Below are 72,089 nucleotides of genomic sequence, written 5' to 3'. Positions count from 1 at the left end.
TCTCCACCAGTCCATTTGTTTGTGGATGATAGGGTGTTGTGAACTTGTACGTTACACCACACTCCTTCCACATGGCCTTTAAGTATGCAGACATGAAATTGCTTCCTCTGTTTGATACCACTTCCTTTGGGAAGCCCACCCTGGAAAATATTCCCAGGAGGGCCTTTGCCACTGCAGGTGCTGTAGTGGTCCTTAAAGGAATAGCTTCAGGATATCTTGTGGCATGGTCCACTACCACCAAGATAAACCTATTGCCTGAAGCAGTAGGAGGGTCAAGGGGGCCAACTATGTCAACCTCTACCCTTTCAAAGGGAACCCCAACCACAGGCAGTGGGATAAGGGGTGCCTTTGGGGTGCCACCTGTCTTGCCACTGGCTTGACAGGTTTCACAGGACTTACAAAATTCCTTTGTGTCCTCAGACATTCTAGGCCAATGAAACAGGGGAACAAGCCTGTCCCAAGTTTTCATCTGTCCTAGATGCCCAGCTAAGGGAATGTCATGTGCCAGTGTTAGGAGGAACTTTCTGTACTCCTGAGGAATCACTAATCTCCTGGCAGCTCCAGGTTTAGGATCCCTATGCTCAGTGTACAAGAGGTTGTCCTCCCAGTAAACTCTGTGAGAGTCACTGACATCCCCATTAGCCTGTTTGACAGCTTGCTGTCTGAGACCCTCTAATGTGGGACAGGTTTGCTGTGCCACACTCAGCTCCTCTCTGGCAGGCCACCCTTCACCCAAAAGCTCAGCAGTGTCTGCTTCCAGCTCCTCTGGTGTAGGTTCTGCACAGGGAGGGAATTCCTCTTCCTCAGAAGTAGAATCCACTGTAGAGGGAGGGATAGTAGGAAGTGGTTTGCTTCTACTAGTCCTAGCTTTAGGGAGCACTTGGTCCATTGTTCCAGGATCCAAGCTTCCCTGTCCTTTTTGCTTTTTGGCCTGAGCCCTTGTTAAAGCAAAAATATGCCCTGGGATGCCCAGCATTGCTGCATGGGCCTCCAACTCCACATCTGACCAAGCTGATGTCTCCAAATCATTTCCTAGTAGACAGTCTACAGGTAAATCTGTGGCTACCACAACTTTCTTTGGACCAGTAACCCCCCCCAGTTGAGATTAACAACAGCCATGGGGTGGCTAAGTGTGTTGTTGTGAGCATCGGTTACTTGGTACTGGTGACCAAGTAGGTGTTGTTCAGGGTGGACCAGTTTCTCTATGACCACAGTCACACTGGCACCAGTGTCCCTGTAGGCCTGAACCTCAACACCATTTATTAGGGGTAGCTGCTTGTACTTATCCATATTAAGGGGACAAGCAACTAAGGTGGCTAAATCAATAGCCCCCTCAGAGACTAACACAGCCTCTGTGGCCTCCCTAACAAGGCCAACCCCAACTAAATTACCAAAAGTGAGCCCAGCTACTCCCTTGGATTGGCTATTAGTAGGCTTGCTCCCACCACCACTGCTATTAGTAGGGACACTAGGTGTAGCAGTAGGGGTTGTAGTGGTAGGAGCAGTGGTGCCTTTCTTTGGACAACTGGGATCTGTTGTCCAATGGCCTTTTATTTTACATAAATAGCACCATGGTTTCTTTTCCTTGTTCTGATTAAAGGAGGGTTTGGACCCACCACCCCCACCAGAGTGTTTTTGTGGGCCTGATGAAGACTCATTTTTAGATTTGTCCCCACCCTTGTCTGAAGACTTACCATCCTTCTTTTTGTTGCCATCTTTGTCACCCCCTGTATGAACTTTTCTGTTCACTCTTGTTCTGACCCATTTGTCTGCCTTCTTTCCCAATTCTTGGGGAGAGGTCAGATCAGAGTCCACCAAGTACTGGTGCAACAAATCAGACACACAATTATTAAGAATATGCTCTCTCAGGATTAAGTTATACAGGCTGTCATAATCAGTAACTTTACTGCCATGTAACCACCCCTCCAAGGCCTTCACTGAATGGTCAATGAAATCAACCCAGTCTTGTGAAGACTCCTTTTTGGTCTCTCTGAACTTTATCCTGTACTGTTCAGTGGTTAAGCCATAACCATCCAAGAGTGCATTCTTAATTACTTGGAAATTATTAGCATCATTTTCTTTCACAGTAAGGAGCCTATCCCTACCTTTTCCACTAAATGATAGCCATAGGATAGCAGCCCACTGCCTTTGAGGGACATCCTGTACAACACAGGCCCTCTCAAGTGCAGCAAACCACTTGTTAATGTCATCCCCCTCCTTGTAAGGGGGAACTATCTTGTGCAGATTCCTGGAATCATGCTCTTTTGCAGGATGACTATGGGGAATACTGCTGCTGCCACCATGGGTATCTAAACCCAACTTCTGTCTTTCCTTCTCTAATTCAAAAGACTGTCTATCCAAATCCAGCTGTTGCTTTTTAAGCTTCAGTCTGGTTTGTTCCACCCTCAACTTATTGAGTTCCCTCTCTAACATTCTGTCATCAGGGTTGGTGGGAGGGACATTCCTAGAAACAGAGCTATGATGGGAATGAACAGAAGGAGACCTGTCCCTTACAGAAGCCACCCTAACAGCTTGGTTAACAGAAACATTACTACCAGTATGGTGAGAATAAATGCTTTTGCTATGATGTGAGACAACACTATTTATATGGTGTGGCTCATCATCATTACCAACTATGCTAGACTGTCTAGTAATGGGCAGGCTAGGAAGTTTCTTTCCTGAATCTTTTCCTGGGGGAGTCCCTGAATCAGATTGAGAACTATTAGGTACTTTTTCAACAGATGAGGCACCTATGGCCTTATCCTGTTCTTTAAGCATGTTAAGTAACAGTTCCAAGGAAGGATTCTTCCCTACACTCAAACCTCTCTCTATACAGAGACTCCTTGCTCTTTTCCAGCTAAGGCTGTCATATGCAAGTTTGGACAGATCAACATTTTGGCCTGTGCCAGACATTTTCAGAGAGAGCTAAAGTGCTAGAAAAAGAGAAAAAAGTTTTCAGAACTTTTTGGAAAGACAGAAAAAAACTTTTTAAACTTTTAAGAACTTTTTGAAAGTTTAGAAGTACTTTTCAGCACTTAGAAAAGAGTGAAAAGAGGAAATGCAAAACTTTTTGGCTATGTGTATATACACTGACCTTGTTTTGTATATTTTTCTCTTATGAAAAGTACAATGACAAGAGTGGTAAGCAGTCTCAAGCACTTATCCCACCACTGCACAACCAATGTAGGAGGCTGGACTGGCTTGTAGTGAGTACCAAGGGGTACTTGCACCTTGCACCAGGCCCAGTTATCCCTTATTAGTGTATAGGGTGTCTAGCAGCTTAGGCTGATAGATAATGGTAGCTTAGCAGAGCAGCTTAGGCTGAACTAGGAGACGTGTGAAGCTACTACAGTACCACAAGTGTCACTTGCACAATATCATAAGAAAACACAATACACAGTTATACTAAAAATAAAGGTACTTTATTTTTATGACAATATGCCAAAGTATCTTAGAGTGTACCCTCAGTGAGAGGATAGGAAATATACACAAGATATATATACACAATAGCAAAAATATGCAGTATAGTCTTAGAAAACAGTGCAAACAATGTATAGTTACAATAGGATGCAATGGGGAAACATAGGGATAGGGGCAACACAAACCATATACTCCAAAAGTGGAATGCGAACCACGAATGGACCCCAAACCTATGTGACCTTGTAGAGGGTCGCTGGGACTATTAGAAAATAGTGAGAGTTAGAAAAATAACCCTCCCCAAGACCCTGAAAAGTGAGTGCAAAGTGCACTAAAGTTCCCCTAAGGACAAAGAAGTCGTGTTAGAGGAATAATGCAGGAAAGACACAAACCAGCAATGCAACAACTGTGGATTTCCAATCTAGGGTACCTGTGGAACAAGGGGACCAAGTCCAAAAGTCACAAGCAAGTCGGAGATGGGCAAATGCCCAGGAAATGCCAGCTGCGGGTGCAAAGAAGCTTCTACTGGACAGAAGAAGCTGAGGTTTCTGCAGGAACAAAAAGGGCTAGAGACTTCCCCTTTGGTGGACGGATCCCTCTCGCCGTGGAGAGTCGTGCAGAAGTGTTTTCCCGCCGAAAGAACACCAACAAGCCTTGCTAGCTGCAAATCGTGCGGTTAGTGTTTTTGGACGCTGCTGAGGCCCAGGAGGGACCAGGAGGTCGCAAATTGGACCAGCAGAGAGAGGGGACGTCGAGCAAGAAAAGGAGCCCTCTCTGAAGCAGGTAGCACCCGGATAAGTGCCAGAAACAGGCACTATGAGGATGCGTGAAATGGTGCTCGCCGAAGTTGCACAAAGGAGTCCCACGTCGCCGGAGACCAACTTAGAAAGTCGTGCAATGCAGGTTAGAGTGCCGTGGACCCAGGCTTGGCTGTGCACAAAGGATTTCCACCGGAAGTGCGCAGGGGCCGGAGTAGCTGTAAAGTCGCGGTTCCCAGCAATGCAGCCCAGCGAGGTGAGGCAAGGACTTACCTCCACCAAACTTGGACTGAAGAGTCACTGGACTGTGGGGGTCACTTGGACAGAGTCGCTGGATTCGAGGGACCTCGCTCGTCGTGCTGAGAGGAGACCCAAGGGACCGGTAATGCAGCTTTTTGGTGCCTGCGGTTGCAGGGGGAAGATTCCGTCGACCCACGGGAGATTTCTTCGGAGCTTCTGGTGCAGAGAGGAGGCAGACTACCCCCACAGCATGCACAAGCAGGAAAACAGTCGAGAAGGCGGCAGGATCAGCGTTACAGAGTTGCAGTAGTCGTCTTTGCTACTATGTTGCAGGTTTGCAGGCTTCCAGCGCGGTCAGCAGTCGATTCCTTATCAGAAGGTGAAGAGAGAGATGCAGAGGAACTCGGATGAGCTCTTGCATTCGTTATCTAAAGTTTCCCCAGAGACAGAGACCCTAAATAGCCAGAAAAGAGGGTTTGGCTACCTAGGAGAGAGGATAGGCTAGCAACACCTGAAGGAGCCTATCACAAGTAGTCTCTGACGTCACCTGGTGGCACTGGCCACTCAGAGCAGTCCAGTGTGCCAGCAGCACCTCTGTTTCCAAGATGGCAGAGGTCTGGAGCACACTGGAGGAGCTCTGGACACCTCCCAGGGGAGGTGCAGGTCAGGGGAGTGGTCACTCCCCTTTCCTTTGTCCAGTTTCGCGCCAGAGCAGGGGCTAAGGGGTCCCTGAACCGGTGTAGACTGGCTTATGCAGAATTGGGCACATCTGTGCCCAACAAAGCATTTCCAGAGGCTGGGGGAGGCTACTCCTCCCCTGCCTTCACACCATTTTCCAAAGGGAGAGGGTGTCACACCATCTCTCAGAGGAAGTTCTTTGTTCTGCCATCCTGGGCCAGGCCTGGCTGGACCCCAGGAGGGCAGATGCCTGTCTGAGGGGTTGGCAGCAGCAGCAGCTGCAGTGAAACCCCAGGAAGGGCAGTTTGGCAGTACCAGGGTCTGTGCTACAGACCACTGGGATCATGGGATTGTGCCAACTATGCCAGGATGGCATAGAGGGGGCAATTCCATGATCATAGACATGTTACATGGCCATATTCGGAGTTACCATTGTGAAGCTACATATAGGTAGCGACCTATATGTAGTGCACGCGTGTAATGGTGTCCCCGCACTCACAAAGTTCAGGGAATTGGCTCTGAACAATGTGGGGGCACCTTGGCTAGTGCCAGGGTGCCCTCACACTAAGTAACTTTGCACCTAACCTTTACCAGGTAAAGGTTAGACATATAGGTGACTTATAAGTTACTTAAGTGCAGTGTAAAATGGCTGTGAAATAACGTGGACGTTATTTCACTCAGGCTGCAGTGGCAGGCCTGTGTAAGAATTGTCAGAGCTCCCTATGGGTGGCAAAAGAAATGCTGCAGCCCATAGGGATCTCCTGGAACCCCAATACCCTGGGTACCTCAGTACCATATACTAGGGAATTATAAGGGTGTTCCAGTAAGCCAATGTAAATTGGTAAAAATGGTCACTAGCCTGTTAGTGACAATTTGGAAAGAAATGAGAGAGCATAACCACTGAGGTTCTGATTAGCAGAGCCTCAGTGAGACAGTTAGTCACTACACAGGTAACACATTCAGGCACACTTATGAGCACTGGGGCCCTGGGTTACCAGGATCCCAGTGACACATACCCTAAAACAACATATATACAGTGAAAAATGGGGGTAACATGCCAGGCAAGATGGTACTTTCCTACAGGAGGGACATGTCTAGAAACAGAAGTATGATGAGAAAGGACAGAAGGAGATCTGTCCCTAACAGAAGGCACCCTAACAGCTTGGCTCACAGAAACAGCACTTCTACTATGATGAGAAGGAATACTCTTACTGAGATGTGAGACCACACTATCTGTATGATGTGACTCAACATCAGTTCCAACTATGCTAGGTTGTCTGCTAGGGGGCAGGCTTGGAAGTTTCCCTCCCACCTCTTTTGCTAGGGGTGCCCCAGAATCAGAGTGGGAACCATCAGCTAACTTTTCAACAGTAGTGCCAGCTCTGGCCTTATCCTGTTCAACAAGCATATTCACTAACAGTTCTCTAGAAGGATTCTTCCTTACGCTTAAACCTCTATCTATGCAGAGACTCCTTTCTTCTTTCCAGCTAAGGTTATCATAAGCAAGTTTGGACAGATCAACAGTTTGGCCTGTGCCAGACATTTTAGACAGTGTTTAAGTGACAGAAAAAGTGAAGAAAAAGTTTTTCAGAACTTTTGGAAAGACAGAAAAAAACTTTTAAAACTTTTAAAGAACTTTTTAGAAAGTTTAGAGGTACTTTTCAGCACGTTAGAAAAGAGGTGAGAAAAGAAATGCAAAACTTTTTCGTTAGGGGTACATACACTGAGCTTGTTTTGTATATTTTTCTCTTATGAAAAGTACAATGACAAAAGTGGTAAGTAGTTACAGAGCACTTATCCCACCACTGCACAACCAATGTAGGAGGCTGGACTGGCTTGTAGTGAGTACCAAGGGGTACTTACACCTTGCACCAGGCCCAGTTATCCCTTATTAGTGTATAGGGTGTCTAGCAGCTTAGGCTGATAGATAATGGTAGCTTAGCAGAGCAGCTTAGGCTGAACTAGGAGACGAGTGAAGCTCCTACAGTACCACTAGTGTCATATGCACAATATCATAAGAAAACACAATACACAGATATACTAAAAATAAAGGTACTTTATTTTTATGACAATATGCCAAAAGTATCTCAGTGAGTACCCTCAGTATGAGGATAGCAAATATACACAAGATATATGTACACAATACCAAAATATCCAGTAATAGTATTAGAAAACAGTGCAAACAATGTATAGTTACAATAGGATGCAATGGGGACACATAGGGATAGGGGCAACACAAACCATATACTCCAAAAGTGGAATGCGAACCGCGAATGGACCCCAAACCTATGTGACCTTGTAGAGGGTCGCTGGGACTGTAAGAAAACAGTTAGGGTTAGAAAAATAGCCCACCCCAAGACCCTGAAAAGTGAGTGCAAAGTGCACTAAAGTTCCCCAAAGGACATAGAAGTCGTGATAGGGGAATTCTGCAGGAAAGACACAAACCAGCAATGCAACAACGATGGATTTCCAGTCGAGGGTACCTGTGGACCAAGGGGACCAAGTCCAAAAGTCACAAGCAAGTCGGAGATGGGCAGATGCCCAGGAAATGCCAGCTGTGGATGCAAAGAAGCTGCTACTGGACAGTAGAAGCTGAAGGTTCTGCAGGAACGACAAGGGCTAGAGACTTCCCCTTTGGAGGATGGATCCCCCACACTGTGGAGAGTCATGCAGAAGTGTTTTCCTGAAGAAAGACCACCAACAAGCCTTGCTAGCTGCAAATCATACGGTTAGGGTTTTTGGATGCTGCTGTGGCCCAGGAGGGACCAGGATGTCACCAATTGCGACTGGGGACAGAGGGGGCATCGAGCAAGACAAGGAGCCCTCTCAGAAGCAAGCAGCACCCGCAGAAGTGCCGGAACAGGCACTACGAAGTAGAGTGAAACGGTGCTCACCCGAAGTTGCACAAAGGAGTCCCACGCCGCCGGAGGACAACTTAGGAGGTCGTGCAATGCAGGTTAGAGTGCCGTGGACCCAGGCTGGACTGTGCACAAAGGATTTCCGCCGGAAGTGCACGGAGGCCGGAGTAGCTGCAAAAGTCGCGGTTCCCAGCAATGCAGTCTGGCGTGGGGAGGCAAGGACTTACCTCCACCAAACTTGGACTGAAGAGTCACTGGACTGTGGGAGTCACTTGGACAGAGTTGCTGGATTCAAGGGACCTCGCTCGTCGTGCTGAGAGGAGACCCAGGGTACCGGTGATGCAGTTCTTTGGTGCCTGCGGTTGCAGGGGGACGATTCCGTCGACCCACGGGGATTTCTTTAGAGCTTCTAGTGCAGAGAGGAGGCAGACTACCCCCACAGCATGCACCACCAGGAAAACAGTCGAGAAGGCGGCAGGATCAGCGTTACAGACTTGCAGTAGTCGTCTTCGCTACTTTGTTGCAGTTTTGCAGGCTTCCAGCGCGGTCAGCAGTCGATTCCTTGGCAGAAGATGAAGAGAGATATGCAGAGGAACTCGGATGAGCTCTTGCATTCGTTATCTAAGGAATCCCCAAAGACAGAGACCCTAAATAGCCAGAAAAGAGGGTTTGGCTACTTAGGAGAGAGGATAGGCTAGCAACACCTGAAGGAGCCTATCAGAAGGAGTCTCTGACGTCACCTGCTGGCACTGGCCACTCAGAGCAGTTCAGTGTGCCAGCAGCACCTCTGTTTCCAAGATGGCAGAGGTCTGGAGCACACTGGAGGAGCTCTGGGCACCTCCCAGGGGAGGTGCAGGTCAGGGGAGTGGTCACTCCCCTTTCCTTTGTCCAGTTTCACGCCAGAGCAGGGCTGAGGGGTCCCTGAACCGGTGTAGACTGGCTTATGCAGAAATGGGCACCATGTGTGCCCATGAAAGCATTTCCAGAGGCTGGGGGAGGCTACTCCTCCCCTGCGTTAACACCATTTTCCAAAGGGAGAGGGTGTAACACCCTCTCTCTGAGGAAGTCCTTTGTTCTGCCTTCCTGGGCCAAGCCTGGCTGGACCCCAGGAGTGCAGAAACCTGTCTGAGGGGTTGGCAGCAGCAGCAGCTGCAGTGAAACCCCGGGAAAGGCAGTTTGGCAGTACCCAGGTCTGAACTACAGACCTGTGGGATCATGGGATTGTGCCAACTATGCCAGGATGGCATAGAGGGGGCAATTCCATGATCATAGACATGTTACATGGCCATATTCGGAGTTACCATTGTGAAGCTACATATAGGTAGTGACCTATATGTAGTGCACGCGTGTAATGGTGTCCCCGCACTCACAAAGTCCGGGGAATTGGCCCTGAACAATGTGGGGGCACCTTGGCTAGTGCCAGGGTGCCCACACACTAAGTAACTTAGCAGGTGACTTATAAGTTACTTAAGTGCAGTGTAAAATGGCTGTGAAATAACGTGGACGTTATTTCACTCAGGCTGCAGTGGCAGGCCTGTGTAAGAATTGTCAGAGCTCCTTATGGGTGGCAAAAGAAATGCTGCAGCCCATAGGGATCTCCTGGAACCCCAATACCCTGGGTACCTCAGTACCATATACTAGGGAATTATAAGGGTGTTCCAGTATGCCAATGTAAATTGGTAAAATTGGTCACTAGCCTGTTAGTGACAATTTGAAAGAAATGAGAGAGCATAACCACTGAGGTTCTGGTTAGCAGAGCCTCAGTGAGACAGTTAGTCATAACACAGGTAACACATTCAGGCACACTTATGAGCACTGGGGACTTGGCTGGCAGGGTCCCAGTGACACATACAACTAAAACAACATATATACAGTGAAAAATGGGGGTAACATGCCAGGCAAGATGGTACTTTCCTACACTTGCCCACTGTTCCATCCTGGGGAGTGCAAAGCCACAGTCTCTTAAGTCTCTACAGTGGGTGGCTTGCCCACTGAACAATCCTGGGAAGTGCAAAGCCACAGTCTCTCAAGTCTCTACAGTGGGTGGCTTGCCCACTGTTCCATCCTGGGGAGTGCAAAGCCACAGTCTCACAAGTCTGTACAGTGGGTGGCTTGCCCACTGTTCCATCCTGGGAGTGCCAAGCCACAATTTCGCAAGTAGATAACAGCCGCCACTGTCTCTGGAGTGGGACTGGTGCCCAGAATGGATTAGCCTCCCCGTGATAGTTTCTGTCCTGTCACTGTCCCAGCTGCACATGGGATAACGATGCTTCATGTGGCGGTCATTTAATTCTTACCCAGTGCATGCCCTGTTCAGCGGTGCTTTGCCATTGCGGTTCTGGACTGTTCAGCGGTGCTTTGCCATGGCGGTCTCTGGACTGTTCAGCGGTGCTTTGCCATGGCGGTCTCTGGACTGTTCAGCGGTGCTTTGCCATGGCGGTTTTGGACTGTTCAGCGGTGCTTTGCCATGGCGGTCTCTGGACTGTTCAGTGGTGCTTTGCCATGGCGGTCTCTGGACTGTTCAGCGGTGCTTTGCCATGGCGGTCTCTGGACTGTTCAGCGGTGCTTTGCCATGGCGGTCTCTGGACTGTTTAGCGGTGCTTTGCCATGGCGGTTCTGGAACGGGCATTGGTGAGTGGCATGACGTTCCCTGGACTGGGCATTGGTGTGTGGCATGACGTTCCCTGGACTGTGCATTGGTGTGTGGCATGACGTTCCCTCATAGCCCACCTGGGCTGTGGCAGCCGTGGCCCTCCTGGGCACTGACTTCGGCGGTGGCGGTGGTCTCCTGACAAGTGACGATACTTGGGCCCTCCTGGGCACTGACTCCGGCGGTGGTCTCCTGACCAGTGACGATACTTGGGCCCTCCTGGGCACTGACTCCGGCAGTGGCGGTGGTCTCCTGACCAGTGACGATACTTGGGCTCTCCTGGGCAATGACTCCGGCGGTGGCGGTGGTCTCCTGACCAGTGACGATACTTGGGCCCTCCTGGGCAATGACTCCGGCAGTGGCGGTGGTCTCCTGACCAGTGACGATACTTGGGCCCTCCTGGGCACTGACTCCGGCGGTGGTCTCCTGACCAGTGACAATACTTGGGCCCTCCTGGGCACTGACTCCGGCGGTGGCGGTGGTCTCCTGACCAGTGACGATACTTGGGCCCTCCTGGGCACTGACTCCGGCGGTGGTCTCCTGACCAGTGACAATACTTTGGCCCTCCTGGGCACTGACTCCGGCGGTGGCGGTGGTCTCCTGACCAGTGATGATACTTGGGCCCTCCTGGGCAATGACTCTGGCGGTGGTCTCCGGACCAGAGACGACGGTGCTGGCGGCGGTGTCTCGACCGCCGTGAATGATGCCGCCCTTCTCCGCCGTGATACTCACAACAGGCTGGGCAGACTTCCTCTGGCCCTTCCCGACCTTTGGTGGAGTCACAGCTGACTCTCCAATCCCCTTGGAACCCCTGTGAGTTGTTTTCCCTCCAAGAGTCTTCACACGGTCCCGTCGTCCACTTTCCAATTTCAGAGCCTTTACAGGGGGTGGGCTGCCAGTGCCTTGGCTCCGGGTCATACTGCCTGCCCTGGTGGCTGGTGCACTCCACACACCTTGAACAGGCACCACTGGTAATGGAGGCTTTTTGGCTGAGGCGCTACGACGGGACTGATGAATTGGAGGGTGGGGTGGGGGCAAATAGGTCAACTTTACAGAGGGACAGTTTCTGACGAACACTGGGATGGGTAGTTGGCGGGGGCCTGGGAGTGGAGGAAGAGGAGGTGGTTGTAGGAGGTGTCACTTTAGGTGTTTTGGGTGCAGGTGCAGGTACTGGAGGCTGTCGAGAAGGTGGATGGATGTTGGGTGTGTGGGTGGCCGCGTTTGTGTACTTTGGGAGGGGGCGTCACAGACACACTGGGAGAGGACACAGGGGACGTGTAAATGGCAGTGGAGGTGGTGAGTGCAGGTGAGCGGGAAGTGGTGCTGGGTGTTCTGTAGCGACTCCTGGTGCCTGTAGATGTAGTGCATGCAGGTGTGTGTGTAGACGAGACTGGGAGGGAGGAGGGAGGAGGGAGAAGAGGATGAGGGGGACACAGTGGAGGCAGTGGATGTTGCTGTGTCTGTATGTGTGTGATGCTTGCGTGAGTGCCTGTGGGTTGTGTGGTGCCTATGTTTGCTTGAGCTACTTGTGTGTGTTGACTTGTGTGCATGCTGGTCTGTAGGTGTGCTTGGGATGGGCTGGGGTACAGGGGATTGGGTCTGGGTGGAGGAGGTTGGAGGGGGGAGGCTAGACACAGGAACAATGGCTCAGTGCTGAGGCCAGAGATTGCAGGGTTCGCTGAAGGACAGCCTGACCAGAATGAATGCCCTCCAGGAATGCATTACCGTGTTGCAACTCCCTTTCTACACCCTGGATGGCATTCACAATGGTAGACTGCCCAACAGTGAGTGACCTGAGGAGGTCAATGGCCTCCTCACTAAGGCCAGCAGGGGTGACTGGGGCAGGGCCTGAGGTGCCTGGGGCGAAGGTGATGCCCACCCTCCTGGGTGAGTGGGCACGGGGCGAACGCTGAGGAGCTGCTGGGAGGGCGGTGCTGGTAGGGGAGGTGGCGGCTGTACCTGTAGAAGTGGGGGGCACAGATGGTGCCGCCACCTCAAGGGAGCTCCCATCGGCGGACGAGTCAGTGTTGGTGGTTGGTGATCCGGTGGCCGACTTGAAGCTCCCCTCGCCCTCCGTCCCACTGGTGCATTCAGAGTCCGTGGTGTGGCCCTCCATGGCCATGTGGGATGCAGATCCCTCGTGCTCCGGTGCCACTGTACCTCCGCCTGATGATGCTGATGCACAAAAGAACAGGGAGAGCACAAAAAGGGGGGGGGGAGACAGAAGAAGAACATGTTGAGTGCATGGCATACCGCTACCGTTGACGGACAAGACAGACACAGCAGCCCCCTGCACTACGCCGTGCTCCTAGCCTCTGCTTATGCAATTCCTGGGATATGGGCTACATGGCTATGGTGGACATCTGCACACATGGATGCCACAGGGGCATATATACCTGTACTTGGCACTCTACTGGGGTGGTGTAGAGTGCCACATGGGCTGCATGACAGAGGGGCCTAGTCTACGTATTTCTGGCTGGCCTAGGTACACCCACAGGCCTCCTCCCCCACCCAGACCCCTCTACTGCGCGCAAAGTCCGCAGAATGTGGTTGTACTCACCCCCTTGTGTCTGCTGTGATGCCCTCAAGCGCCCATCCAACTCCGGGTAGGCCACCGCCAGGATCCGGAACATCAGGGGGGTCACGGTGCGACGGGCACCCCTCCCACGTTGGGAGGCCATCCCCAGCTGAGCCTCCGCCGTCTTCTTGTTGCAGCGGCGAATGTCCTCCCATCTCTTCTGGCAGTGGGTGCCCCGTCTCTGGTGGGTCCCCAGGCTCCGGACGTCCTTGGCGATGGCACGCCAAATGTCCCTCTTCTGGTGGGCGCTGACCTACATGACAAGCACAAGGGAAGAAGAAAAGTCATTACCAACTGCACCGTTGATGTGAGTGGCCCCCTCCCTACTCTAGCCATGTGGCCCATTCATTCACATGCATAATGTACCCTGAACTCTGCCCCCTTCCCTCTTCCAACCAGCCCTCTCCACCCAGGCCTAGCCCATACAAAGTGCTCCCTGTGTACTAACCTGTTGGTCTGGAGGACGTAGAGTTGCGTGTACTGGGGGAGGACCCCGTCTTCCAGTTTCTCCAACTCCTGAGCAGTGAAGGCAGGGGCCCTTTCCCCAGACGCAGCAGCCATCGTCGCTTCCAGACCGAGGTCACAGCAGCACTTGCAGTGTAGGTCCTCTCCTGTCGAAGGTCAGATATCTAGTGATTGAACAGATAGAAAATGGCGGTGACGTCCGCGGCGGTGCGTATCATCACCGCCGGCGCACCTGTTCATTGGCTACTGGGACCCATAGGGTCCTATGTTAACCAATGCAGCATTGCGCCGCGGTCTACGACCGCCTACTGCGACGGTGTGCAACGCCAGCGCAGTTACCCCACAATCCCATTGGCCCAGTTTAGAGGTTAGGCAGCCGCCATTTCAGGGGCCCACATGGCTTCATTTACTTCTGCGTCACACATAGCTAGGCCTACACTCAACACACATACAGGAAGGGTTTTGTGTTTGGTGTAGTCTTCTGTGTAACTGTGGGTACATACCTGGAGGAAAATTGACTTTATCGTCGCTGTTGTCCTTCGTAGGTGCCGTCAGCTGGGACATGTGGGAAGATGGCGGAATCCTCCGGTGTACCGACCGCTGGTGGACCTGTTGACAATGGAAGAGCGACATGTAATCGTCACCTACAGGTTTGACCGTGCCACAATCCAGGAACTATGTACCCAGTTGGAGCCAGACCTGATCTCACCAATCCGCCATCCCACTGGAATCCCCCCTGACGTGCAGGTGCTGTCAGTGCTCCATTTCCTTGCAAGTGGGTCTTTTCAAACAACTGTGGCCATGGCATCAGGGATGTGCCAGCCTATGTTTTCCAACGTCTTGTCCAGAGTGTTGTCTGCCCTGCTGAAAGACGTAAGGAGATACATCATTTTCCCTGAGGTGGAAGATTTGCCTAGCGTTAAAGGTGACTTATATGCCCTTGGACATATCCCCAACGTCATAGGTGCCATTGATGGCACCCATGTAGCTCTGGTCCCCCCCCACAGGAGTGAACAGGTGTACAGGAAGAGTTATCATTCTATGAATGTACAGATGGTCTGTTTGGCAGACCAGTACATCTCCCAGGTTAATGCTATGTTCCCTGGCTCAGGGCATGATGCCTACATCCTGCGGAATAGCAGCATCCCTGATATGATGGGTGAACTCCAGAGGCACCGTGTATGGCTATTGGGAGACTCTGGTTACCCCAACCTTTCCTGGCTATTGACCCCAGTGAGAAATCCCAGGACCAGGGCAGAGGAACGCTACAATGAGGCCCATGGGCGGACTAGGAGGGTGATCGAACGCACCATCGGCCTCCTTAAGGCCAGGTTCAGGTGCCTCCATTATGACAGGTGGTTCCCTATTCTACTCACCGAAGAAGGTGTGCCAGATCATCATCGCCTGCTCGATGCTTCATAATTTGGCTTTGCGACGCCAGGTGCCTTTTCTGCAGGAGGATGGTCCAGATGACGGTGTTGTGGCAGCTGTGGAGCCTGTGGACAGTGATGAGGAGGAAGCTGAGGAAGAAGACAACGACAACAGGGAGTCAGTCATACAGCAATATTTCCAGTGACACACAGGTGAGAACATTTTCAGTTTTACCATTACATTCACTGTCACACGTCTTCCTCTATCCTGTGTGTAATTTATTGGGATTATTTGGTAATTGAGTTGTTTCTTTCCATTACGGTTTCACATGTATGGTTACCAACGTGTCATCTACTTGCATCCTTCAAGGACTTTTGATGTGTGACATTGGTATGTTGCCTTTACATCTCACAACGCATTTTGACACTGTCATAGATATTACATTTTAACAAATCATAGACTGACTCCAGATTGTTTTGTGTTTCAAGGGTGTTTATTGAAGTGCTCAGAAATGGGAGGGGGTTGTACAATGAGGATGGGTGATGGCGGAGGAATGTCCATGGCAGAGTCCAGTCTATTAGTCTCACAGGTGCACTGCCCATATGGGCATAGGAAGTGGAGCTGAGGCAGTTCAAGTATGGACAGGGTAACAAAGTGGGACAGTGGGAGGACAATCAGGGTGGTCTCATTTCCTGGCGGGGGTCTTGCCATCTTGCTCTGTCCTGTTCCTGGCTCTCAGGGACCGCTTGTGTGGTGGTTGTCCATCTGCAGGGGGTGGGGTGCTGGTGTGGTGGTCCTGTGGCGGGGCGTCCTGTCCACTAGCGCCGGCGGAGGTGGTGGGCAGTTCATCATGCTGGCTAGTGTCAGGGACCCCTTGGAGTGCCACGGTGTCCCACAGGGTCTGCTGTATGTCCTTCAGCACCCCTACGATGGTGCCCAGGGCGGAGCTGATGGTCCTGAGCTCCTCCCTGAACCCCAAATACTGGTCCTCCTGCAGGCGCTGGGTCTCCTGAAACTTTACCAGGACCGTCGCCATCGTCTCCTGGGAGTGGTGGTATGCTCCCATGATGGAGATGAGGGCCTCGTGGACAGTGGGTTCCCTTGGCCTGTCCGCCCCCTGTCACACAGCAGCCCTCCCAGTTCCCCTGTGTTCCTGGGCCTCCGTCCCCTGGACCGTGTGCCCACTACCACTGCCCCCAGGTGCCTGTTGTTGTTGGGGTGGTGGGTTATCCTGGGTTCCCTGTAGTGGTGGACACACCGCTGATTGACGTGTCCTGGGTACGGAGGTTTGGGCCCGCTGGGTGGGTGCTGTGCTGGCGTTACCAGAGGGTGGAAGGTCGGTGTTGGGCTGTGCCTGTGCAATGGGAACCGACTGTCCCGAGGCCCACGATGGTCCGGGCTGGTCATCAGGCTCCATTAGGGCAGAGCTGCTATCGTCCCTGTGGGCCTCTTTCTGGGGGTGGAGTGGTGTTTTCTGGACCCTCTATTGTGGTGACGGTCCTTCGTGTTCCTGCAGGGGCATAAGAGCATGATTATAGCATTTGTGTGTGTGATGGTGTGCAATGGGTGGGTGTCTGTGTACCCCAGTGCAAGCATTCCTGTATGGGGGCTTGTGTGATGATGGTTAGGGGGTTGTTCTGGGTATGTGCAGTGGGCATGCTTAGGTGATAGGTGTCCATGCTTAGTTGTGTCATGCAGGGCTTGGTGTTGGGATGTGTACTTTGTGTTATGAATACATTAGTGAGGATTTGGGGTGATAGGGGAGGGTGGGGCTGTGTGATAGCATGCAGGTAGGGTGGGGGATATGATAGTTAAGATTTGACTTACCAGTATCCCATCCTCCACCGACTCCTCCGAGGCCCTCTGGATGCATGATGGTCAAGACTTGCTCCTCCCATGTTGTTAGTTGTGGGGGAGGAGGTGGGGGTCTGCCACCAGTCCGCTGAACCGCGATGTTGTGCCTGGAGACCGTTGAACGCACCTTCCCCCGTAGGTCATTCCACCTCTTCCTGATGTCCTCCCTATTTCTTGGGTGCTGTCCCACAGCGTTGACCCTGTCCACTATTCTTCGCCATAGCTCCATCTTCCTGGCTATGGAGGTGTGCTGCTCCTGTGAGCCAAATAGCTGTGGCTCTACCCGGACAATTTCCTCCACCATGACCCGGAGCTCCTCCTCGGAAAAGTGGGGGTGTCTTTGGCATGCCATGGGGTGGTGTGTGTGATATGTGGGGCGGTGTGAGTGTTGATGTGTGTGGTGATGTGTAGTGGTGTGTGGTGTTTTGTGCGTGGATGTTGTGTGGGTGATGGTGTTGTGTGCTTCTGTATGGTGGGGTTGGCTTGGCTGTGCTGTCTTTCTGGCCTTCGTCCGTGACTTGTGGTCGTAGGGGTTTGTGGGTGTGTGTTTTATATTGTGTTGGGTGTGTGGGAGTGGTGTTTGTATGTGTATCAGGTGTGTGTATTTGGAATTGTCCAATGTGGCGGTGTTTTGGATTTGTGTGTGTATTTTGAGCGCGGCGGTGTGTACCGCCAATGGAATACCGCGGTTGAAAGACCGCCGCGTGGATTCGTGGGTCGTAATAGCATGGGCGTGTTTCTGTTGGCGTGGAGGTGGAGGTTTTGTTTTCGCCAGTTTATCACTGACCTTTGGTGTGGCGGACTTGTGTGGGTGTCTGAATTTCGGCGGTTTCCGAGATGTGTGTCATAATAGCTGTGGCGGAATTCCGCCGCCGCGGCGGTGTATTGGGGGTCTTCTGCACGTCGGTAAGCGCCTTTTACCGCCAATGTTGTAATGACCCCCTAAGTGTTATTGCCCCTTGTTTTTCTCTACATTTTTTCCTTCCAAGTGTAAGACAGTGTGTAAAAAAGACGTCTATTTGAGAAATGCCCTGTAATTCACATGCTAGTATGGGGACCCCGGAATTCAGAGATGTGCAAATAGCCATTGCTTCTCAACACCTTATCTTGTGCCCATTACGGAAATACAAAGGTTTCCTTGATACCTATTTTTCACTTTTTATATTTCACCAAATGAATTGCTGTATACCCAGAATAGAACGATAACCAATTGCAAGGGCAGCTCCTTTATTGGCTCTGGGTATCTAGAGGTCTTGATGAACCTTAAAGCCCTATATAAATAGGTATATTACATTTGAAAATCTGACATGGAAGGAAAAAGTGACACAGTAAAATGCGGAGAGAAATGGCTGTTTTTTCAGCTCAATTTCAATATTGTTTTTTAGGTGTTATTTTCTGTAGGAAATCTAGGATCTACACAAATGACCCCTTGATGAATTCAGAATTTTGTCTACTTTTCAGAAATGTTTAGCTGTCAGGGATCCACAATTGGTTTCACACCAATTTCTGTCACTAAATGGAAGGAGGCTAAAAGCACAAAAAATAGTAAAAATGGGGTATGTTCCGGTAAAATGCCAAAATTGTGTTGAAAAATGTGGTTTTCTGATTCAGGTCTGCCTGTTCCTGAAAGCTTGGAAGATGGTGATTTTAGCACCACAAACCATTTGTTGATGCCTTTTTCAGGGAAAAAAAACACAAGCTTTTTTCTGCAGCCCTTTTTTAAACCATTTTTTTGAAAAAAAACAAATTTTCGCTGTATTTTGTCTCATTTCTTGGTCTCCTCCAGGGGAACCCACAAACTCTGGATACCTCTAGAATCCCTGTGATGTTGAAAAAAGTACGCAAATTTGGCATGGGTAGCTTATCTGGGCAAAAATTTATGAGGGCCTAAGCGCGAACTGCCCCAAATAGCCACAAAAAGGCCTGGCACCTGAGGGGGAAAAGGCCTAGCAGAGAAGGGGTTAAAGCATACATATTAAAACCAAAAAACATCTTTATCAACATGCTGTATATTTATACATGTAAGGCATCAATAGACATAATTTTGGTATATATTATTCTTCACAATGTCTAATTCCATTTAATTTAATATACTTAAGGTACATTGTTGCCATGAGTATCAAATAAAAAGATCGCAAGGGGCATCCTTAATTTCCTTTCTTTATATTTTGACTTGTTATAACAGCCTTCTTACCCATTGATATTTTCCCTGATTTTATATTGTGTATGTTGAAGGTGCCTTGTTTCTATTGTTCTTAGCCCATAATAGTACGACCATTCTGTTTTTTACCCAGTGAAATAAGAAACTCTAGGAATGAGAGGCTTTTTTCATTCTTTTATATTTACAATAATAATTATTATTAATCCACATATGTCACTCAAGGTGTTACCTAATATTTAAGACTTTGCAGCTCAAGTTTCACGGGGATGAACTATAAACTGTGTCAAGTTTACTGTTCTTTTCCCTCACTGAGCAAGAATGCCACTGTGATAATGCAGATCTCGGCAGTCAATAAATTGTTCCTTAAAGCTGCATTTTCAATTACCTGCACAGTGTAACTATCCATTTTGTAACTCAACTTATATTACATAAGTCAATTCATCCTGGAGGCACCATAAATTTCCCTGTGTCTAAATTATCACTAAAAATCTCTCCTGTTTGTTTGGTGCGGTTCACACAGTTTGTTGTATCTGCTAGTTTATGAACCAACACAGGTCTTGCAGGCTGCCACTACAGTGCCCCGTGCTGCTAAAATCACATATACGAATATTCAGATTGGTATTATGTTAAGAACTACTTGTTTGGGTATCATTATTGCCTAAATAGTGCTCACCTTGTTGAAATTAAGGTCCAGCAGGAACACAAACCATCATTCCTTTTTTTTTTTTTAAACCAGGACCTATTGCTATCCTTGATTTTAAACAGGAAGGTGGTTTCCCATTGGTCCCTCATCTAACCAATCCATATCTTACCTATTTTGCCTTTCTATTCTTGTGTTTGTGGTTTCTCATTGGTCCCTTATCTATTCAATCCGTACCCTTGACTTTTTAGCCTGCCTGTTCTTGTACCTGTGGTTATCCATTGGTCCCTTATCTATCAAATCTGTACCCTTATCTTTTTAGCCTGCTTGTTCTTGTCCTTATACCACCATGTTTAAAAACAGGCCTCTCCTTATACCCTACTTGTTAAGGGCCTGATTACAATCTTGACAGATGGTATACTATGTCACAAACGTGAAGGATATTCCATCTGCCATATCCATGGGAAATAATGGAATCGTAATACGGTGGACGGGATATCTGTCACATTTGTAAAGGAGTAAAGCCATCCTCCAAGATCATAATTGAGCCCTAAATGTAGATTCTATACATTATTCTAGTTTTGTTCATCTTGTTACAGCAATTTAACATCAAATTCTCAGGCACAATACTCTACAATACGCTTTGAGATTTATTGTTGCACAGTGTCATTGTTTTTATTCAGCTAAGACAGAACTCCTATTATTATATACAATATCCCCAGAGGAAGAATATCTTAATAGCATGTCCGTTGTTTCAAATGATTTAAGCCTTTCCAATGGGAAGCAGATTCGTACATGAAAAACGTATCCTGCTTTAGCATAAAATCTCCTCTCCTTCGTGACAGTTCTACTCTTTCCAAGACGCACCATTTCATGTCACATTCATTATGTTTCATCTCCTTAAAATGCTCCACATCTTTTGCATTCCTTTTACATGTCCTCATAGCAGATTGGTGTTTGTAAAGTCTTACTTTGATTTCCCTCCCTGTTTCCCTATTATAATCTTTACCACAGGGACAAATTATAAGGTATATCACGCTGCTGCTTTTACAATTCAGCATCTGATTGACATAAAGCTACAACACCAACAATTGTGATTGTTTTAGACTATTATTACAATTGCCACACTGCCCGCAGGGGAAATTCCCCTGGAACACACTATTATCCTGCATACTTCTCTGTCTATTTCTATTCCTTTTTAGGTACGGACAAGGCAGTTGCATATACTTTTATTTTGTCTCTATGCAGTAATGGGTTTCTCTACCGGGGCATTCCAAAACGGACAAGTTCCTATTAATTGGGTTTTTAATCCTATTACTTGTGAAATTGAAGTTGGCCACAAAGGTAATATGTTTATTGGTAATATCCCAGTTTTTAAGTTCCAGCATTACCTCCCTATTTTTATATTTGGCCTGCTTATATGAATGTCTAATCAGTTTGTTCGAATAGCCATGTGCCCTCAGTTTCCCTTTAAGGACCTCAGCATGTCTTTCAAACCTGAATGTTGGTGCAATTCCTCCTCAGACGGAGGAATAGTCCAAAGGCGATGTTTTCACATTGACTCCTATAATGATTACTTTTATAATGTAAATTTGTATTCCGGTCTGTGGGTTTAGTGTATAGTTCCATTTCAAGGGACTTGTTTATGGCTTTAATTCTAAGATCTAAGAAGTCTACACTAATATTAATCACTGTTGCTGTAAATTTTAGATTGGGGTCCCCACCATTTATTCATTCTAAAAAATCGGTAAGGGATTTCCTTTCACCTTGCCAAATAAAAAATATGTAATCGATATACAGAGACCAATAGGTCACGTTCTCGAAAAATTGAGCCATTTCATTATAAATATTTTGGTCTTCAAAGACTCCTACATAGATACATCATAGATTCAGCTCACAAGTTGCAGGTCCCCTTTGTACAAGATATTATTAAATAGGAACACATTATTCTTAAGAATGATGCATATGCACCTATTATAAATGTAGTTTGCGGTGTCGTATCACTATCCCCTTGCAAGATCGTTTCTTATGCTTTTATCGTTAAGTCTTGCGGGATATTAATATATAACAATTCTGTGTGCATAGTTACCATCCAGTTAGATACCCTATGGAAATGTACTTCCTCCATTTTGTATATCATAGCTGTAGTGTTCTTAATATCGGTCTTCTATCTAGCTACCAAAGGCCTTAGAAAGATATCAACATATTTACTTAAAGGTTCTGTTAGGGACTGTATACTTGAAACAATAGGTCTCGTGGGGGGATCAAATGCATTTTTATGTATTTTGGGGAGACCATATAGCGCAGGAATTACTGGATATTCGGTCAACAAGAAACAAAATTCCTCCTCACTAATTACATCATCCTCCTTTGCTAACTTCAATAGACGCCCTATTTCTTTCTTCACTTCATCTCAGGTATTTACTGGCATCCGCATATAATGCTCATTCACAGATAATAGTTTGTCTATGTTTTCTTCATATTTTTTAGTATCCATTTCTACGATACTACTGCCTTTATCGGCTGACTTGATGGTGATTTTCTCACACTTACTTAATGTCTTTAATGCTGTCCTATATTTTGAACCTTAATTGTTATGCCCAAAATTTATTTCTTCAAAAGGTCATCAAGGCCTCTCTCTACTGCTCTTTCAAAGGCCCCAACCTCCTTTCCTACCATGTGACTTCTAGGATTAAACCTTGAAGGATGTTTTAGTCCTGGTCTATCATATGGTTATATAGAATCCTTACCCTATGAAAATGTATTTCATCTAATTTTTTAAAAAGTCTCATAAATTCTTTTCTATCTCAAATTTATTGATCCTAACTGAGAGAGCAAAACTAAGACCCCAATTTAAACTGTAAGCTCTTCATTTGTCAATGCCCTATCTGAGAGATGATTCACTGGAATTTTAGCGTTTCCTACTTCCTACTCCAAATCATGTTCATGTACATGTATCTCTGTTGTCCTCCATTCGAATGCTGATACTGACCTCTCCCTCTCCTCTGAAATTTGTTGAATTGTTTTAGTTGATGATGCACTAAAAAATGTCCCAATGAGGAGGATGCAGCAGGAAATCCTTCCTTATTTCCTTCTTGGAGATCCCTATGGTTGCTGTTGGTATTTGTTCCATTACTACAACAGTTGTCTTCTGACTCTGAGGAAGAATAGAAAGTATCTGAGAATGTTACAACTTTCCTAGGCCCATGTCTATGGCCAATAAATCGCATAGGTGGTTCTGTACTCTCAGTCTCTATGGTTTCATAACAGTCTTCTCTAGTATAAGGATATGCTAGCTCCCTACTATATTTTTCAACATCTTTCTTAAGCTTATTCATCCTTTTGTTGGCCAGATATTCTTTATATCCCTCTACATCTACATTTATTTATTTCAACTTCTTCTCTTCTTCCAGAGCTGTTTTATATCTTACTTCTTTCTCTGGTGCTTCAATATCTTTTTTTCTTTAAGATGATCAACTCATGTGCTGTCTCAATAATGAGCAACATCCATTCTCTGCTACAACGATTGCTATCAACATAAAAACACTATTGCTGTGCAAAGGTTTACAAGTCTGGTCCAGAAGACTTGGTTCATTCTGGTGCTATGTAATCTGGACAGATGAGAGACCAAAGTAGAATAGTTTACCTGTAATGCATAGCCACTTGTGTAGCAAAACGGAACACCACATATCCTCAAAACATCTCTTACTAGTCTCTATTCCAGTGCATTCTAGAGAAAAATGTGAGCCCATCTGCCAAAAACTAAAGTTTGTCCAAAAGTGGAAGTTGCAGCAGGATAATGATCCAAAGGATGCCAGTGAATCTATATCTGAATGTCTGAAAAAGAACATAATCAGAATTTTGGCATGACAATTCAAAATCCAGACCCCAACTCTTTTGAGATGGTGCGGAGGAATCTAAAAAGAGCCATGCATGCACTCAACATTACTGAGCTTAAGAAGAGTGGGACAGAATTCTTCTTATTCAGTATGAATGACTGAAGCTCTTACAAAAACATTTACTTTTTGATTGCTGCTAAAAGAGACTCCATGCATTACTAAATCTTGTTTCCCACAATGCTACTGATTGTTAGCTGGTTTATAGTTTTTGCTTAATAAGTAATGACAAAGTTATTTGTTACATTAGGTTAGATGTATCTACTGTTAGGACTTGGTGAAGACTAGATGAAGGACAGATATATCTTAATGTGTAAAATCATAGTGTATTTAGAGGGGGTACTTTCTTTTTCACATTGATCATAACTTTAAATACCTGATGTTGAAAATTGCATCAAATACGTTTTCAATCTGGTACATCCCCAGCATATTAGGAGGTAGCACCCAGTGTCTGAAGTGGTGGGAGATTTGGAAAGTATCCCCTAGTATATGCAGGTACGTGTTCAAGATATTAGGTATTTTAAAGACTGAATGTAAGTGCAATCTATGGTATACACAAATTAAATAAAAATGTTAGGAGACGGAAAGTAGATGATACAGGTTGTGGAGGATCTCATCTGGTACTGAGAACAATAGTTAGCTACTGGAAAGATATTGCACTAGACTCTGTAGGCACCATAACGATTTCAAATGTAGATAGGTACATTATTGCGTTCATTGATATGTTTTTGCGCTTGCCTGAATTTAAAATTAACACGTCAGTTAAGTCAAGAGATCTGATTACGTTTTTGGAAGAGATTTTTAGTAAAGAAGCTTTTCCCAATACCATTTTTATGGACAATGAGGTCTGACTTGTTTTGAAGGAGATGGAAATAATTTTGTTAGAAAGCGGACTTAAGTACAAGCTAACCACTTTGTACCATCCTGAGGCAAATGGTATGGTGGAAAGGTTAAACAAAGTATTGAAAGAGACTATTCAGAGAGTGGTGGCCAATAACTTGGGTTGGTGGAAGGAACTGGAAAACAAGATGAATATTCATAGACTGACTCTGCATTCTACTACAGAGGGTCACTCCGATAGAGTTGTTTAGAAATAGAAGAGTCAATACCATGGTTTGTCCTGTATCAGTGAATGCCAAGTGTACAAATGGTGGCAAGATTACTGACTAGAGAATGTTGGAAGCAAATAAAATGAAAGAAAGGAAGGAAAGGTTTGACATTTACAAAGCAACAAAGAAGAGATTACGATATATGGAACTAGAACTGGGTTGTGATGCTTCCACTTAATAAGTAGAAAGACTGTGTGGAATATAAGAGAGAAGAAGAGGAAGGCATGGATATGATTGAGAATGATATATGTGTGGCGGCTGAGCCGTCGGGTGAATTGAGGAGCAGTTGCAGATCTCTTAACAAACCACTTCATTTCAATGATTATGAATGATCCTGACACCCCGGTAATTGTAATAAATACTTTACCTAACTAATGCATGTTGTACTTTGTAATACGTTATATCTTTCACTTTGAGTTATGTTCTTCGTTTCAATGTTTTTCATGTGTTTGAATTTTGCACATAGTTAAGTGGTGTTTTCTTTACTATATGGAGGGAGTTGTGTGGTATCCTTCCCGTTAGATGTTAAGGATGCTGTAACCAGGCATTGCAGAGGGAATGTGATGATTCAGTTAGAGCTGGAAGGAAGAGAGAAATAGCATGCGTGATGGCTCATGTGTATTAATTGGTACTTCAGGAAACCTTTTTTAGTAGTCTTTTGGATTTCATGAGCTCCGTCACACAAATCTCACTCTATGCACCCAGAATCAGGAATTACATTCCCATATCCTTCAGGACTGCCCTAATCCTGCTCCAATTTAGGAAAGAGATGAAAATGCACCTATTGAAAGCACACTAGTTCATAGCAAAGTAGCAATTCACTTCCAATGTCAGAACCCACCTACCCCGCCAGTCATTTATTGATTTATCTTTACCCTTTACAGCGCTCTGTTGTAGGTTAGGTTCATGCTATTTAAAGACCACATGCATCCATAAGTAGAACCAGATATATTATTAGAAGATAAAATTACCAGTATGGCTATCTGCAATTTTCAGTCCCTCACTATTTTGTGCACTGAGTGACACAAGCTAATGACAAACCTGAAGAATATAATCTGAGATTTATAAATGTATAACAAATCGATGTAAATATTGCAAGTCAGTGTATGTGCAAAAGGATAACTCAAGAAAAGTTTGCAGGACAATTTAGAGATGGCAGTATATGAGTTCCAGCAAAAGACTATCTTTGGCAGAATGCAGGCATTATTAGCAGCACTGCCAACAAATGTAAGAAATTACTGCGGAACAGTGTCCATGCATTCAGTCCTTCTGGAATGAAGTTCATTTCAGCCTTGACGTGAATGCAGAACAAATCTCGGCTTGAGGTATAAACCCTTTGACAATCCAAATAGATATTCTGAATGTGGCCAGGCAGCTAAGCACAAGAGTGAGCTGTCATCACATCTGCATCAAAGAAATCACACTGCTTTAAATGTGGCAAGGCTTTCATTACAAAGAGACAACTGATCATGTCAAAGACCAGCTAGAAAGCTGTGTTTTCCAAGAGAAAGGGAATCCCAATTATATATTGATCGTGAGTAGTATAAGGGGATACCTTCCATCAAGCTTTTGACAGGAGACGTAGGCAATGACATGGGTGCCCGTCCCGTGCTGACATAGGCCCTGACGTAGGTGTAGGTGTGTCACGTGGGTTGTGACATCATGGGGTCACATGTTAGTCATGTGCCAGGGTCCTAGCCCCTGTGTCTAGGTCTATGGGCTGTGAGGGCCCTGCTGGTGTGCAAACTGTTTTAGAGCCTAAGACGACAGGTCTGGACATTTCAGACATTTAGGACCAAGTGGCTGCTTGGGGGTCTCCTCACAGGGCGGAGCATTGGGAATGTAAGGCCAAACCTCCACTCTGCTAATCCAAAAAGAGGGGCTGGGCAAATATTACTTGTGTTGGAGCCAGCCAATCAATTTAGAAATGCAAGCCTAAAACAGATGTAACCCTAAGAGTTCACAGACATGGGTTCAAAGGTGCTCAGCATATGTCAAAGTATAAAGTGACCAGAAAATTTAAAAAAGTTTTAAAATAAACAGAAGACAAGCAATGCAAGCCTAAAACAGATGTAGCCCTAAGACTTCCCAGACATGGGTTCAAAGGTGCTCAACATATGTCAAAGTATAAAGTGACCAAGCAATTAAAAAAAGTTTTGAAATAAACAGAAGACAAGCAATCCCCCCCCCCAAAACAGATGTCTATTTTTAAGCCCAGCCCTCCACAAAACCTATGCATAATTAACACAATGAGGGCCATATAAAAACACCCTCACATTCACACAGCTCTTTTTCTAAACTACATATTTGAAGTTTGCGGTAAGCCTGGGCTTCCAGAACCCCTCAAGGAGAAAAATATGAAGGGCAAAGCGCAGACTGGTGGTGTTACCCCTCTTCTAGTTAAGGTCTGTAACTATGTGGTGTTTGTATGTGTTTTGTTGTCTTTTAACATAGATGTTATCCCATGGCTTTTTTAGCCATATCTAGCAGAGCAACATGCATGTGTTTTTGTAACGGTTATTTTGAGACATACATTTATATGGTGTTGAAACCGGTGTATAATGTATAGAGGGGTACAGTATTTTTAAAGGAGCAAAAACATGGAGCTGTGGTAAAAATAGAAGTGTATATATTTATAGACCAATATACATGATAATTAAATGCTTTCTAATATTGTAATCCATGGCTATGTAGTTTAGGCCCATACATTTTTATTACTCTGATGTTTTAAATTATTTTGTGTTTTATATTTTCAATAATTACTGTAATCATATGGTATTACAAGGACTGTGAATGATATAGTAATGTGTGTAAATAATGCTGTGGACGTTCTGGAACCAGTTCCTAAGAGCTTATGGTATACATCAGCGCCACCATGTGGTCTTTTTTTATAAACATCTCAGGGTAATTGAGAAATGCAAACATTAGGTTTTTTCTGGCTTGTACTTTTAAGAACCTATGTATGGATTTCACGGGTAATTAACAGCTAGCATCATGAGCGAGAATGCTTCAACTGAATTTTATTTTTAAATGTATATGTAAGAAATCGTGAATGTGACATATGTACTAGTATATATCTCTAAAGGTGTGTGTATACCATGGTAATTAATAAAGCTTACAGTCATAAGGATAGGTAACGCTTCAACTAATATTTATTTGTGTGGATACCTTGCAATTACGAATGTAGCATAAAAAAGCATTAGGGGCTAAAAGTCCTCTCTGTCTCTTCTGTACGTAGGATCCCCAAGAGCCAACGCTGCCCCCAGAGGAAATAGAGGCCTTGCAACAAGGTATATGAATCTAGAGATTTATATTTCAGAGATCCGTGTCATCGGGCGTCCTAAACAAAGCTGTCTTGATTGTTATTTTTTTATTTTACTATTAATGGCTTCCTATGTGTTTGGGCGCTTATACAGGTTGTGATACGGAACTACATCTTGCGGTTGGTGCTCTGCAACAAATCCTCCAGACTCAAGATGGTCCAAGCACAATGTCTCAGGATGCAGCTTTTGCTTGTAAATAAAAGGAGTCCTTTTGTAAACACTGTGAAAACCTAAAACAAAATCCCATTAAAAACAACATAGAAGGAACCCTTAGAGATCTTGTATAGTCTGTGTATTCTATTGTAAATTTAACATTTTATTCTTTTTTTTTATCCCCAGGCACCCCTGTGGTACAAGCGACTCCCATGGTAACAACCCAGAATGTGGTAGGGGACATTAAAAAAATTGTCCGCAACGCCCTGTGGCCCTTCTAATGCAACCCTGACGGGTTGCAATCACCAGGGTCTCAATCACCCACACCCAGCCACAGCGCTTTATATGTATCAGAGGCCTTGAGTTATTGTGACCAACATTTAACTTCCCCATGTCTGATGTCACCAATGTCACCTCTTGGAGCGTACGACCCCTCCAGCCCGTCACCAAGGGCCTGCGTGCAATGGTCTTCACCATCCTCCTCAATACACCCTGATAGCAGCACAGGATGTAGCGGTTCCCAAAATCAGAGTTTTGGAACGCCATCTAGCAATGATCAGGCCTCCCAAGCACTGGGGTGTTCACACTGGGGCCCTGTTCTTTTGACACGTCCCGACCCGCCCCGTTCAAAAAGGGCTTATTGCAGTTAACAGTGATCAGACCCCCGGGGTGGCTATGGGTAATATACAGCACACTGCTAATGACACACGTAGCGGAACAAAATGTGGCTGTGCCCTGACCCCCAACAGAGTTTTGGAAACATACCTGAAAGAAATAGGGGCCAGATGTAGGTAGGTATTTTTTTGCGACTCGCAAATTGCAACTCGCAAAAGTGCATGCAGAAAGGTGTCTCAGACACCTTCTGCGACTCGCTATGGGGTCGCAAAGACCCACCTCATGAATATTAATGAGGTGGGTCGCAGTTTGCGACCCCATAGCGAATCCATGCAGTCACAGGGATGGTGGCCTGCTGGAGACAGCAGACCACCATGTCTGTGACTGCTTTTAAATAAAGCAGTCTTTTCTTTTTCTTTTTGCAGCCCGTTTTCCTTAAAGGAAAATGAGCTGCAAAAAGAAAAAATTCCGAAACCATTTGGTTTCGGTTTTTTCAGCGTAGGCAGTGGTCCATAGGACCACTGCCTGCTCTGAAATTTTTTTGTTTTTGTATTCACAAAGGGGAAGGGGTCCCATTCAAGTGGATGGTAACTGCGAGTTAGTTTGCGACCGCATTCGCGGTCACAAACCAACTCTGCATGGCGATGCGGTTGCAAATAGGTAGGGAACACCCCTTCCTATTTGCGAGTCGCAGCCTTAAATTGCGAGTCGGTACCGACTCGCAATTTGAGGTTGTGCATCGCGTTCAGCCTTTTGCGCATCGCAAACCGCGTTTTTCGCAGTTTGCGAGACGCAAAAGGCTTCCTACATCTGGCCCTTGGAAACTAAAATCACGCCTGAACCTCAAAACCTCAAAACTGAGGAAGTCGGGGATCGATACTGGGTCCTCCAGACCATCCCAGAGATCGTTAATCCTGTGGTTAGCAAGGTGTAGAAGGGAAGTGGTAATAGCTTGTGAATCAGCCATGGCAGACATAGACAATATATCGGCATGACTAGGCACCCATGTACCCCTAAGGAGTGCCCTATCTGCTTTTTGTGAAAAGGGTGTCCATAGGTCTTAATATAAAAAGAAGACCCAGGATGTACTCAGTAAAGCTCTACATGTTTTACAAGCGCTCAAAATCAAAAAGCTGCGAGAGCCAACCCCCAACTGTTTAAAACTCCTAAAAGAAGTACCCTCAACACCTAAGACACCCCCCATAAGGCCTTAAAATATATAGTTAGGAGAGAATATAGGCATTTTCAGGGCCTCAAGGGGTAAAGTTCAGAGCCAGCTCAACCCCAAACATCCTGAAGAACCCATGCCTGTATTAGATGAAATGGTAAGGACACCTCCTGTAAATACACCAACTATTGTTCAAATAGGCTGTGCTCGGTTGCCTAAAACAGTTGGGCTTGTAAGAAACAGAAGTGGGCTAGTAGCACTAGAAACCGTAAACTTTTAATAAGCAAATTAAGGAAAGCCAGACTAAGCGTTACACAGTGGCATAAAAATACCCCAACAGCGAGCCGTAGTCAACTACCACCTCAGGCTGAGGATTCAGAACCGGTGCTTTTAGAAAGTGTCAGAAGGTATAGTCGTAGAGAGGTTTAATGCTACAGAGCACTGTGAGGAGTTTAGGTTTGTTAAACTAGACCATCTCTAAACTCCTCCGATCAGGGTGTTATAGCTATACACCAGGCCGTACAAACGCTCATAGACCGATTGTTACACAATGTGGGGCCTAATGATTTCTTCCAGCTACGTTTTCAGGGGCAGGGTCTCAACAGTCCTCTATTCACCAGACGGTCATCTTGAGATGTGCTTGACGCTGTGAGGTTTCTAGAAAACCTGTCTAAGCTTTTACAGAGAAAGGCTGAATTAATGGCGTACGGGACCTTTAGAATCATCGCCCTCATTGTTAGGGGTCGTGAGGGCGGTGCTTCCAGAACCTTAAAGAGCGTCATGTACAGTAAAATCATCGGCAAGAAATATCAATGGTTGCTCGACTTTAACACCGGAGCTACCAATATTTGTCTGGCGGCGAGCATCGCAGGGTTGTTTGGTGGACCCAGCTACCCCAGACAACGTCATTATGTCCATGGCAGCGGCAACCGACGAGACGCCTCAAATACCGTCCGACAGACTGGTTGGTTTTGGGGACCTGGGCCTTTTTTAGAACCAATTTGCTGTTACGGTAAAAGTTCTGTACCAGAGCGGTTCTTGGACGTACTTCACTACCGATGAACGTGTGACAAACAAGACCGTTTATGTGCTACATCACGAAAAACACTTTTACGGTATCTTGAACCTTAAGGGTTTTCTAGGAGCTAAGTACGTGTGCGAGCATTGTGACCACATATACAACAACCGGACCAGACACCAGTGTTAAATGCACTGTAAAATGTGTCAGAGCGACAGGTGCGTCTGAAGGTGAACTGCTCGACGTGTAAAATGTTTTGTCGGTCGCAAGACTGCTTGAACGTACACATCAGCCCCGCACAGTGCGTCCGTAAATTAGACTGTTGGGCTTGCAGGCGCTACAAGGCCGCCAACCACGATTGTAAAGGTATGCAATGTCCTAGGTGTAAAGAGTGTTTTATAGCCAGAACAGCACACGAGTGTTACATGCTTGAAGGCTCCCCCCAGATAAAAACAGAAGACTATATCATATTCGGGACTACATTTACGCCCATCATCTAACAGCCGTTGAAAACTGGGAGTTTGAAGGCCGGTTGTGCTTGAACGATTTCCTTAACACATTCATACAGCCGAAATACTATGAGTATACAATGCTGGCTCACAACTCGAAAGCATACGACTCGTTCTTTATTCTCTGGGACCTGATTTGTGAAAAGCTGGACGTGGAGCTCATCACCCTGGGCTCCAAACTGATGCTGTTAAAGGTTGTGCCTTAGGTTCATAGACACCTTGAATTTTCTGCCCATGAAGTTGAGCAAGTTGCCAAAAGCCTTTGGTTTTAAAGGCTTTAAAGGTTATTTCCCTCACTTTTTTAACACATGGGGTAATCAGAATTACATCGGTCCTATCCCTCTGCCTGACAGTTACGGCGTCAAGTACATATTGTCATCTGATAAAGAGAGCTTTCTACAGTGATACAATGAAAACCGTGGAAATCGGTTTCATTTTCAAACAGAGTTGAAAGCTTACTGTCAGGCGGATGTAATGATCTTGCGAAAAGCGTGCAACCTTTTCAGAGACGTTGTGGTAGAGATGACGAAACGGGTCAGGATTATCAAAACCAAATCCCGTAAAAAGAAATTGTGGAATACCTAGACCCATTTAAGAACATTACTCTAGCTTCCATGTCTATTTATCAGCACATGTTTTTAAAACATGGAACCATAGCTCTAGTACCGCCTGACCTCTTTAACGATAAACAGAAACGTTAGTCCACCCTGTCTATTCAGTGGCTCATGTACGTCTCGGACAAAGAGAACATCTTCATTCAACACGCGCTGCAGGGCGGCGAAAACCACTTGGGCCGCTACTACCTAGATGGGTATTTAACGGGGTACCAACCGCCTTTGAGTTCAACATTTGCTTTTACCACGGGTGTCCATGTTGTTACAAACCCCACGAGTTTAATAGACTGCAAGGCACCACATTTGAACATCTGCATCGTCGTACTCTGGCGAAGGTGCAGCATATTGAAAACAGCGGCTTTGTTCTGAGAACCCTCTGGGAACATGAGTGGTTAGATGAGCTAACAAAAGATGCAGAACTCAGCGCTTTCATTAAGAGACAGCAGTTACCAGAACCATTGGAGCTCCACAACGCCTTATTCGGCGGTCGTACAAACGCCATACAGCTGTACCGTGTCGCTGGTGAGGGTGATAAAATACACTACTATGACTTCACCAGTCTGTATCCGTTTGTGAACAAGGTGAAGTTGTACCCGGTGGGACATCCTTGGATCATTTATAGGAACTTTAAGTCCCTAGACGAGTACTTTGGTCTTGTTAAGAGTCAAATCCACCCTCCGCTGAAGCTTTAGTTCCCAGTGCTTCCGTACAGAGTCGACAGCAAGCTAATGTCCCCCCATGTCGAACATGCACTGACAGTAAACAGACTAGCGAGTATACACATAGTGATGAGCAAAGGCTACTGGAGGGGACATGGTGTACCATTGAGGTACAAACGGCCCTCGAGAAAGGGTACCGCCTCTGTAAAATACTGGAAATTTGGCACTTTCCATACACCACAACCCAACTATTTTCTGAGTACATCAACTTGTTTCTCAGAGACAAACAGGATGCATCGGGGTATCCCGTCTGGTGCACTGATGAGCCCTCGAAGCAAAAGTACATAGCTGATTACCACGATCACAAGGGTATTACGCTGAGATCGGAGTTCATTAAGGTTAACCCCGCCAGACGCCAGTTAGCTAAGCTCTTTCTCAATTCCCTGTGGGGAAAAATCACACAGCGTACCTATTTGTCAAACACATCCATAGTCACATATCCAGACGATCTTCTTAAGTATCTATTTGCCCCGTCTTACAACATGTCTAGTTGCGAATTTATCGACGATTAGACGGCTGTTCTATGCTGGAAATACACCAAAGAGTACCCAACAACGTGTAACAATATGAACATCTTCATAGCGTGCTTCACAACTGCTCACGCTCGTCTAGAGCTTTACAGGTTGCTGGATAAACTTTAGGATCGTTGTTTGTACCACAACACCAACTCTGTTATTTTTGTGAGTAAAGAGGGTGATGAAGATCCTGCGCTAGGTGATAAGCAAGGGGATTTGACCAGCGAGCTCGAAAAGGATGAATACATACATGAGTACACCTCCTCTGGACCCAAGACCTATAGTTACAAAACCTCTAACAGCAAGGTTTGCATGAAAGTCAAAGGTATCACTTTAAACGTCAGCAATATGGTTAAAATAAATGTTGACAATCTGAAGGGTCTCGTGCATGAGTACTACGCATCGAGGGATCGCGAAAATAATAAAGCAATTGTCATAAGTCACCCTAGCATAGTCAGGTCCAAAAAAAGTGGGAAATTATAACACAGCCATTGTATAAAACCCTGCAAGTAGTGTTTGATAAAAGGGTCCTGACCAAGGACTACAAAACACTGCCGTACAGTTATTAAAAGACATTAGAGGAGCGAAAACCCCAACCGCTATTGACCCCAGGCTGCAACACCCATTCTCCTGCATCTTAGCAGGTCCCTCAAATAGCGGTACAAGTTATGTTATAAAGAAACTGTTAGAAAATGCTCTCGCTGTTTTATGTCAGACCCCTAACAATATCGTATGGCTTTATTCCTGCTGGCAAGATCTTTACAAAGAACTATCCCTGAAGTTCCCGCACATCAGATTTATAGAAGGCATCCCCAGTAATCTTAACGACGATGACTTGTTCCCTAAACACCTTGTAAACATGGTCATGGTGGACGATCTCATGTACGAAGGTGGGGACCACCCCAAGATCTAGAGGGCTTTTACTTAATATTCACATCATTGTAATCTAAGCATATGCTACATCGTGCAGAACTTGTTTTACAAGGGTAAGAGCAGTTGTTCTATAACTCTCAACACCTCATACCTGGTCTTATTTAAAAAACCCTGCAACAAGCTACAGATATCAACGATAGCTAAACAGATGTACCCCAGAAACATGCAGTTTTTCATGAAAGCGTTTAACGACGCTACCGCAAAACCCCACGGCTACTTACTGGTAGATTTAAAACCCAATACTCTAGAAAACTACAGACTGCTCTCTAGTATTTTCCCACCTGACTTCCCAGTCGCTTACACGCCTAAAACCGTCCCCAAAGCCTATAAAAAGACCCATTAAAAAGACTTTTATAACATTTGCACTCTAAACCCTATAATATAAGGTCACTACCATGTCTGCGCGGCTACACCGTATTTTAGACCTCCTAAAAATGCTGGTCACAGCCGGCCCCCTGAAAAGAAAGCCTATCCCGTGCGCGGCTTCGGAGGATTTAGTGGCTGCCATTTCAGAAATAGCCCTAAACACCCTAAAAGTTAATGTCCCGATATCAACGAGCCAGTTCCTCGTGCTGAAGAAGAAGCACCACATTATTAAGAAGCTCAGCAATAAAAGGGGGTTGCTCCTTTCTAAAAAGAAACTGGTCAAACAGTCTGGAGGTTTTATAGGGGTACTGCTGTGTATAGCTATACCCCTAATTACATGTCTCCTATCGAGGACCTGATGGAGCACACCCAAAAAATGTACCTTGTGCCTCACCAATAGCTGGAACAGTTGGGCCCTTCTACCATTGACGCTTGGAACATACGCAGAAATGAGACGCAGCGTCTCGATGCTGAGATCAAAGCCATTTTGAACCGAACCAATTTAAAACCACACAACAAAGCGGGGGTTTATTCAGGAGCCCTTCAGAACTTTTTACAGTATTAGAAACAATGGAACGCTGAAAAAAACTAATTGACTCTGTATACCCCCGACACGGAACAGCCATCAGCAGACCTGGTAGCACCTCAAGACCCAGGACCTCCAGCCCCCATGGACGCCTTTGTCGAAGACCTTTTACAAAATATAAGACACAGGTATAGAGGTGCGGCGCAAATGCTGCTCGGTAAAATGACTGCTACTAAAAATCTGACCTCTTGGAACGACCAGGGTCAATTTGTTTACAAGGGACAACCGGTTGCTGGATCACACATGTACGATCTGCTCTCACGCACAGCAAAACAGTATCCACCCAAAACGCTCCTAGAGGATGGGAGCAGTTCCTAGGCGCCTCTGCAGAACTCAACATTCGTTCTATGATTGTCGGTAACGCCGACCACCGGCGAAGGCTTGAAAGTTTGAAAGATCCGACCACTGGTGTTTTTACCATCAGTCGCACCGTGTCGACATCGCCTTTCTTTCTGCAGCTAACACCGTCTAGGAGCAGCAACGCTCTACCTATGGAGCCTGAAAAGAGACTGTTCAAAATGAACACTTGGCTACCGCTCTAATGTTATCATGACATTCGAACAGTTGTATAGTTTTGTTAAAAGGCTCACGTCTCAAAAGAGTTTTGCTTCATTTATTTCTTTACCCGGGTAAATGTTTGTGCTGAAAACTGTATGTAATAAATACTTTAAACCTTTCAACAGTCATCAGTCATCTTTTTTAAAATGGTTTTAAAATGTGTGGTTGGTGAATAAAAAAATGTATAGTTTGAATTCATGTTTAAAATGTTTTTATTTTAGACTGTCATCAGTACAAATAGAGGTGTTACAAGGCCTTACACTTTTGGCAAACACCATATTCTGTCTAACAATGCTCAACATAATCCTTGAGTTTTCATTCACATATTTCATAACAATACTATTGTTCTTAACTAGATCAGCGGAATACAGATTAAAAAAATGTCTAAACATCATACGCTCAGACATTTTACTAATAAAATATATACAATGTTCCCCGCATATGATGGCTAGAGAAACCTCTACATGCATCTTGTTATACTCAACCGTGGGCAATGCTTTTTTTTTTTTTTTTACATATTTGAATAGCGGTTTTGTATAAATGTTATGCTCTGGGAACTCCGCTAAACTGTCAAACACTATGACCTTGTCTACCTCCAGAAACAGGGCCGCCCAATATCTACCACCCTTGTAATGCGGGTTAAAGACGAGTGTGCGGGGTCTTTCTGGGCCTATCTCCCCCAGTAGCCCGTCGCTAGGAAATACACCTAAAAAGTATTTCTTAGTGTATTTATGCCTGCTTAAGAAGTCTATTTTACAATCTTTTAATGATAGTCAAACATAATCTGTCGGGTGTGATTGACTTGGATGATGCTGTCGAATACAGAGAATACAACCATGTTCACGTTGGTAGCCAGCTCCTGTGTAAAGCGTATTTCAGCTTTTAGATTTCCACTTTTGATCAACTTGTAGTGGTCATCGTCTTCCATGTCAGGAGTTAGGTCAAATACAAACAGCGTGTAGCTGGCCCCATACCCCTCTCTTGAAACAACGACTCCTGAGTCACATAAGTGTTTCCCTGTTATTGAGACCAGACCGAGATATTCCCTGACAAAATTAGATGTTCCAAAACTCAGGGTGAATGGTTTTGTGGGGATAACAGCTCCCTCATGGACCAAAGCGGTGTAGTTGATGTTGTAGTGCTTGAAGTTGAAAGGGTTAGAGTTATAGAGCCCGCAAACCCTATAATGATGAGTTTCAGGAGTTGCCCCAGAAATAGATTTTGCTGCTGCGTTAATCTAGGTCCAGCGTGGATGCTGAATATCTTCAGAGCCACTCTTTCAATGGCGTACTTGGCATTCATTAGTTGTAAAGCTCCGGCATGGGCCAGTCTGACGCTCAGTGACACTTTTACTCTCTTTACAAACAGGCTTGTGGAAAATATAACCAGTTTAAACTGTTCCGCATCACCGCTGATGAGACAGAACGCTTCCTTGTTGTGAGTTTGATCTTAAGATCGATACCGTTGACGAGAAGTTTATTTTGGAAGAAAAGGTCTGAATGTTTGTGCCCCAGGAGGTCAAACTGTCTACTGCCGGCAGCGAAGCTGGCTTTTTTTTTTAAAACCATTGATGCCCCCGTTCAACACTGTGTCCTCAAAATGCGCTTGAGTATCTTTGTAGAAGAGCCCCGCTGAAAGCTGTGTGTCCAGGGCCTTGCAACTGTAATTTAGAATACCCTCTATGTTGGCCCCGTAGGCTTACATGTTATCACTTTGCGTGACGAGTCGATCGCCCAGGTCAATGTCCATTTGATTAAACATGGTTGCGACTGGGTAGGCGAACGGCACCACTTTAGCATCGGCCTCAATGTTGGTGCTGTTCGCTTTTGTTATTTTGCAGACGAGGTGTAGCAGAGTGTTGTTGAGATCCAAATACATGTCCGTGGACCCCGACACAAAAAACTGTATTGGCGCCAGAGGCGTCAGAGCGGCTAGAGGCGATACTTCCATGAAAAAACTGTTCTCTATGCTGGTCTGTGTGGGTTTTAGAAAAAACAAATCTAGCTCAGGTTTGGAGCATTCACCCAATGTGCAGTGTACGAAGGCAATGATAGCTGATTTAAAAAATATTTGCACTAAAGTGTGTTCTCTTTTTCTTGGAAGGTCTCTTCCTTCTTACGATTCTTCTATTGTGTGGGCCTTTTGAAGAAGTCCTCCATTTTTTATAGAGCATTGGCAGGCCCTTGCGCCTCGAAGCCCTTTGTTTCCTTTTAACACCTGCACCCGCCTTGTACTACAACCTAGCTCCTTCTTGGGGCTGTTTGTTTATGCACTCAGCGACAGCCGACGTTACAGAGCCCACAACGTCTTGGGCTATGTTCATAGTTGCCGCTTTGCGTGAGGTTTTGCAATTTCGGACCCCTTTCTCAAAAAATGCATGGCTCTTCTAAACAAACACCGAAAGAAGACCCCCAATCCGGCCCCAAACATAACAGGGGCTCCTTGAAAGTAGGGAGGCGATTTGCCATAGCCAGCCTAAACTCTATAATAGTCCCTGTACATAGAGGGGTCCCGTATGTTTTCACGATGACCATTGCAACTGCCTAACAGTCATCGTCACGGCGCGGCCTTAAATGAAGTTTAACTTTCCCGTACTTAAAGGCCACCGGCTCTGACTGATCGTCGTAGACCATAATGGTTATAGTGTCAAAATGTTTTTTAGAAATTGCCACGTTGTCGAGTTTGTGATGTTGTATATTAACCACTGTGTTGTTTTCTCCCTTCACCGGGACCCATCTCAAAAACGGCGAATAACTATCCCCTATCCTCTGAGGTTCTACGATGTCGATGTCGCTATACACATAGGGTGTATGAAATCCACTGTTAATATTGGGGCACGTAAGGTCTGGATCCACCTGTCTTCTCACATGTTTTATGGTCCCTAAAACCCTTTGTAATTTACCGGTACAGGTAAACCTGGTATCGAGCTCTGGGGCTTTAAGAAACACTTTTCTTCTAACGTTATCTGACACCAGATGTATATTCGCATACTCTTCAATGCCGGCTATGGCTCTGTTGATGGCGTCGACCACCGCCGCTACGGTGGTGTAATACCCGTGGGGTAAACTCACGGGGAAGCTCAAGAAGTCTTGAGAGCGCTTTATGATAAATTTAGTCTCATGCTTTGTATATGTATTCCACGTTCTAGGGTACTTTATCTCAGTTAGGGCCGCTTCCCAGGACCCTTTCAGGTCCACCCGTTTAGCCAGTTTCACTGTATAATTAGAAATCTGATTGTCGGGGAACTTGTCCTTCGAGACGTTGGACGCCAGCATAATATAAAAAGGTGAGGTCTCCATCTCAACAGCACAACCTCACACCCCGTGCAGCGAGCTGTTCAAAACCCAACGGTTACATTTCTTGGGCCACCACCGTCATTTGACTAGAGCCTGTCTCTTAGCTCCGCTGCCTTTCCTTTTCAGAACCTTTTCCACCCTGTACACCCTGTTCGGATCGGAGGGCACCTTTTGTAACTCTTCCTTATAAATGGCACCCATAACCTTTTCCCAGTCGTAGTCCTTCAACTTGCAAATATATACCCCTTCTTTAAACTCCGCACTTTCCACTATGTATATCTTGTCGCTAAATGTTTGTTGGTAGCCTTTGGTGAAGACACCCTTCAACTTTGAAACCCTGACATGATCCCCTTCTTTTAAAACAGGTTTCTTGACCCTCGCCGCGAGATGACTCCTGTACACAGTTCTCCACCCCACTAACAAAGTATCAGCCGTTACCTCCACGGGAGACATTTTGATGGTCCTGTGGCGTTATAAACATCTATATAAGCCTGTGGAACATCCATGTATCTGTAGGTATTGTTGGCCGTGAAATATCGCCACATCTTTGATTTTAAAGTTCTGTTAAAATGCTCTACAACCGCTGCTTTTACCTCGGAGTGCAGTACAAAATGCTGAACAGCATGCTGCTTTAATAATTTCTGAAAAGGTTGGTTTAAAAATTATTTTCCAGTGTCTGTTTGTAGTTTTTGAAGTACTTGACCTCTCGCAAAGATGCCTTTAAAGTAAAGGCAGTGGTGACGCAGGTACCACTTTTATCATTTACCGCTTCTGCATAGACGTACTTGGACAATACGTCTATGACTGTTAATATATACATTGCACCGCTGTTATGCTTTGCTAGATCTTAAGACTGATTATGTCCGCCTGCCACTGATAATCTAGCTGCACGCTAACGACTGTGGCCCTCCTCTTAAAGCGGCTCCTGGCTGGTTTTTGGAGTAAATACGCCTCTTCTCCTGATAACCAAGTCATCACCCCTGATCGGTTTACAGATTAATTTTCAACTCAAGCCCTTCTAAACAGAGCTTTGGCATATCCGAAGCTTCCAACCCCTAGAGCATCGTAATAAAGCTTCCTTAACATGTCCTTTGACTTGATAGCTGTCGTTACAACCCATGAAGTGAAAGACGCCTGTTTTGTGCAAGAACATTTTATTTAAAAAATAAAAGTGTGTAAGCACAACATAAACACAGTGTACTTGACATTTCGCAGTACATAGCTTATCACTGTCAACGCTGCTGGACACTGTGAGGCCTTTTGACTACATATACATAGTACGACACACGTTAAACATACTACTCCGAGCCGTTCCTTTTACTAGATCTCAGCGTCACAAGCTTTGATATTTTTATAGCTATACACTCAATAGCTCTAGACATGATTTTCCGCTCCCCCCGCCTATAGCTCTGGACGCTGAGGATACTGACAGCATTCAACAGTTCATACAGTTCTAGGTTGGACAATACAGAACCTTTATTTGTGAAATAATCTTCAGTCATAAGTTCCAAAGCACGGTGTAGCCCGTTCAATGGTGAAAGTCTTAACTCACGCGCACGGTCTTTGTACACGCTCCAGTATTTTTCTGTTGCGGGTAGCCACGTGTTGATACACCAGTTGGTGATACACACAGGGCTTTCGCACTGCAACGTAGCTGGAGGTTCCGAAATGTTCAGATAACGCAGAGTCACAGGGTGTATTTCAGCTATTCTTTCTTTAACCAGCACATATATCAATCTCCCAATACAGATGTATCCTGGGTGTAACTCATAGACATTTTGCACTGCAACACTCTGATTCGTCCTAAAAGTGAGTAAGTATGTAGCGTTAAATAACACAGTTATCGTTCGCTATCCGCGACCTCTGTATTTTTTTAAAACACCTTTTGTGGAGGTAAAGACCCCATTCTTCTATTTTTAGAATAAATATCACACATCCGTCTTTCTATGACCCTTTCTATCAATCCTTTGTCAAAATAGGTACACAGCCCCTGCATACGTTCGAGTTTTGAGCAGGGCTCAACCGCGTATCGGATCTCATTGACCTCTGCTGCCAAGACCTTAATCATATCAGCGTGGACACATTTCTTCACAGCTGACAACCCGTACACCACCCTTAACAACTTATATACCTTGTGAGGGTCTAACCGCCTACATATGTGTCAAATTGTTCTCGCAGTATACAACTCGTATAGACAGTCGTGAGCCTCCTGCTGAAGCTCATTAATTTTATGCCCGTAACATAGGTTATAATAATCACGTTTAACACATGTGTTCACAACGGTCACCACAAAACCTTTAACAGGCCATATGGCGTCATAGGGTACGCCCGGAGTTTACTTTTCAAAATCAGTGCTATTGTAGGTGCAAACACATTTCTTACGCAGCTCTTTGTTCTGGCTTGTAATACTTTGAGACTGTCTGGAACAGCATAAGCAGTAAAAATTTACATTGTTAACCTTTGGCGTAGACTCCTCTAGAGCATCTCTTTTTGCAGTTGTTTTCTACGGTTCAAACAGAAAGCAAAAGACAAATGATTAGTTAAAAGTATGATATCAGCGTATACACAATAATTGTCTATGAAGTTTTTTACTAACCTCAGCATTTTTGCTACACTCAGCGGCTGCTCTGAAATCTTGCGAGTCGCATAGGTCGATTGGTGTGCAAGTGGCTTCGGAGTTTTCACTTGCCGGCTGTACGACGACTGCCTCAGGATCCAGGTCCTCCTGAAATCCCATACCTTCATAGACCAGCTAATTCAGTGGTGCTTTACCTTCTTCATCATCTTCAGTGTCGATAAAGTTGATTCCATCATTGAATTAATCTTTCGAGGCTTCGCTGCCGCTGCTGTCAACCTTAATAGGGGATATCAGTTGCTGCAAATCCTTGAGGCTGGGCTTTTCAAGCCGATAGCAAAGTTCCTCTTGAAATCTGGTAACGTCGGAACCCCCATCTTTATGGGCAGCCGGCTGTGCATTCTCATCCACCACCAAAGGTGCTAGGGTCCTATAATATCTATTGATAGTGTTCTGGGACCCTGAGGAGCCGACTTTTCTGGTGAGCGGATTGTATCTCTTCATAATGCCTTGACAACCTAGTTCAGCAATGGTTCATAGTTTGGCATGCTGCTCTAGCCAGCTCCTTATATGTATTCAATGGTTCAAAAGGGCGTACGCCTTAGCACCAGAGCTCTGAATGAAATACAGAATCACAACGTGATAAAATAGCCAACACTCTTGGGGAATGCAAGATTAAGTAAAACATGAAATAAAAGAGGAACTAAATCAATGACACACATTACCTTAACATTTTTAACATTCATAGTTCATAAATCAACCCATGCTTTTGGCAGTAATGTTAAGGGCAGTTTTGACACCACACAGCAGATAGCAGTCCTTACTGCAAGCACATAACCCTCTCTTGCGCTTAACTCAGATATTTGGTTCACCTTTTCAAGGGAACAGGAACCCTGCTCCTCTTCTGGATCAGTGGGGAACACACACAGCAGCTCCACTTCTAAAGGGGCCGGCGACCTGCAGCCAGGGCCTGGGGTGTCACACGGGGAGGTTAGCGTGACCAGGAATCTCAGCACAATATAAACAACCATTATAATACATACCTCTACCTAGGACAAGGCACCGAATCACACGTGCTTGCATCCACTCATGCGTGTAACAAATGGGAAAGAGTGGAATCTACGCCTGTGAATGAGGGATGTCTGGCATCACGCAGGGATGCAGACTCCGACGCCCGAAGCCATGACAGTGATAGCATCACTGGCCTACAGCGGACACCACCATAGACCACAATGCCAAAGAAGGGCTTTAGAAAGGTAAACCCAGTGCCATGCATCACAATGCAGAAAGGTGATCTACAGCCTGGCTTTTGTCTCGTGCTTCAGAGCGAGGAAGGACAGACAGCCCAGACTTAAATACACTGATTTGTTTAGAGACACAATTGTATCTCTAAATAAAATGATCTATTTAATATTTTTATGTAAATGTCTAGGAATTTGGGAGGGAGCAGCCCCAGAACCCTAGTAGAGAAACTGCCCCTGGTCTTCATCTTCTCTGCTTTGGTTGTCCCCAGTTTGCTGCTTCATTCAGGGTCTCCCTTTTCTTTTGTTTTAGGGGTGTGAGCAGCCTTTTCCTTAGTTTGGCAGCTTTTTATTTCCTGTGGTCCTCTTTGTCCTCGGTGGTCTCGGTCCTTTTTACTGCTGCCCCCCTCCTCTGTCTTAATGATCCAACTGGCAGTCCCAGCATATCCTCCTCTTCCCCCTTTCTTGTCGGTTTTTACTTTTCTACCTCATGTACCCGCCCCTGTCCCTTTCCTAGTCTTTCTTCTCTTTTTGGCAGTTGTCTTCCTCTGTCACTGTCTCTTCTCTTCCCTTCTCTTAACAGGTCCCACCTCACATCTCTGGATGCTCCTTCCTGAGGGAAGCAAGGGCCATATGTACAAACACTTTTTCCCATAGACACAGAATGGGTAAAAACCTTTGTTACGTCTGGCCCTAAGTGAGGTATGTAACTTCCTCACAGGACTGTTTCCATTCCAACACACACTGTACGGAGAGGCCAAGGACTGAATGGGCACAGAACCATAGCTCCCCTCTCCTGGTGGTTTTATCTGTAAAGAGAGGCAAAGTGTCAAGAAGGCAACAAGACTAAACTCCCCCTTCATGTCAGAGGTATTCAGTGTCAGGAGTGATGTTGTACCAGATTCCTCCTTACTGCCTCGTCCCTTGCACTTAGACAACTTACACAGTCGGGGCCTCCTGCGCCTCTCAGACTCTCCTCGTAAAGTATGAAAAGACCCTCCCCTCTCTTTTGTGTCTCCCAACAACACTTCATTGAGTGGGTGCGGTGCGCCAGGGTAAAGTAGATACCATATACTTACAGGAGTTTGTAAGTTTTATTGCACATTGGGACACCAAAGTAACAGCAAGGGGGTCACAAAACCTCCCCCTTCCAGGTGGCTCTGCTGACCCCTTGGGCAACTGTCCCACTGCTTACAATCTAGAACACCTCAGCTGCCTAGCCGTGGAGAGCACGGGCATTACATGCGTAAACAACTACAAGAAATAACCATGCATGACATGTTTGCCACGCAACCAGCTCCAGCAATGTTTTTGGCTGTTGCCATCGTCCTGCAAGGAGAGGCCCTTCAGAGTCACAGCAGAGGATGGAGTTGCCACGGGCTGGATGGGTAGGCTCTCACAGTGCTTAATTTGTCAATAAAAACGTGCTGGTACCTAAAGCCCTCCTCTTAAACAAGGGCTGCTGCAATTAAATGTGCGAACACGGAATACTGAGGCAGCGTAATCCTGAAGCCATCTCGGGCCTCTTCAATCCATTTACAGCCACTCCCTGCCCCTTCAGCTCACTCTTGCAGTGTTCTGCTTTCTCCCTTTGTGATTCTTTTCCGTTTGTCTCTTCCTCCGTCTTTCCGATATGTGTCTTTTGCTGTCAGTAAATGCATGAGGCAGAAGAATAAGCGTCGGCCCTCAAAAATAAGTGCCGGTGCTCCGCACCGGAAATAACAAGCACAAATTAAGCACTGGGCTCTCATCAGAACCTTTAGATGATTGCAGCAGACACATAGCTCGCCTTGGAGGTTTCAGCGCATGCGCCCTGTTGCTCCTCCGGATTGGAGGACCAGCTCCTCTCCAGGGAATTCCGATCACCGACGAGCAGGGAGCTGCCGAGGATGATGTCATAGTGGGTCAGTGTATGATGTCATAGTGGAGCTATGCTCTCTTTGGAATCTTGCTCTTTTGAGTATCCTTTTCCATCAGCAAGGATTACTAGTTGAATGCGCATGTCTCTTGCTGAGTGGATCATGAGTACTTACAAGAGTACTTAAGAAGTTATGTTTTTGCACTGGGTTACAATGGAGGGTAAAAGGTCAGAGAAGAGAACGCTTTCCCACTCTCCTTCTTCTGAGGGGGAGGATGGTGGTGGACCAATGCAACACAGGCAGAGGTGTTGAAGATCGCTCCACCTTGGTCCTCTGACAGGATGACTGATGGCAAGTTCAGGCTATGACTGATAAACCTCAGCAAAGACCTTGTCTGCCAAACTAATGAAGACCAAGAGGCCGAAAGTGGGAAGGGAAGGCCGTGGATACAGATTCGTCTAGCACCTCAGCATCAGATAAGCCTTGTACCTCTGGAGGCAAGCACATTTCCAGAGAGGAACTGGCACACATGTTGTTCCTAATCAGTGTCTCAATCCACCTGCGGAGGAAGGGGATACTGTGGGACTGTTTCCCCTAAGCCTGCAGTGTTAGCTCTTCCATTACACCCCAAGATCAAGGATTTCATTTTTAGAGGCTGGAAAGAGCCGGACCAATCTCACGTTCTGGGATTCCCAAACATCCTACATTCTGGGAAAAGCAGATGCTGACTCCTTCAATCCATTAAGGTCGATTCTATTCTGGCCCCATTAATCAGGGGGGGTCATCGTGAATGACTGTTCTCCATCGAACCCTGTCAGTAGAAAAGTGGGTAGTGGTCATAAAAATGTTTCTGAATTTTAGCACAGCTCCCTACAATGCATTGATTTCCCAGTCTTTGGTTTAGGATTTTAGGCAACACACAGGCACTATGCAGGAGTGTAGATGGTTTGACATCCTAGTTAAGATGGACCAACAGTCGAGATTTCTGAGCAATGTTCCTTCTGACATCATTTAGGCTGCATCTGCCTCATCTAGCTCAACGATTATAGGCCGAAGAAATTTATTTACTTCTCAGAGGAGGCCTCCTTCCTGAAGACTCCGTTCAAGGGCAAGAAGCTCTCCGGAGATCACCGGGGTGCAATGTTGAGGAAATGTTGAGGAAATCTTTCAAGGATTAAAAGGATTCCTGGTTGTAATAGGCTTCTTCTGTTAAGAGTTTCAAACAATAAAGCAGAGACTCCCAAGAGTATCCTATGAACTATTCCAAATCCTATTGTGCTAGAAAAAGGAAATTCCAACTGAGAAAGCCAGGCAGATTGTGGGATATGTGTAGAAATCCGCACAACAGGAATAATGTTGAAATGTATTTATTTCCAACTACAATGTGCACGTCTGTCCCTTACAATCTCTCATCCACGAATGCCCATTCCCACCTCTAGAATCTCCCTGGCTTCTATGCTCCACATTCTATTACCCTCAACCTTCCAATACAGTTTCGTCATACAACACACTTTCCCTCTTTAAACAAAAAAAAAAACTTAAGAACTAGCATAAAAGAAGATAGCCAATATATAAAAACATACATTAAAGGTCTTAAACAAAGCCTTTAAACTTGATGGGCCAACGTGTCGTTCTAGCATTGGACTTCACCCGCAATGCAACAGAACTATCACTCATAGTAATATTATCATTGCCCACCAACTCCGTAATTATCTCTTCTCCACCAGACCCATTTTCCATGACTGCCTGTTGTTCATGATCCACACCTTCTTCCACACATTTAACAGACCGCAAACCATTCCCAACCTTAACCAAAGAATCAGCACCACTTCCTTCATCTTGGTGCCCACCATTTCTACTGCACTTCGACAATCTCCTCACATTCCACACTTTTCCATCCTGGGTAACCACACTTTTTAAATAAACTTTAATCACCTTCAAAGCTCTTCCAAACTTAGGTGCACCTTTCTCCACAAATCCAGGCTACGTATCCTATCCGATCCCCAACAGCAAAGCCGGTTCTTTCACCTTCCACTTGCCATCATACACCTCCTTGAATTTCTCTTGTTTTCTCCTCACCCTTTCTCTGACCTCTTCTATAGAAACATTCTCCCAATCCTTACCTTGCTTCTTCTTAAACCACCACAGACACAGTTTAGACACAGGATGTCTTCCTTTCAACAATTTGAACGGACTCGCCTCTGTAGTACATTGTGGAGTAATACGATAATACCATAACTTCTCCCTTAACTTCTCTCTCCACAGCCCACCAAATCCTCGTGCCCAAAAAATACTATCTTTAAGAACCCGGTTCAATCTCTCCACTTGACCATTACCTTGCGGTTCATAAAGTGGCGTGGTGACATGTTTGATATTGCTGTATTTAAAAAAACTTTGCATCAAGACCTCAGGATAACCTTCTCTAGCAAACACCTCCTTGAAAAACTCAATAATAGCTGCAGATGTCACTTGGGAAACTAATTTCACCTCCGGCCACTTTGCAAAATAGTCAATTAAGACCAAGGCATAACGTGCATCTGCCGGAAGAGAATAGAATGGGCCAGAAATATCAAAACCCAACTTCTGCCAAAGAGAATTCGGCCAGGGAACAGGTACAAGAGGAGCAGGTACTGTCTTCAACATTTTTTCCGCATTCACACACACACACAGCACTCCCTCACAACCCTGCCTGCCATCTTATCTAATTCCGGCCACCAGAAACATGTACGTATCAACCTTTTCATAGAAGACATTCTGGGATGGCCTTCATGCGCTAGTTTCAAAATCGTCTCTTGCATACCTTTGGGAGGAACACACTTCCCTTTCTTAAACAACAAATCATTTTCTATATCCAATTCATCCCTAACTTTTCCAAATGGTTTTATCTCAGCAGAAATCCTATTCCTGTCCAGCCAACCATCCCTCACATATCTCTTCACCTCTTGCAAAACCAAATCTTCCTCATCACATTTTATCCACTTTTCCTCTTCTATACTGCCAAACTCTATAGTCATATTTCCCGACACAGCAGATACCACATCACCTCCCAAAACATTCTCAAGCACACCTACCCCTTTTTCCTCATTTTGTGGAAGACGCGACAAACAATCTGCCACAGCATTACTTCTTCTAGGCACATACTAGGTCTTAAAACAATACTCCTGCAACCCAGAAACAAGTCTGGCAATCCTAGCAATGGCATTCCAACCCCCACCAGGAGATAGAATACCAACCAAAGGTTTATGATCCGTCTGCAGTACAAAATTCGACCCCCAAATATATTCCGAAAATGCTCAACAGCCCAAATACATGCCAACTATTCCTTCTCGATTACAGCATACCTCCTTTCAGCATCAGTCAACGTGCGAGAAGCAAAATAAACATTCCATTTGTCTTTGCCACATATCTGAGACAATACCCCTCCTATTCCATACATACTTGCATCAACAGTTACAATACACTGTGCTCCCACACAGAAAGGCTTCAAAGTAGGAGCTTCCACAATTTCTTTCTTTATCCTTTCAAACGCATCACTTTGTTTTTCCGTCCATGCATACTGGACTCCTTTACGTGTAAGCTCTCTCAATGGCTCCATTTTCGTTGCACAATTTTCAATAAACTTACTATAATACTCACACAGACCCGTGAATGACAACAACTTCTCCCGATTATCAGGAGCAGGAGCATTGACTATAGCTTCCACTGAAGATCGTTTCGGTATTACTCCCTCTCCTGATATTGTATGACCTAAGTATTCCACTGATTTGGAAAATAAACTGCATTTATTTTCCCTTAAGGTCAACCCACTCTTACTTAAAACTTTACAAACATTTTCTACATGCTTTTTGTGTTCACTCTTATTTTTTGAGAACATCAAAACATCATCTTGGAAACATTTTACATATTTGTCCATGTCCTTGAACAGATGAAACATCGCTCTTTAGAAAACTGATGCTGCCGACGCTAACCCAAGCAGCATCCTCTTAAATTTGAATAATCCTTGCGGGTTGATAATGTGAGAAGGTAGCCTCTTTCTAGCCTTGTTACCCCCACTTTTGGCCTGTTTGTGAGTGTATGTCAGGGTGTTTGTCACTGTTTTCACTGTCTCACTGGGATCCTGATAGCCAGGCCTCAGTGCTCATAGTGAAAACACCATGTTTTCAGTATGGTTGTTATGTGTCACTGGGATCCTGCTAGTCAGGACCCCAGTGCTCATAGGTTTGTGGCCTATATGTATGTGTCACTGGGACCCTGTCACACAGGGCCCCAGTGCTCATAGGTGTGCATGTATGTGTTCCCTGTGTGGTGCCTAACTGTCTCACTGAGGCTCTACTAACCAGAACCTCAGTGGTTATGCTCTCTCATTACTTTCAAATTGTCACTAACAGGCTAGTGACCAATTTTACCAATTTACATTGGCTTACTGGAACACCCTTATAATTCCCTAGTATATGGTACTGAGGTACCCAGGGTATTGGGGTTCCAGGAGATCCCTATGGGCTGCAGCAATTCTTTTGCCACCCATAGGGAGCTCTGACAATTCTTACACAGGCCTGCCACTGCAGCCTGAGTGAAATAACGTCCACGTTATTTCACAGCCATTTTACACTGCACTTAATAACTTATAAGTCACCTATATGTCTAACCTTTACCTGGTAAAGGTTAGGTGCAAAGTTACTTAGTGTGAGGGCACCCTGGCACTAGCCAAGGTGCCCCCACATTGTTCAGAGCCAATTCCCTGAACTTTGTGAGTGCGGGGACACCAATACACGCGTGCACTACATATAGGTCACTACCTATATGTAGCTTCACAATGGTAACTCCGAATATGGCCATGTAACATGTCTATGATCATGGAATTGCCCCCTCTATGCCATCCTGGCATTGTTGGTACAATTCCATGATCCCAGTGGTCTGTAGCACAGACCCTGGTACTGCCAGACTGCCCTTCCTGGGGTTTCTCTGCAGCTGCTGCTGCTGCCAACCCCTCAGACAGGCAGCTGCCCTCCTGGGGTCCAGCCAGGCCTGGCCCAGGATGGCAGAACAAAGAACTTCCTCTGAGAGAGGGTGTGACACCCTCTCCCTTTGGAAAATGGTGTGAAGGCAGGGGAGGAGTAGCCTCCCCCAGCCTCTGGAAATGCTTTGTTGGGCACAGATGTGCCCAATTCTGCATAAGCCAGTCTACACCGGTTCAGGGACCCCTTAGCCCCTGCTCTGGCGCGAAACTGGACAAAGGAAAGGGGAGTGACCACTCCCCTGACCTGCACCTCCCCTGGGAGGTGTCCAGAGCTCCTCCAGTGTGCTCCAGACCTCTGCCATCTTGGAAACAGAGGTGCTGCTGGCACACTGGACCGCTCTGAGTGGCCAGTGCCACCAGGTGACGTCAGAGACTCCTGCTGATAGGCTCCTTCAGGTGTTAGTAGCCTTTCCTCTCTCCTAGGTAGCCAAACCCTCTTTTTTGGCTATTTAGGGTCTCTGTCTCTGGGGAAACTTTAGATAACGAATGCATGAGCTCAGCCGAGTTCCTCTGCATCTCTCTCTTCACCTTCTGATAAGGAAACGACCGCTGACCGCGCTGGAAGCCTGCAAACCTGCAACATAGTAGCAAAGACGACTACTGCAACTCTGTAACGCTGATCCTGCCGCCTTCTCGACTGTTTTCCTGCTTGTGCATGCTGTGGGGGTAGCCTGCCTCCTCTCTGCACCAGAAGCTCCGAAGAAATCTCCCGTGGGTCGACGGAATCTTCCCCCTGCAACCGCAGGCACCAAAAAGCTGCATTACCGGTCCCTTGGGTCTCCTCTCAGCACGACGAGCGAGGTCCCTCGAATCCAGCACGAATCCCACAGTCCAGTGACTCTTCAGCCCAAGTTTGGTGGAGGTAAGTCCTTGCCTCACCTCGCTGGGCTGCATTGCTGGGAACCGCGACTTTGCAGCTACTCCGGCCCCTGTGCACTTCCGGCGGAAATCCTTTGTGCACAGCCAAGCCTGGGTTGACGGCACTCTAACCTGCATTGCACGACTTTCTAAGTTGGTCTCCGGCGATGTGGGACTCCTTTGTGCAACTTCGGCGAGCACCGTTTCACGCATCCTCGTAGTGCCTGTTTCTGGCACTTCTCCGGGTGCTACCTGCTTCAGTGAGGGCTCTTTGTCTTGCTCGACGTCCCCTCTCTCTTCAGGTCCAATTTGCGACCTCCTGGTCCCTCCTGGGCCCCAGCAGCGTCCAAAAACGCCAAACGCACGATTTGCGTGTAGCAAGGCTTGTTGGCGTCCTTCCGGCGGGAAAACACTTCTGCACGACTCTCCAAGGCAAGAGGGATCCGTCCACCAAAGGGGAAGTCTCTAGCCCTTTTCGTTCCTGCAGAAACCTCAGCTTCTTCTGTCCAGTCGAAGCTTCTTTGCACCCGCAGCTGGCATTTCCTGGGCATCTGCCCATCTCCGACTTGCTTGTGACTTTTGGACTTGGTCCCCTTGTTCCACAGGTACCCTAGATTGGAAATCCACAGTTGTTGCATTGCTGGTTTGTGTCTTTCCTGCATTATTCCTCTAACATGACTACTTTGTCCCTAGGGGAACTTTGGTGCACTTTGCACTCACTTTTCAGGGACTTGGGGAGGGTTATTTTGCTAACTCTCACTATTTTCTAATAGTCCCAGCGACCCTCTACAAGGTCACATAGGTTTGGGGTCCATTCGTGGTTCGCATTCCACTTTTGGAGTATATGGTTTGTGTTGCCCCTATCCCTATGTTTCCCCATTGCATCCTATTGTAACTATACATTGTTTGCACTGTTTTCTAAGACTATACTGCATATTTTTGCTATTGTGTATATATATCTTGTGTATATTTCCTATCCTCTCACTGAGGGTACACTCTAAGATACTTTGGCATATTGTCATAAAAATAAAGTACCTTTATTTTTAGTATAACTGTGTATTGTGTTTTCTTATGATATTGTGCATATGACACTAAGTGGTACTGTAGTAGCTTCACACGTCTCCTAGTTCAGCCTGAGCTGCTCTGCTAAGCTACCATTATCTATCAGCCTAAGCTGCTAGACACCCTATACACTAATAAGGGATAACTGGGCCTGGTGCAAGGTGCAAGTACCCCTTGGTACTCACTACAAGCCAGTCCAGCCTCCTACAGATAAACGCTGTGAGATGTCTAGAGCCTTCCGTCAACTTGATCTGATGACACGCTGACCTTAAATCCAGTGTGGAGAAAATGTTCGCCCCTTCAAACACGCTAATAACCTAATTTATATTGGGTAAAAGATGGCAAATCACAATAATATTAGCATTCACAGCCCTCAAATCCACACACAATCTCAAGGATTAGTCAGCTTTCCGTGCCAAGACAATCGGAGAAACCCATTCAGAAGATTCAATCTCTTCTATCATACCCTCATCCACCATTTCAGACAATAGCTGCTTTAACTCCTCCCTGACACTGATGGGAACATTCCTGAGTTTCTGTACTACAGGTTTAGCATTAGCCTTAACCTTAATTTTGTGGCTATAATTTGCCAATTTGCCCAACTTACTAGTAAAGACTTGTGGAAACTTAGAAGTAATCCATTCCCTAGTTCCCCCACAACCAACACAGGTTCCCTACTCCTTGTATTCAAAATTATTCCCATTTTACCTTGGTCTCTCCATCCTAGGACATTAACTCCTTTAGCTGCTACATACAACTTAATACTGGCACGCGTTTCCTTAAAGACAATTTCCGTTTCAATAAAGCCAGTCACATCAATAGTCGCACCATCAAAACTTTCAGCTATTATGCCTGGTTCTTTTAAATCAGACATTTCCCCAATTCCTTTGAATACCTGCTTAAAATAATCCTTTGTGACGACTGTCCAAGGTGACCTTGAATCTGCCATTAATTCCAATCTCCTCCCTGCAATTCGTACCTCACAACTTGGTTGCTTATCCCTTCCATTCTCTACTTCATCCCCATGCTTGAGTGACAACACCATACCCCCTTGCTCACTATCACACCTTAGCCAGTCTTCCTCACCTCTCCCACTATTCACGCACGCCATCTTCCCTTTCGTAACGCTGTTACCTTTCTTAAAATCTTTGCACACACGAGAAAAATATCCCATCCTCCCGCATTTCTTACATTCTTTCCCAATAGCAGGAGACTGGGACGATGATGCAAGATGGTTCAAACTACCACAGCGAAAACATGATAATCTCTCCATTTTATCTTGTCTCTCCCATCTCCTACCAACAGCACCGTTCTTGGTACTCAAGTTACTACTTAAATTACCACCTCCCATAGCACCGACCACCTCAGATTCTATACTTTTAACTTTATCACAATCTTGTACTGATTTCATCCACTTCTCAGATTGCTCTAAAGCCTTCGCAGTAGAAATTACGTCTTGCAATTTAGGATCTCTCATCACCCACAAATGCTCTTGAGTTTTCCTACTTTTTACATGTACTATAATCTGATCTCGTGTCATCTCATCAGTCATGTCACCAAAATTACAATGTACAGATAATCCTTGTAGTGCTGTTACGAATTCATCAAATGTCTCTTCCGAATGCTGTTCTCTGGTATAAAACTTGAATCTATTTAATGCTAAACTTGCTGTAGGTTTGAACCTATTCTCTAATCTCATCAACGCTTCTTTAAAAACATCCACTTCTTCGGCGGCCTGACCTTGTATGACCACGGGAGGTAAAGTCCTGAAAGCCATTTGCCCCTTCCGAACCCAAACAATGCAGTAAAATATATTTTTTCCTTTCTTGCGACATATCATCATCGTAAATAGCCTTCATGTAAGTTAAAAATTCTTCCTTCCACATAGTCCAGTGCATTGGTGGATCTCCTTTGTTCTGTAGAAACTTAGCTGGAGGTTCAAACTGCATCCTTACTTAACCTTTTTCTCCTGTGCTGAAGAATCCAAATTAGTATGCACCAATATCAGCCGTGCAATCAATATAAAATGAAAAGAAGTAGAAATAACTTAATTTGTATATATGTTAGTCCTTGCACAGTGTTAATATTTCCTTGCAATAATAAAATCCATCCTCCATTAGAGATGCCTTTAAGTCCTATGTCAGTGTCAATGCTAGGACTAAAAATAACAATAATAGTCCTTTGTTTGTGTCGATGTACTGGAATCCGGACTCCACCCAGCACAACACAGAAGAAACGGCAGGAAGAACAGGAAGGTGCTATGCTCCAAATGCAAAAAAAAACAAGGAAATGGCGAGAAGGACATAAATGTCCAAGAACAATTCCTGTGCACCACCAACGTGCGACAGGTCCAGCATGTTGCTCTCCAATGAGGCGTGACAAGCTTCAGCGCGTTTCTCACCACACGCGCTGAAACGCACTCCTCTTCATTTTTAAACGGAGCGCGCAGCGTGTCACAATGTAAACAATGCCGCGTGATAAGATCATGAATCCTTCAAAAGAACGTCGCGCGGCGCGCCATTTAAAAAACAATGTCGCGCGACAAGCCCAACCGCAGCAGACAAAATAAGGAGCAACAAAGGCAAAAGAAGGAATGGGAAAGGAAAACAAATGAAAACAAATGAAATCCCAACCTTCAGTGCTGTGCCTCGATGTCTCCAATATCCTGTATCGATGTCTCCAATGTCCTGTATTTTCTGCCTCAAAATCTTCGCAATCCACGAATGAGCACGTCTTCTGTAAACGAACGACGCCACTCCTGCGCCATCTGCACAGTCCAGAAATATGTGTCAGAATCTCGTCGCCAATGTAGAAATCCACACAACAGGAATAATGTTGAAATGTATTTATTTCCAACTACAATGTGCACGTCTGTCCTTTACAATCTCTCATCCACGAATGCCCGTTCCCACCTCTAGAATCTCCCTGCCTTCTATGCGCCACATTCCATTACCCTCAACCTTCCAATACAGTTTCATCATACAATAATATGTCCATAAAGGCAGGTGTAACCAATCAGCGCTTCTGACTATCCCACTCCTCCTGCCTTGGAATCTGGGTGACGAAGAATCAAGAAATGTTACCAAGCTTGACGGTATTCTACAACAGACTGGTGGGTGCTAAACATCTTTCAGAAAGGCTACTTTATAAAATTCATCTCACAGCCTCCTGACTCAGGTGAATCCCTACTCCCGTTTCCAGAAATCCCATAAAGAAGGAATCATTATGAACAGAGGTTTTGGATGTCATCCTAAAGAAAGCAACCATTCCAGTATCTCACAAAGAAAGTGGTCAAGGAGTATACTCAATCTCCTTTCTAGTTCAGAAAGTCTCTGTGAACTTTTGGCCGGCGTTGTACCTAAAAAGACTAAATCAATGGGTAAAAACCATTCATTTTGGTACAGTAACGTTACAATGCATCCTCCCTCTGGTCTCTAACAAAGGCTTCCAGGCGACAGTACACTTACAGGATGCTTACTTGCACGTGCCTGTATATCAGTACCACTAAAGGTTTCTACGCTTTGCAGTAGAGGGCTTGAATTTCCAGTTCAGAGCTCTCCCGTTCAGGCTGCATTCAGCCCTTCGCGCCTTCACAAAAGTGCTGGCTCCCTTGATGGCATTACTCCATCAGCAAAGTATTTGCATTCATCCTTATCTGGATGATTGCCCAGTGTTGTGCACTTCAGTGCAACAGCTGGCTGTTCATGTGGACAAGGTCTTGCAGATGTTGACAAGTCACGGATTCCTGATGAATGCCAAGAAATCTCAATGGCTACCAGATCAGGACCAGACTTCTTTAGGTGCCAGATTTTGTGCGGATCAGGTTGTTGTGACGCTGCCAGAGAAAATATTATTGACGATTCCGTCTCATATTTTGCATATAATGTCAACTGCTCATCCCAGGCTGTCGGCATGGGTAAGGGATGGGTAAGGGTTCAAGGGATTTGACTGCAACAGTGTTCTTATTCCCCTGGGCATGGTTCCACTTGAAGAAGCTGATGCGTTTCATCCTGCTGCATTGGGATCCAGTCTCTCATAACATGTCATTATCAATCTTGATGGCCAAGGAAATGGAGTTGAAACTGGAATGGTGGCTGTCACGCAGGGCCCCATTCTTTATGGTATTTGATGATAGGATTGTGCTATGAGCAGACAGAGAGTTTATTCCCTAGGTCAACTCCTCATTCCACTCTCAACAAGAAGTCTTTTCCTGGACCCTTGCTTTCCTTCAGAGGTCGTCCTTCATTCCACAGACGCAAGGAGTGCAGTTTCTGTGTACCTGGAGAGAGTGGCGGAGTTCATGTTGGCACCTTTCTTAGTCATTCATTTTGGACCAGTTAGAAACTTAAACTTTCAACCCAAATGTTAAGCAGATGGGTCCTATCCCTGGTTTCTCTAGCCTATAAGCAGTGTGGAGTCCCTTCCCCTTTGAGGGTACAAGGCAGGTCAGCTAGAGCTAAGTCTGCCCCTTAGGGATAGTGTGAAGGAACATCTTTTTGGGAGATCTGTAGAGTGCCCACATGGGCAGTTCCGTCAAAATTTACTAAACACTCAAGGGTTATGCAAGGTCCTGCAGCGGAAGACGTTTTGGAACAAAAGTTGTGTCTGCTGTGAAGTAACAGTAGGATGAATTTTCAACAATAAAACATGGTATTGGTTCAGCAGAGTTATGCAGTTGTCCTGGCTTTATTAGCTTGGGCATATCTCAACTGTGTAATTTATCTGAGCGAGAGGGATGAGGCGGTAATACATTAATTACCTACCGGTAATTACCTTACTCTGAGTCCAACATTTGCTTAGATTAATTACCCTCCCCTACCCTGTGGTGCCAGGTCAACTGTTTGATTATGGGATTGATTACTAAACCGGAAGTATGGCGGGGGATGGTCTTTTTGTACCTTCGGAGAAGGGTCTGAGAGAGGCAGGAGGCCTCAATTGTGTAATTGGTCTTAGTTAGAGTTGGACTGGGAGTAATTCTTTCTTACATGTATCCCCCAAAAGAACAAGAAGCGACTGGGCAAGGAGACCCTCAGGTGATTCAGCTTGTGGTTTAAACCTTTACAATTCCACAAGTTCATGTGTTTCTTTTCTAACTTTATGTGTCATTATGTTGTCTAAGTTTGAATGATGCAATTTCAATAATGGGAGGAAATTAGCTAACCTGTAGTGGCGTTCACATCACCAAGGAGAGCCCTGACCTAGACTAGCCTCCGCACCAGGGCTAGAACACTGATGTATGTGAGACCCCCCACAGTGCATCACGCAACACAGCAACACAGCGATCCAGGCAGGTAGAGATAGGAGAGCGGCAGGCAGGTGGAATGTGAGTCCCCCAGGATATGTCGCGCAACACAGCAACAAGGTGACGCAGGTGAGTGAAGATGGGAGGGTGGCAGGTGAGCGGAATGTGAGATCCCCAGGGAATGTCAGGCACACAGCAATAAGATGACCCAGGTGGGTAAAGATGGGAGGGTGGTGGGTAGGCAGCATGTGAGCCCCCCATGGTGTGCTGTGCAACACAGCTACAAGGCAACCTAGGCGGGTAGAAATCGAAGAGTGGTATTTAAGACTCCCCAGGGAGTGTCACGCAACACAGCAACAAGGGGACCTGGGTAGGGAAAAAAGGGAGGGTAGTGAGAGGGAAGTATGTGAGGCCCCAAGGGTATGTTACGCAAAATACATTGACGAGGTGACCCAGTAGGTAAAGATGAGAGAATGGTGGGTGGGCAGTATGTGAGACCACCAGGGTGTGTTGAGCAATGTATCAACAAGGCAACTCAGGCAGGTATAGATGGAAGGGTGGCATGTGAGGGTGTGTTATGCAACACAGCAATGAGGCGAGCCGGGTAAAGTTGAGAGGGTTTCAGGTGGGCAGTATATGAGACCCCATGGTGTATCACGCAATACTGCATTAAAATCAACACAGGTGGATAAAGATGAAACTCTGGCTTGTCTGGAGTGTGGGTGATATGTGAGAGCCCCCAGAGTATGTCACGGAACAAGACAACCCATTGGAGAATTGATGTTATGTGAGACCCCTACGATGTGAAGTTTTAAATAATTCAAACCATACTTTGTCCCATAGCTGAATGGAAAATGAAATATGTAAATACTTTTCCCTCATGACTTCTAGAATACTCCTGGGTCTGGATGGGTGTGGGGATAACATGGTTTTATAATAAGAGAGATTTGGGAAAAGAACTATTTAAGATGTGATCTAAATTTACATTTTGGTAAAGGTAACAGGGAATTTTAAGTTATAGAAGACTTGGGAACAACATATTGGAGAGATTGCCAAATCTGATTATAATCAGCTAAGAAGGGGTTAGATGACTGATATTTCTTCTGCAGAAAGTCAAAAGTGGCAATGTTTTTGTCACTCAAAAATTGATGTATATAGGTCATACCCTTTTCCATCCAATGTTTAACATTAAATGATCTATTCAGAATCTTAAACTTATTATGTCATATAAATAAATGCATAAAACATTGCTGGGGTGAAAATGTATCAAATAATATTCTATTTAATATTAAATGAAAATATTTCAAAATAGGACAATTAGAAATAAAAGAACAACTGGACATAAAGAGAGTAACTTTAAAAGAAAAAACACTTAGTAGTGAATGTTCAAAAACAATCCATTAGGGTGGATGAGTATCATGAAAATCATATGTTAAGGCACAAAATTGTCTAAATATAAAAGATGAATGGTAGGATTTGAAATCAGGGAATCTAACACCCCCTTCAGGTTTTGGTCTTATGAGCTTGGCAAGAGCAATACTGTGAGGCTTATTGTTACATAGAAATTTTAAATAAATAGAATAAATTTGCTTAAAATACTATTTAGAAATGTTAAAGGGCACCATAGAGACAGCGTATAAAATATGAGGTACTCTCATAATTTTAATACTATCTAGTCTACCTCGCTAAGATAAATGCAGAGGAGACCAAGCGGAAAGTAAGTTTAGTATTTTAGATTTCAACATTCAAAATTAAGATTATTAATTTCTTTAATATTTGGAGAAAACCAGGTGCCAAAGTTTTTGATTTTTGAGGGTCACCTTGTCCAAGTAAACTCAACACACATGTACTGATAACAGAAAATGTTCAATGGTAGTATTTCAGCCTGTAAGTTGAGGGCCATATTTACAAGAAATCACGCATTGCTGCATTGTGACAACGATGCCTCAAAATTTCTTGCACTGTGGCAAGACAGTACAATATGAGGCACCATGGCATAAGGCCCCAAAGATGCGTCAGAAACTCTGACACATCAGTGGGAAGGATGCCGCAATGCACTGGGGCCAAAAGTGGTACATTGCTGAAGTTGGGCTTATGATAAGCGCAATTTTAGCAATGCATCAAAAAACAGAGGCGATGCGTCAGTTCTGATTGACGCAAGTAGCCTAATGTGTGGGGACCAAAGTAATAGAGTGGAAAATGGTGGAAAAGTCACCTTGTACACTATTACATTGGGCCTGAGTGTAATTCAGACAAGTATGAAGTATGGCTATGTGTCACATTACCGTGGGCACAGTCTATGTATGTGTAGATAGAGACCTACGTATGTTTGACATATTGACTGGTACTTAGATGTGAGTAGATACAAGTATATGTTGTAATTTAAAGTGGCGATTTATGTGTTACCTACCTTATGTGTGTACTTACCTGTTGTGCTTTGGAAGATGCTTTGCTGGACTTGGGGACCCATTTCTGGAGATATGACAATCCCTGCCTGTCTCTTACATTGAGTACACAACGTCTCATAGGTGCCATGGTCCATGGTTGGTCATGGGGTCCTACAACATTATTGTTACATGTGACCTACTACTAGTTGAGGGATGTGATTTAATAACTTATTACAGTGTGTTAAGTGACTTTAGGTGGTCAGATTCCTATTGCACAGCCACTACATTATTTCCTATGTTTGGGTTATGGAGGTTTAGGAACTTTGACGCATTCCAGGCTTTGCAAGACGCATCTGAATAAAGTCTCACACATTGCCAAACTTGTAAATATCACTCCATCAGCTGTAAGTGAGATTTTCTGATGGAAAACCTACCCTGCATACATTATAAACTGCGTGGTGCAACCGGTTCTCACGCAGGTTTTTTTCTGACGAAGGCCTACAAAAACTGATGCATTGGGCCTAATGCATCGCCATGTAAATATGGAGCTAAGAAAGTGCACCGTAGCATTAAAAAAAATGATGCAGCGGCGGCGCAAGATCCTTGTAAATATGCCACTAAGTTTGTAACCAGAGATGTTGGAATATAAGGAAATATCCTGTAGAAAGGGTGGCAAGGAGGCAAGGGGATTAGCCACATAAATAAACATGTCATCACCATAAGCAGACAACTTAAGTTCCTGTGGACCATGTATAAAGCCAGATATCTTTGGTTGCAACACATTTCTATCAGGAAGTGCTCTATGCATAAAACAAAATGCAATGTGGACAAGGAGCAGCCCTGTCTAATGCCTCGATGTAAATCAAAGTACGGGGAAAAACAACAACAAATACACTTGCTCTGGGGTTGGAATATAACAATTTTATAAAGGAGATGAATTTAGGCCAAAATAGAACCAATGAAGAGTTTTGAAAATATATTGCAATGTATACGTCAGCATCTAATGAGAGTGCTGCAAGCGTGTATATTAATCATTCTGCTGATAAATAATATTAGAAACCATTATCAGAAGCAAGTCTGCCTTTAAACAAACCAGACTGATCTGTTTTAACGAGACGGGGAACAACAGATCGTAAACAGAGGCTAAGATTTTGGCAAATAGTTTACTATCATAATTAATAAGTAAAATTGGTCTGTAGTTTTTACAAAATGTAGGATCTTTGCCATTTTGGAAAATAATTATTATTAAATCTTCTAAAGAGGTGCCACTAGCTTTGGAATTTATAATAAAACCAATAGTTTTTACATTCAGTTTAAATTTTTAAATAGTTGCAAAGCATTTTGCCAGCTTTTTTCTGACCCCCATTAAATTTGGATTTAACTTGAAGCAGGATATTACAGGCATCAATAGTAGTGATTGTGTTAGTTTTGACTTGGCTTTCATTTAGTCATGCGGCATAGAGTAGATTCTGAGATAAAGTTTTTATGTTTAAGAGTTTTAACCTCTGACAAAAAAGGAACAAATTGATTATTCAAATTACTTTGCCTGTTAGCAAAGAAGATAATAGTAAAAGCTCTAAAAGAGGCTGTAAAAGCATCCCAGTTGTGGACAATGGACATATCTGAAGATTTATTAAACTGAAAAAAATCAGTAATAAAGGTAGTGGGTTCAGACATGTAAGTGGGATCAGATAAAAGAAAATTATTAAATCTCCATCTCCCTGTTTTGGAATCAATGCTGGAGATATCGACAGAGGCCAAATTAGGGGCATTGTCGGATCTGGTAACCAAGATATAATCAGTGCTAGAAAGTGTGTTAGCACATTGGAAAAAAGAAAATTCAGATTTAGGATTACAAATTTTCCAAATATCGAACTATGATCTAGAGTTCATTGCAGATTGGAACGCATTATGAGATGTGTCAGGTTTGAATTTATACTTAGATTGCCAGTCTGGGAAGGGATCTAATAAATGATTAAAAGCACCTGCCAAAATAATATTTGAGTTAGTGATATTAGTGAGTTTAACTTTTATGGTATGCCAGACGGGAGGATTAGATTTAAAGGGGCCATAAACATTAAGAGCCATGTGTTTGATATCAAACATAATATTAACCCATCCTCTACCAAATGTATCACATCCTGTAGATAAAACCTGTAACCTTAAAGATTTGTGACAGACGAGAACAACCCCACCTTTATAATGAACAAAATAGAACATGTCCTAGCCATTGTCTCTTATGTTTCAGGCATTCAGAGTGATTACAATGGGTTTCCTGCAAAAAGGCATTTTTGTGTCAAGTTTAGATAAATGAGAAAGTACCTCTTGATTGCATCTCCAAGACCAAGAACATTCCAAGACACAGCGTTAGACAGAAGTGGCACAGAAGTAGTGGGACACTGGATCCCGGATGCAATCTGTGAAATATAGGAAAAAGACATAAGAACAAGCATAATTATGATCCAAAATGGAAATTCAGTAAGACAACACATACTGTTAACCAATGAAAAAGCAGGAAAAACATACGAAAGAAGGAAAGAGGTAAAATAAAATAAGGAAGAACATGCAAAAGGATACAAAAGAAATAGCAGAGCAAGGTCAGGTATAAAATAAAGAGGTGAACAAAAATATATGTAACGTGTCAACAACATGACAAGATAGGGAACAGAACCAAGAACACAATTCATAATGCAGAATAATAACACTTCAAAAAATTAGAAGGCTCTAGGGAAGAGATGTAGGAGTCTCTGTGACAGAAGAGACATTCTGAAGAAAATTATTTAATTTAACAGGATCCTCAACTGTGATCCTGTTATGAGTTACTTTGCGTATGCATGGATGAAGAATGCCATATCTTATATGCAGTTGCCTTATCTGAGGTCTCACTGCAAAGAATTATTTCTGTCTAACATTGGTTTTATTAAAAACATCTTGGGAATGGGCATCCTACTGAGTTTTACTCTAATTTCAGAGATCTCCTGGCTCCGCGGCTGTATAGCCTCAATGAGGAGGCGATGGAAGTCGGCGCCTTACCTAACATCCTGGACCAGGCCACAATAGTGGTCCTGCCGTTATCACAGCCTCCATCTTTATCATGTGCAGACTATCAATCAATATCTCTGATTAACGGAGAACTTAAAATATATGCCACAGTCTTGGTGAGCTGCCTGCGGAGGATCCTGGGTTATTTGACCCACCCTGATCAATACTGCTTCATGCCGACCTGCAGTACTAGACACTGTCTCAGGTGCCTACAAGTTGCCCTGGCACATAGGCATGTCCCTCCCACTTAGCTGGCCTTGGTGTTGATAGACTTTGCGAAGGAGTTCGATACTGTAGACTGGGGGTATCTGAGCCAAATATTTGAAAAGGCTGGGTTCTGTAACACATTTTGGGGCATGACACACCTACTTTGTAAGTGCCCAACGGCTAGGGTACTGGTTAATGGGACGGTGTCAGAAGCCTTTCCTATTTGTAGGGCAACAAGGCAAGGGTGTCCACTATCCCCTCTTCTCTTTGCCTTGGCCATAGAACCCTTAGCGTGCATGATCTGTGGTGATCCACTTCTTGCAGGCGTGTGATAGCCCAAGGGTGAGGAAGATCGCATCACCCTATATGCGGATGATGTGCTGTTGTATTTATTAAATGGGGCAGAGAGTGTCTCCTGCTGTCTCTGTCTCCTGCTTCTTTTTGTGGAGGCTTCTGGGCTCTTATAAACACTACACAATCTCTCTTAGTTCCCCTGACTGGAACCCGGCATGTAATTGACTGGCAATCAGAATTGACAGTACGGCGGCTCAGCTTTACCTACCTGGGCATCAAAATTGCACTCAAACCACCTGTGAAATGGGCACTTAATTACACCGCTCATCCGCAGAGTTAAATCCACTTGAAGAAATGGCATTCGTTGCCTCTTAACGTTCTGGGGCACATTGCTTTGTATAAGATGCTGATACTGCCCCATTTTCTTTATCTTCTTCAAAACTTTCTGATGCATCTACCGTCTCATTGATTCAGATAGATAAATGCAATGGCTGACACCTTCCTGTGGCATAATGTCCAACCTCCAGTACTAATACTTAGCATCCCACGCCATTTTATAATCAATTAATGGCTCACAGGGGGTTGGTCTGATCCAGCCTATCGCTTAGAACTCACAACATTGGGATTCTCCCGTAACATGGACCTTCTCTATGGCAGCCCTGTCTCTCTGAACATCCCGGAGGTTACCAGGATGGTGTTCATTGAATGGCGTGATGCACAGTGCCATATGGGGTGGCGGAAGAAGCTAACACAGCATACCCCATTGTGACGAGGGACTTCGTTGCAGGAGGTGAGTGCCCTTGAGGGCTTCTCTTGATGGGACACTGTAGGTATCACTGTGCTTGGCGATGTGTGGTCCGGCAATCACATGCACTCCTTCCAGGAGCTCCAACAGGAGTGCACACTGTCCAATACACAGTTCCATAAATATTTACAGTTAAGGCATGCATTGAGAACACACATACCTGAGGCTACTCATATACCTGAATTTAGTCCTCTGGAGGCAAAGGTGGTGATGAAAGCACTGGGCAAGGGTGGAGTCTCACAAATATACAGCTTGCTAGTACTAAATGCCTCTGAGACCCTCCAGTCCCTGAGGTCCCATTGGGAGAGTTGGGTGGGACCACTGGATTTGGGAGACTAGCGGGATGCACTAACGGTACCATGAGTGATTGTAATCTCTGCCAAATTGCGCTTAGTGTAGGTGTACCACCTGCATTGCGCGTATCTCACCCCAGCAAGACTGCACCAATCTGGTCTCCGGTCTACTCCCCAATGTAGTCGCTGCTCCCAATCCCCAGCAGATTTTTCCATATGGTGTGGTCTGGCCCACACACTGCAATATTGGAAACAGATACTGGCGGAGCTCGCCACGGTATTGGGACAGACCTTAGAACTGTCCCCTTTGATGGTCCTATTAGGGGCGATGGAGGGGGTGGGGAGTTCCTGAGCAGATAGGATTTTGCTGGGCACAGGTCTTCTGATTGCCAACCGAGACACTCAAGCGCAGTGGAAGGCGAGTTTACCGCCATTGCTCTCGAAGTGGCGGTAGACTAGTGTGCCCAAATGGAGAGACCTGTGTAGGTGGCGCGAGGCTGCCTGCAGAGACATACCAGAATAAGGTCCAAATGGACGGGAGACTCTCGGATGGAGGTGGAAGTGTAACACCATACTACAAGATGTGTAGTGCTGATATGAATGCTAATTCTTATGTGAAGTGAAGGGGGGACTCACTTGGTAAACATAGGATGGGAATGTATGTTTTTTTCTATCAGACCTGCACAAGCTACCTAATGTATAAAATAATAAAAATGTGGTTATAAAGAAAAAAAAACATCTTGGGAAAGAAATAAATTGTGACCAGACCAGGTCAGTCTCTGTTTATCTTTGGCTGCTTTCATAACTCGAAGAAGATCAGTAAACTCCACAAATAGTATGATAATGCCTAGAGGTTTTGAATAGTGAGGATTGGATGTCCCCAGATGACGAGCATGCTGTAGATTGATGGGAGGTGAGACAGATATGTTCAAAAGTTCTGGGATGAAATTCTTTAAATATTCAGGAATATTAGTGCCCTCTACATTCTCTGGCAATCCATACAGCTGTAAGTTATTGTGATGGTTTCTATTTTCCAAACCCTCTGTGTGTATTCTTAGCTTAAGAATTTCTTGTTCCAAAAGAGGAACCTGTGTAGACATATCCTGCAGAGAGCTAATATGTTGCTCCATCTCAACCATTTTATTCTCAATGAGGATCAAGCTATCTTCAATCTGTTGTAATTTTGCATTAGTAGCGCTCGTGAGCGGCTGCAGTGCTCGCACCTCACGGATAGTATCCATAATTGGACTGCTGGAAGAAGCAATAGGTTTAGCACCAGCGGAAAAGGTTCTAGCTCCAGAAAACGTATCACTAGTCATCCTGATATTAATATGATTGTGTTGAGATAGCTGTACGAGAGGCTTCTTCCTGTTCATATATTGTTAAGAAAGATAGATGAAAGCCTAGCACAATAATACATTCACAGAAAACATTGCCAGGAGACAAATGACATTGTAGTTGGTCAGGAGAAGACTCTTGAGGTCAACCAGCGAGATGGAAGAGTAATATAAGAAGAGAAAAAAATGAACGTATTCTGTGGATTTCCCCGGAAAAATGATATTGGAAGACTGGAAGTCTTGAATGAAAGGCACCATATTATCCAATAAGGCAAAAGCGCTGAATAACCTCTATGGACTTAAGAAAAAGCAGACAGCACCACATTTTCCCAAAAGAGAAAAATAGATGGCAACAGGCGGAAAACATTGTCTGAAGAGGTCCACCATGAAGAAAAATCAATCAATCAACCAATGAGGATTGATAGAGCGTGGCTAATCACCCGCTAGGGTATCCAGGTGCTCGGCTCCCAAAATGGCAGCTGCCCGCCAAAACATGGCGCCGACATGAAAAGAAATGTGACATAAATTGCATCATGCATGAGGATAAAGAATATCTCCAAAAAGCGGCAAAAATCAAGATAAAGACTCTGCGACCTGACGGAGCTCAGGGAACAGCCACCATCTTGCTCAAGTGCCGAAGCCACGCCCCCTCAGCATTCTTTTTTAACACCTCAATTCTTCCTCTGTTTACTTCAAACATCATTCAGAAATGATTCAGACTACTCTGAAATACCCTTTCGTATTTCTTCATATAGCAGATATTTCAGGTTTAGATGTTAAGGGGGAAATACCTGGATTTCTTAGCTAATTATTTTTGGTCAAGCCGGTACAAAAGTGGCCAGATGGCCACCCTAAGTCCCAGCTGCCCGAGTCTTGCAGGGCTCCGGAATGGCTGCCTTTCTACCACCCTTCCAACCAGGGGTAAGTTCAGCCCTCAAGGGTGCAGGCGAAGAGGAGTCCCTGGGCCCAGTGAACACAGGTGACCAGTGCAGGTGAGACAGCCTTTTATGTCCTGTGCACTTAGCTTGTTTCAGTTATGCCTGTGAGCACTAATCCACACTTGGACAACCGGTGCCTGTCTTTTGGATCCACAGGTTCTGTCTGTGACTGTTCCAGTCTACAGCCTGTAGTCTATGACCCTGTATTTGGTCATTTTTTGCCTGTTCTTGTCATCCCCATGGCAGTTTTTGGTCAGATGCCTGTGATCACGAGCACTGTGTGCCTGGACATCTGCTGCCTCTGTGGTGGATAAGAAGGGCTGTCTGTGCCTGTGAAGTCTGCAACTTGTGGTCACTCTGCCTGTACGTGGCCATTAGTACTTGTGTTTAAGATATACAGGCGTGTTTGTGCATGTTTGTGTCTGCAGCCTGCTGATGGGACCTGCACTTGGTGGTGCATTTCCTGCGTCTGGGATCAGCATGTCTGTTTGTGCTTGTTTATGTCTGCAGTCTGCTTATGGGATCTGTAGTTTGTGTTGCACTGCCTGCGTTTGGGATCAGCATGTCTGCCTGTGCTTGTCTGTGTCTGCAGACTGCTTATGGGACCTGAACTTGGTGGTACATTGCCTGCGTTTGGAATCAGCATGTCTGCCTGTGCTTGTTTATGTCTGCAGCTTGCTTATGGGATCTGTAGTTTGTGTTGCACTGCCTGCGTTTGTGATCAGCATGTCTGCCTGTGCTTCTCTGTGTCTGCAGACTGCTTATAGGACCTGAACTTGGTGGTGCATTGCCTGCGTTTGGGATCAGCATGTCTGCCTGTGCTTGTTTATGTCTGCACCTTGCTTATGGGATCTGTAGTTTGTGTTGCACTGCCTGCGTTTGGGATCAGCATGTCTGCCTGTGCTTGTTTATGTCTGCACCTTGCTTATGGGATCTGTAGTTTGTGTTGCACTGCCTGCGTTTGGGATCCGCATGTCTGCCTGTGCTTGGTTATGTTTGCAGCCTGCTTATGGGACCTGCACTTGGTGGTGCATTGCCTGGGTTTGCGCTCAGCATGTCTGCCTGTGCTTGTGACACTTTCCATCCAGCGATCACTGAACAGTATCTTGTGTTTGGCAATGAATTACTGGGATCTCCTGGGTTGTCTCTGCTTCTGCTGGAGGTCACTCTCCCTCTGCCCCAGCACTGCCAGCTTGTGTTTGGCTCACCCTGCATGTCTGTCTGTGCTCGTTTCCATGATCGAGCCTGGGTCTGGCTCTTCATGTCTGTCTGTCTGTGCTAGTTTCAGTGTCCTGCCTGCATTCCCTGACCCTGTAGGTGGCCACTGGTTACCTGTGCGTGGTGTGTCCAGGTCTTTCTGCTCCTGTTCCAGCCTGTATGGTCGCTGCGCCTCTGCTTGGGCGTTTGTTGCGTGCGTGTGGCTCTACGTCTGTCCGTCTGTGCTTGTTTCCGTGTCCTGCCTGCATTCACTGGCCCTGGGAATGGCCATTAACTACCCGTGCTTGGCATCTTCCGGTCGGTCTGTGCTTGCTCTAGTCTGCAGCCTGTGGCCTCTGGTTGTGTACTTGGGCCCTTTTTGCTCGGGGTTGGCTCCCTCTGTCTGTCTGTCTGTCGGTGCTTGTTTCAGTGTCCTCCCTGCGGTCACCGGTCCTGTATGTGTCCATTAGTGGCTCGTGCTTGGGTGCCTGGGCCTGTGCGTGCCTGTTCCGGTCCGAAGGCTGCGTCACAGGCCCTGCACTTCGCCATTATACGCAGAGCTTGGGGAGTTTCAGTGTTGTCAGATGTCACTCTGGCTTTATGTCCTGATATCAGTCTGTCTCTCCTCATCTAGCATTGTGGATTTATTTGGTGTTGAAAGCAGATGTGAACCCCGCCCCCTTCTTTTCACTCGACAGCACCTTATCTCTCCATCCCTGGGCTCCTGTACTGTCTCCTTCCTTAGGGTGCGCTTCCTCTCTGCTGTTTTTCAGTAATGCAGCAGGGGGCGCTCGTACACTGTCTATAGAGAGAGTCGTTTTGCACTACAAGGGAAAGCGCTCATCTGTGATTTAAAACACCGTCTGCTTCTGACTCTTCCGCTGGGAGAATGTACACCCTGTGGCAGCTTAGGGCACGGTGCAGTGAGGGGCCAGCGGGGACCTCTGGAGAAAGGGGGCTCTGCAGCGACAGTGATATAGGGTCACCCCACAAAGTCTGGGCAACTCCCTGGAACAGGAGGCCCCAAAAGTGAAACCCTGCAAACAAAGAAAATAGGAACGTTTGGCAGTAAAGGGGCTGGTTACAAGTTGCAGGTGCTGGAATGACGAAACCACGGGGCCGAAATCACTGATTCCGACTACTAATTTCATCCTTGCACCAGACACCATGGCAGTGCTTAATTTGTAAATAAAAACGTGCCAGTGCACAAAGCTCTCTCCGACGAAACACGCGGCTGCTGTAATTAAATGTGCGAGCACGGAATACTGAGGCAGCGTAATCCTGAAGCCATCTCGGGCATCTTCAATCCATTTACAGCCACTCCCTGCCCCTTCAGCTCACTCTTGCAGCTTTCTGCTTTCTCTCTTTGTGAATGTTCCATCTTTCTCTTCCTCCATCCTTCCCATATGTGTCTTTTGCTCGCGCGAAATGCCTGATGCAGAAAAATAAGTGCCGGCCCCCCAAAATAAGTACTGGTACCACTCCCCCACACCCCCGCACCGGAAACCACCGGCTCAAATTAAGCACTGCACCATGGACTACAATGCCTGGAATGTGGAATCACCGTGCGTAACCATAGCTGCCGGGTTTCCAAGGCGCTTGCCTGACTACATAGGCCCCTTCCGTTTTTTTCTTACATTTATGGGACTTGTAGTCCTGTTTTTATACTGGGTTAAGTACAACTACAACTCCCAGTATTCTATGAAAAATCAGGGCTACCTAACCAGTCATGCATGGATGAGAACCTTTTGCCACTGCGCGTACCCAGTATTGCCTGGCTGGCCCTCTCCCGCATGGTTTTCCTAGATTCAGGGGACCTGCCTTTTACCAGCTGCTCTGGGCAAGTGGTGGATGGGAGGGTTGGGGGTGATGCTGGTCCTGAGGCAGAGTTGGACAGTGGGATGGTGACAGGGCAGACTCAGAGGCTTCTGGGGTAGGGTCTTGTTGCCTCTGCGTTGGTGCAGGGTATAAGGCGGGGTGTGCCAGTGGCCGCACCCCTCTGCCTGACCTGCAGGCACTTATGGAAACATCTGGCCGCGACGTCCTGCACTCAGCACAGACCCCAAGGATACTGCGCCATGACTAGGACATTTTACAGCACAAAAAAGGCCATTTAGTGGCACACCTTTTGTGGCATTTGTGCAGCACTTTATTTTAGAGACACTTAGTAGCTATGCAATCTTTTATCTTGTGAGTGATGGTACATTGTGGAGTACCACAGCTGGTGCACTGGGCACATGTGAAGGCGGGTGTTTACTTTTTATAGATGATGATGAACTGGGAAGATGTGACGGCGGGTGGTTACATTTTATAGATGATGATGGACTGAGCACATGTGACGGCGGATGGTTACGTTTTATAGATGATGATGGACTGGGAAGATGTGATGGTGAATGGTTACATTTTATAGATGATGATGGACTGAGCACATGTGACCGCGGGTGGTTATGTTTTATAGATGATGATGGACTGGGAAGATGTGAAGGCGGTGTTTACATTTTATAGATGATGATGGACTGGGCAGATGTGAAGGCGGGTGGCTACATTTTAAAGATGATGATGGACTGGGCAGATGTGAAGGCAGGTGTTTACTTTTTATAGATGATAATGGACTGGGCAGATGTGAAGGTGGGTGGTTACATTTTATAGATGATGATGGACTGGGCAGATGTGAAGACGGGTGTTTACTTTTTATAGATGATGATGGACTGGGCAGATGTGAAGGCGGGTGGTTACATTTTAAAGATGATGATGGACTGGGCAGATGTGAAGGCAGGTGTTTACTTTTTATAGATGATGATGGACTGGGCAGATGTGAAGGTGGGTGGTTACATTTTATAGATGATGATGGACTGGGCAGATGTGAAGGCGGGTGTTTACTTTTTATAGATGATGATGGACTGGGAAGATGTGAAGGCGGGTGGTTGCATTTTATAGATGATGATGGACTAGGGCGGCAGATGTGAAGGCGGGTGTTTACTCTTTATAGATGATGATGGACTGGGAAGATGTGAAGGCGGGTGGCTACATTTTATAGATGATGGACTGGGCAGATGTGAAGGCGGGTGTTTACTTTTTATAGATGATGATTGGCTTGGGAGATGATACAGCGAGTGGTTACATTTTATAGATAATGATTGCCCGGGCAGATGTGAAGGCGGGAGCATACATTTGATAGATGCTTATAGACTGGTTAGATGTGACAGCGGGTGGTTACATTTTATAGATGATGATGGGCTTAGCAGATGTGGCAGCAGGTGGTTACATTTTATAGATGATGATGGACTGGGGAGATATAATGGGGGTGATTATATTTTATAGATGATGATGGACTGGGCACATGTGACGGCGGGTTGTTACATTTTATAGACGATGAAGGACTGGGCAGATGTGATGGTGGGTGATTACATTTTATAGATGATGATGGACTGGGGAGATGTGGTGGCAGGTGGTTACCTTTTATAGATGATGATATACTGGGCACTTGTGACGGCGGGTGGTTACATTTTATAGATGAAGATGGACCGGGCAGATGTGATGGTGGGTGGTTACATTTTATAGATGGAGATGGACTGGGGAGATGTGGCGGCGGGTGGTTACATTTTATAGATGACTATGGACTGGGCAGATATAAAGGGGGTGATTATATTTTATAGATGATGATGGACTGGGCACATGTGATGGTGGGTGGTTACATTTTATAGATGGTGATGGACTGGGCATATTTGGCAGCGGGTGGTTAAATTTTATAGATGATGATATACTGGGCACATGTGAAGGCGGGTGGTTACATTTTATAGTTGATGAAGGGCAGGGCAGATGTGATGGTGGGTGGTTACATTTTATAGATGATGATGGACTGGGGAGAGGTGGTGCCGGTTGGTTACATTTTATAGATGATGATGGACTGGTTAGATGTGACAGCGGGTGGTTACATTTTATAGATGATGATGGACTTGGTAGATGTGGCAGCAGGTGGTTACATTTTATAGATGATGATGGACTGGGGAGATGTGACGGCGGGCGGTTACATTTTATAGATGATGATGGACTGGGCAGATATAAAGGGGGTGATTATATTTTATAGATGATGATGGACTGGGCACATGTGACGGGGGTGGTTACATTTTATAGACGATGAAGGACTGGGTAGATGTGATGGTGGGTGGTTACATTTTATAGATGATGATGGACTGGGGAGATGTGGTGGCGGGTGGTTACATTTTGTAGATGATGATGGACTGGGGAGATGTGGCGGTGGGTGGTTACATTTTATAGATGACTATGGACTGGGCAGATATAAAGGAGGTGATTATATTTTTTTGATGATGATGGACTGGGCACATGTGACGGCGGGTGGTTAAATTTTATAGATGATGAAGGACTGGGCAGATGTGATGGTGGGTGGTTACATTTTATAGATGATGATGGACTGGGTGCATGTGACGGCGGGTGATTACATTTTATAGATGATGATGGACCGGGCAGATGTGATGGTGGGTGGTTACATTTTATAGATGATGATATACTGGGCACATGTGACGGTGGGTGGTTACATTTTATAGATGATGATGGACTGGGGAGATGTGGCGGCAGTGGTTACATTTTATAGATGACTATGGACTGGGCAGATATAAAGGGGGTGATTATATTTTATAGATGATGATGGACTGGGCACATGTGATGG

The sequence above is a fragment of the Pleurodeles waltl genome, chromosome 3_2 (genome assembly GCF_031143425.1).
Source record: "Pleurodeles waltl isolate 20211129_DDA chromosome 3_2, aPleWal1.hap1.20221129, whole genome shotgun sequence".
Lineage (NCBI taxonomy): Eukaryota > Metazoa > Chordata > Amphibia > Caudata > Salamandridae > Pleurodeles > Pleurodeles waltl.
Note: the sequence above shows the minus strand (reverse complement) of the source record.